This window comes from Aptenodytes patagonicus, chromosome 27 (genome assembly GCF_965638725.1).
Source record: "Aptenodytes patagonicus chromosome 27, bAptPat1.pri.cur, whole genome shotgun sequence".
Lineage (NCBI taxonomy): Eukaryota > Metazoa > Chordata > Aves > Sphenisciformes > Spheniscidae > Aptenodytes > Aptenodytes patagonicus.
In genome coordinates, this window is record NC_134975.1 from 3,057,036 (window position 1) to 3,125,148 (window position 68,113).

The 68,113-nt window shown below is 56.0% G+C and overlaps 2 protein-coding genes and 2 long non-coding RNA genes across 6 annotated transcripts; 3 read left to right on the forward strand and 1 right to left on the reverse strand.

The window, feature by feature from the left end:
- The first annotated feature begins 2,188 nt into the window (after positions 1 to 2,188).
- LOC143171444 (inhibin beta C chain-like) lies at positions 2,189 to 4,139 on the forward strand. Its single transcript, XM_076360418.1, has 2 exons — positions 2,189 to 2,477; positions 3,298 to 4,139. Exons 1-2 carry the CDS (start codon positions 2,189 to 2,191, stop codon positions 4,056 to 4,058), a joined length of 1,050 nt encoding a protein of 349 aa, XP_076216533.1. The 3' UTR covers positions 4,059 to 4,139.
- Positions 4,140 to 10,477: 6,338 nt separating this feature from the next.
- On the forward strand, positions 10,478 to 30,401 carry GLI1 (GLI family zinc finger 1). 2 transcript variants are annotated; one of them, XM_076360412.1, is made up of 12 exons: positions 10,478 to 10,529; positions 22,360 to 22,526; positions 22,706 to 22,801; positions 24,073 to 24,268; positions 24,507 to 24,669; positions 24,773 to 24,874; positions 25,001 to 25,141; positions 25,770 to 25,919; positions 26,419 to 26,583; positions 27,044 to 27,292; positions 27,471 to 27,750; positions 28,053 to 30,401. In XM_076360412.1, exons 2-12 carry the CDS (start codon positions 22,430 to 22,432, stop codon positions 30,323 to 30,325), a joined length of 3,912 nt encoding a protein of 1,303 aa, XP_076216527.1. In that variant the 5' UTR covers positions 10,478 to 10,529; positions 22,360 to 22,429; the 3' UTR covers positions 30,326 to 30,401. The 2 variants fall into 2 exon arrangements, with proteins under 2 accessions (XP_076216527.1, XP_076216528.1); XM_076360413.1 differs by having other exon boundaries at positions 27,474 to 27,750.
- Positions 30,402 to 32,894: 2,493 nt separating this feature from the next.
- LOC143171436 (uncharacterized) lies at positions 32,895 to 44,275 on the reverse strand. 2 transcript variants are annotated; one of them, XR_012997192.1, is made up of 4 exons: positions 44,159 to 44,275; positions 43,685 to 43,774; positions 40,176 to 40,300; positions 32,895 to 34,519 (listed from the first exon to the last, which is right to left on the reverse strand). It is a non-coding gene; the product is annotated as an uncharacterized LOC143171436 (long non-coding RNA). The 2 variants fall into 2 exon arrangements; XR_012997193.1 differs by lacking the exons at positions 43,685 to 43,774; positions 44,159 to 44,275 and adding an exon at positions 41,665 to 42,056.
- On the forward strand, positions 40,254 to 41,643 carry LOC143171437 (uncharacterized). Its single transcript, XR_012997194.1, has 2 exons — positions 40,254 to 40,334; positions 41,450 to 41,643. It is a non-coding gene; the product is annotated as an uncharacterized LOC143171437 (long non-coding RNA).
- Positions 44,276 to 68,113: the final 23,838 nt, after the last annotated feature.

The window sequence follows — 68,113 nt, forward strand, 5'->3', positions numbered from 1 at the left end:
ATGCTGTGCCACAGCCCTGATCCTGGCTCTGCAGATCTGGCAGGGAAGGAGGAATTCGGCACGGCATCATGCCTCAGTTTCCCTTTCCTGCATGTGTGAAGCTGTGGTGTGGCTGCTGGGAGGTGGTGGTGACACAGAGGTTTTAACGACCCCCCCCTGCCCTGGCACCTGGGCCAGCGCCACTCAGTGATGCAGCTTGGGGCTCCCTCCAGCTTGCTGCATGTGAGGAGAGCGTCAGGCAGAGGGACCTGGTTTCCTCCATGGGTTGAAGGCAGGAGCAGCCCTGCCCTGTGGGGAATTTAACCTGCCCTGAGAGTCAGAAAGGAAACGCTCCACTTCCAGTATGGCAACATGGAATAAAAGGCAGGGGAATGGGCATGTGGTACATGTGTGAGCGTGTCCACAAACGGAGCATGTATCCAAATATTTGGGATGGGGGACTGAACATGTGTTTGCAAGGGAGTGTGCAGATGTGGTATGTACCACTGAGCATCTGTGCAAGTGATTGCATGTGCACTGTGAGCATGCACAGTGCACCTCTGCCTGGATGAAAGTGCCATCTGCTCAGTCCTGTGGTGCCCAGGCAGTGCTGCCTGTGTGCTGCCTGCAGCTGGGGCTCACAGGCCCTGTGGGAGCTGTGCTCCCAGGCCAGGCTGTGCCCACTCTTTCCTCCCTGTTGACATTCCTGGGCTATTCTGGGAGCTGCCAGCAGGCCCAGCCAGCTGAGAACTTTGCCCCTTGCAGTATAGTTGCATCATCTCCGGTGGGTGCTTTTTCCCAGACAGCCCACTCTGTTTACACGTCACCTCTGTGCTTGGCCAGAGACTGGGGCTCTGTGTGGTCAAGACCTTGGAGTCAGTGCTGCACAGCACGGTGGGCACAGGACATGCCTGAAGGGCTGGCTGGGCTTCAGGTTCCCACTGCACTCTGTGGGTTCCCTGCTCTGGCACAAGAGTGCTAGGCTCTCCCGCTCCCCCAACAACACGGCACCTCACACCACTTTCGGGAGATTTCTACAGGACCCTGCCCTGGCTCAGGCTGTGCGCCCTGCTCTAAGCACAGTATCCGGGGCTAAGAATCTGAAGAACATCTTCAGGTTGATGTGACGCTGGCTGCCACCTCATGAGCCCTCAGTACATGCAAACATCCATTTTAATTTGTGGGGAGGAGGGGGCATAGTATACACCTTTGCTGGCCCTGCCCAGCTCTGTTCTGGGGTGAGGCTGGACCAGGCAGTCCAAAGGATAGGCTCAGACCCCCAAACTCATCACATGGTAGGAGTGACAAAAGCCCAGAGGTGTGAACAGTCCCCAGAGAGCTGCAGGGATCATCCTGGGAACCACTCCTGATCCCTGATGGATCCTCTGTCAGCAATAAACCAGACTGGCCCTGCTAGGATGGCTAAGGGCGTGCCTGGGGGGCAATGCACAGGCTGTGGGGGCAGGTCTGCAGGCTCCATGGGCAGGCAGGTGAGGCTGGGATCCATCTGGCAGGCTGCTCCGGGACCAGTGCTCCTCCGCCTGGACAGGATTTGCCCCAGCCCTCACTTCCTGCAGGTTTTGGACCAGGCAGAGGAGCTCAGCGCCCTGCTGCCCCTGCGGGGGTGCCTGGCCGGGTCCATCTGCACCCCTGCGTAGATGCTAGGATGAGCTGCAGGCAGGCAGAGCCCACGTGCACATGCATGTACAAGTCCCTTGGGCACACATCTCTGCATGTACTGCTATTTGTGCACACCCATATGAAGCCCCCCGTGCACAGCTTCCCGTGTGTCCCCCCCACTCGTGTCCAGCTCCCGCGGTGCCCTCCGTGGGCGCAGCGCGGGCCAGGCCGGGGCCGGAGGCAGGTACTCGGCCCCCCTCGAGGCCCGTGCCTGGCCGGGGGACCCCTCCCGCGGGGACCCGACGGCCTCGCACGAAGCGGGGAGGGGGGTGTGTGCGGGCGACAGCGCCCCGCTGCTCGCGGAGCCTCTTCCCCCGGGACAGAGGGGCGCTGTCCACCACCCTCCCCCGCCGCGGGGGGGCTAATCCCGGTAATCCCCCGCCCCGGCCGCGGCCCGACGGGACGGGACAGGCAGGTGAGCCGGCCAATGGCGGGGGGGCGCCGGGTCCGCCCCCGGCCGCAGGTGCCCAAAGCGGGCGGGCCGCACCGCGCCAGTCCCGCTGCCAGCCTGGTCCGTCCCGTCGGTGCGATGGCGGTGCGAGGCGCGGGCCCATGGCTGCTGCTGGCAGCGGTGCTGTGCGCGGCGGCGGAGCCGCGCTGCCCGTCGTGTGCGGCAGGCGCGGAGCGGCGGCTGCTGGAGGAGGTGGCCAAGCGGCAGCTGCTGGAGAAGCTGCGGCTCCGCGAGCGGCCGAGGCTCGCCCACGCTGTGCCCCGCGCCGCCGTGGCCCGCGCCCTGCGGCGGCTACAGGCGGGCGGCGCCCGCCGGGGCCCCGACGACGACGAGCGGGGCTACGAGATCATCAGCTTCGCGGAGCCAGGTGGGTGCGCGGGGCCCCCGACGGGGCGGGGGTGAGCAGGGCTGTGCCCGGTGCCAGACCGCGGGAGACCTTGGGCAGGCCCCTGCTGGGCCGGCCCCTGGGACAGGGTCTCCCTGCCCTGGGATGGTGGGGACCCACAAGGATGTGCAGCCACTGAACCTCGGGGCTCTGCAGCACTGCTGGGGCCAGGGTCCTGGCCATCTGCCTCCTCGCAGTGAAGTGAGGGTGCCTGGAGCCATGCAGGCTGTAATTAAATCATTAGTTAATGCACCTGCTCTGCACTGGTGACCTCCCAGCACTGTTGATGCAGGAAGGTTCAGCCTGGGAGAAGGAGAGATGGCCTCTCTTTTGCTCCTGCATGGGCCAGTTGGGACCTTACACCTGAAGTGTTGCAATGCCTGTCCCCTTCCTGAAGGGTGGGGGCAACCCAGGGTCCCTGGGACTCCCAGTAGTTGGACTCAGGAGCTGCAAGGACTAGCTCGGGGGTGGGGGGGTGCTGGAAACACACTCCAGCCTTGTGCTGTGCAGCAAAGGGAAAGGGCCAGAAGGGCCAGGTGGGAGCAGGTGCCCCCTGCCCCCTTCTGTGCCCATTCTGCCAGGCAGGATGGGACAGTCCCCCATTCCAACACTGCCCCCCTCCAGGTAGCATTCCCAAGGCAGGGAATGGGACGGACTGAGGGCCCTGTGGAGGGAGGGAAGTTTGTAGGTCTTTCCTGAGAATAAGCTGAAAGAGATTGGCCTTGATGTGCAGGATGGTGGTGCAGCCTTACCTTCCCTAGCATCCTGCAGCATTCACCTCCTCATCCCTTTCTCCCCTCAGAGCTCACGTCTCCCTCTGGCTTGGGGCTGCAGTTCCAGTTCAGCCGTACACAAGACCAGGATGTTCACATCCTGCAGGCTCAGCTTTGGCTCTACCTTCGAGTTCCCCGAGACCTGGTAGCCAGCCTCACCCTGAGAATCTTCCTTGCTGGTGGGGAAGGTGATTTGGTGGGGGGCAATCGCACATTGCTGAGCGAGAGGCGACTGAGTGCTAAGGGCAGTGGCTGGCATGCCTTCACCCTCATGCCTGCCCTGCAGAGTTTCTTTGGGGGAGAGCGCAGGACCCTGCGGCTGGAACTGGAAAGCCATGGGGATGGGGGTGGTATCACGGCAATAGTCAATGCCAGCCGGTCCCACCAGCCCTTCTTGGTGGCCGAGGCAAAGGTGCGGGAGCCGGGACACCACGTGGCCAAGCGCAGCCTCCGCTGCAGCCAGAACTCCAACCTCTGCTGCCGCAAGGACTACTACGTGGATTTCCGTGACATTGGTTGGAACGACTGGATCATTAAGCCTGAGGGCTACCAGATAAACTACTGTGTGGGCCAGTGCCCTCTACATGTGGCAGGCAGCCCTGGGATGGCCTCTTCTTTCCACACAGCTGTCTTCAACCTTGTCAAAGCTAACAACATCCAGGCATCAGGGCACTCTTGCTGTGTGCCCACGCGACGCCGGCCCCTCTCTGTCCTCTACTTCGATCGCAATAGCAACATTGTCAAGACTGACATCCCTGACATGATTGTTGATGCCTGTGGCTGTAGCTAGGGCTGGGAGAGCTGTGCTGGGTACCCCCCTTCTCCAGGACTGCCTTTCTGGGGTGGGCAGGGGGAGACCTGGAGAGCTCCTTTGAGCTGGAGTCAGACCGTGGTGCAATGGACCCCTTTGAAAAGGTTGGGAGGGAGGGAGGGAGAGAGTCTCATCAGAGGGAGCAGGGTTTGTCTCCAGAGAGCACCTGGGGCAGGGGTCTTTGGGGACATGTGGGACAGAGCTAAGGCCACATTAGACTGCCTGAGTCTGAGCTGTGGGTGGTTGGTGACTCTGGGCATCCCTGCCCTGACTGGTAGCATTCCTCTGGTCCCAAGCTGATCCCACATTTCTGGTGGTCATGTTCCCCTCTGTGTGTGGGGTGAGGGGGCCCTCCTTTGTTCACATTCAGAGTGTCTGGTGACAGTTTGGGACTTGGCCTCCTTGAGAGCAGAATGGAAGGTGGGAATGGGTCTGCTTCCTCCAAGTGGGAAACCGGTGGACAAGAGGCAGTCCTGCTTTTTTCCTCTACTGCAACAAATCTTCCTGCATCAAATTTGGGCCTATTGTTGGGGACAGGTTGAATGAGGCACAAATAACAGGCCTGGAAGATGAGGATGAAGGGTATGACTTTGTCAAGAACCCCAAAACTGCAGTGACTAGACATGGTCCTCTGCTCCCAGGAGGATATGGAGCTATGAAGGATGGCCTTGCTTCCTGGCCAGATCCTGTGTATTTCCCCTTTCATTTCCCTGGGTTTTGTACTTTTCTTCCCTGCTGCCCACCCCACCAGACAGGTCTCTTCCAGCCCAGTGCCTCCTTACGAGGAGGTCTGACTCAGACTTTGCCTTTAAGACCATACTAAAGGTACAGATTTTTTTGTACCTCTAGTTTTGTAGCTATTACTACTTTTATGGTAGAGGTTTCTGCCACTGTTGGAACTCCCTGGTGCTCCATCCTGTCTGCCCACCTCTCTACTGAAGATCCCACTCTGCCTTTGCCTTCCTGATACTCACGTATGCAATGCACCCACACGGCCTGTGCTTTTAATTTATTTTAATATGTTGGTGCAGCTTCCCCAATAAATGGGTGGAAATGCAACATCCAGGCTCTGACTGCTTTCTCCTGGCACCACCTGCATGAATGGGGTGGGGGAAATGGTCCTGCTTGGCTAGAAGGTCCTCCTCCTGGCCTAGACACCTCAGGCTCTGGCTGGGAGGATGCTGGGCTCTGGGGCTGGAGTGGCACAGGAGCTGCAAGCCATTAGCAGCAGCTGTGTACAGCACTGCTGTGCTGGGAGGTGAGGGGAGATGTGGTGCTTCTGGGACTTCCTGGAGGCCATGGGGTGTTGCACATTGAGACCCTGTGTGAGCATGGCTATGCAGGGGGCTCTTCCCTGTGGATGGGGGACCCAGGGATAGGGTAGGGGCTGGAAACCAGGTACCACCTCACTGGGGGCTGGAGAGGGGTGTCCTGTAATGTGAGCATCAAAGCAGCTGTTTCTCAGCAGGGCAGGTACTACTGGGGGGCATAGCCCAACCTGAAGATGCTGTTCTCCACCTGGATCAGTCCCGAACGGAGCGCACAATGCCATAGCTCTGGAGACTCTGGCCCCAGGGGGGTGACCTTAAATGGTGAGCCACAGGCCACCCCTAAATCCTGTGCCCCCACTGCAAATACCAGAGATTGTACCGTAATCATGTCTCACTGACCTCCCCAATCCCTGCTCATATGTTCCCCTAAACACCACGCAGTGACCTCAGTCTCAACCCCAGAGCAGCCAGTCATAGAGTCTGGCAATGCCCAAGTTGATGGGTGATGGGGAGTCTCCTGCGTAATTTGGGGTGGGATGCTTCTGGAGTGGGAGGCAATGCTGCCTGCTCATCCCTTTGGGATCCCACATGGCTGGCCTGGGTCCTTGTTGCGCAAGTGCCCGCTCAAAGCTCAGTTTGGGGCTGTTTTATCTGGGGACAAACCCACTTGCTTTCCCAGCTTGGCCCTGTGCTGTGCCCTGCAAGCGGACAAAGGGCAGCTTTCATCAGCCAGCCGCAGTGGGCATCCCCCCAGGCTGCAGGGGCAGCATGGCCATCACCCACACTCCCCAAAATATCTCCACCTGTGGGGAAAAGCTGACTGCACCTGCAAGATACCTCAGCCTTCTAGGCACTCCCACAGACCCAGCACGTGCGTTGCTGACACAACAGGGCACCTTATCGGTGTCTGTGCCCCCAGGAGTGTGTGCTGCCATACACGTGCCAAGAGTTGCAGGTGTGGATTTCAGGTAAGCGCACGGGGATGTGCACAGTGTCTTTATAGTCTCCCTGCTCCCTCCCTGTATCAGCACTCTTGCTCTAGCCAGTGCAACCTGGGGGGGTGGGCAGGGAGGCATCCCACAAAGACACCAGATACCATGTTTTCATTCGCCAGCAACACAGCATCTTCCCTGTCGCAGTGAATGTGTGTTTCCATGTGTGTTGGGGGGAGGTTGTCCACACGCATGTGCATGATGTGCTGACTCACTGACACACTGACCCACCAGCCCAGAGCCGAGATGCTGAGCTGGCTGTGGTGGTACCATTAAATCTTTAATCTGGGTGATCATCTGGCCCTGCTCTGAACTGCTTTAACTTTCCTAAACAGGAGGCCAAGATTAACCGTGGGGTGGGGGATGCGGCAGGGTTGGGGGTCTGGCAGTTGAGAGCTGCTGGGGGGGGGAGCTGCCCAAGTGTTTTTTCCACCCAGGGGGCTCAAAGCTGGTGGCAAAATGGACCTGGGCCTGCCTGGCCATGCAGACGGCCCCTTGGGAAGAGGTGGGTGGTCTTGGGGCAAGTCCCCAGACCCCGGGATGGAGGCCTGGCCAGGTCATGGCAGTGTGGGCGGCAGGACTGGACCTGTGCAGTGCCCAGTGCCCAGGCAGGCTTTTCCTGGCAGCTTAGCTGGGGTCACAGCTCAGGCGTAGATCTGCGGAGCCACTTATACCTATTACAAAACGGGCATGCAGGCAACCCCTCTCACCTGCACCTGCCACCTTGGCCTTGCCTTGGGGCTGATGCTGTGGGACTCGATCCACTGCAGCAGTCTGGAGGCACCCCAGGACACAGCTAGCTGTTCTCCCCTCATGCCAGAGGAAGGGGGGAACTGTGCAGGCATTGCCACCTCCCCTGTGTGCTGGGGCCTCCCTGAGGAGCAGAGACACCCCTACTCACCCCTCGCTGTGTTGGGGGTGGCTGGCAGGGACAGGAACCAACCTCAGACTAGGACAGTAGGGAGGGAAACTGAGGCAGGGAACAGTCTTTTGCAGGCCACGTCTGGGAGCTGAGGTGTCTCCTGAAATCTCTCTCGTACTGCAATCCCCACATTGTCCCTCTGCTCTGGGGGTCCCATGCAGTCAGTGGAGAGGGCGTTTCCCAGAACTGTGGCATGCATAAAGCTACTCCTGTGGTGCACTGGGCACCTGCAGTGCGTGATGACACGCGGGGGCACTGGGAAGACAGGCTAATGCCAAGGAAGGCAGAGTGCCCACAAGCAAGGGTAATCCTGCTAAGAGGCTCTGAGGTCAGGCTGGGTGTGTGGCACAGCTCCCATCACCTTTGAGGCTCACACTAGACACGGGCAGCCATCATCCCAGGGAGCAGGATGGAGTTGGCAGGAGCTGGGAGCAGCTGAGCACTGGGGCAGGGTGAGAATGCTCATGCCCCCACAAAAAGTGTGTCTGGGGTCACCTGGAGACCTGAGCACGCACAAGGTGGGGCATGTGCTCACTCCGAGCAGGCTTTCCTCCCGCAGGAGCCCCAGGGAACAGCCCTTTGCCAAGCCCCACTCCTGGTCCAGGCTCACTCCAGCCCTAGTCGTCCCGCTGCCCTGTCTGCTCTGGGCTGCAAGGCTCCATGAGGCCACCATCTGGGGCCCAGAGCTCCCACGTGGGCTGTCCAGGCAGGGGGTTCGTAGCTTTGGACTCACTTTCCCAGCAGTCAGGGAGGGAGGACTAGGGAAAAATGGGGTGGGGACAGAGCTGCAGGAAGGAGCAGCTTCCTGAAGGGACCCATCGGGGCAGCCCCAGGAGGATTGCTGGACACCTCAGTGGCTTGCAGGATGGGAAGGCAGGAGGACTTCCAGGTGGAAATGAGGGGGCTCATCTCCTGAAGTGGCTGAATGGGATCACCTGCAAGGATGGGAGGGCTAGTTTAAGGGGAAGGAAGAGGTTGTAGAGCATGCCCACTGGAGGCAGGATCACCTTAGGGATACAGCCTGCACCTGGCACCTCTGGTTCTTTGGGCAGACACACGGGGTGCAGCTGCCCTTGGGAGACCTGGGGAGAAAGGCCCGATCCCTGCCTCCATCTAGCTGCCCCATTGCAGTGGGACCCTGGTGGGCAGGGTAGCACGGGGGCACTGGAGGCCTGGGAGCACCCCAGCTCTGGCCTCACAAAGTGGGTGAAGATGGATGTGCATCCCTGGCTGGAGGAAGAGCCCCCAGCCCCGCTGCCCCATGTGCTGAACCCTGTGCACCCCCAGAGAGTGGCCATAGCAGCCCCCAGGCCTGCACCTTCCCTAGCCCCTCGAGGGGCCAGGGACCCCCCCCCGCTCCAGCTCTCTCTCAAGGGGGTAGCACCTGAAAACCTGCTCTCTCCCCATCATTTCAAGGCAGGGTGATGTGAAGAGAGCGATGTCCCCTAGGGGGGACAGGTGGGGAAGGGCCCCACCGGCCCGTGGGGCGAGGGGGGGAAACAGCCCCACCGGACCCTGAGGTCGGGCCGCCGCACGGCTGGGAGCGGGCCCGAGCGCCCGCGGGTGCCGGCGGGGAGGCGGCTCCGCCCGTCGCCACCAGGGGGCGCTGCCCCGCGGTCCGCCGTGCCCGCCCGGGTGCCCGGGCGTCCAGCTCCGTGGCAGACCCCCCGACACAGTGGCAGCACTGCCAGGGTGTCTGGTGGCTTGGCCGGGGACCTCACGGGGTGTTGGGGTGAGGGGAGGCTCTGGACACTCTGCGGGGTGGCCAGGGTGATGCGTGGTCCCAGCGGCCGAGGCTGCTGCTGGAGCCGACTCTCCTCTGCCCGGCTGTGCTGCCACCCGTGCCGCAGCAGCACCCCAGGGAGAGGTGGGGACCTCTTTCCTGTTCAGAATCCTGCCCTGCGGTGTCCTGCCACGAGCCTCTGCCAGACCACGGCGGCTCCTCCAGACCGCGGACGATGCGCAGAGTTTCCTGTCAATTGCAATCCTCCCTCCCGGCAGTTCCCCCCCAAACCACAAGCCACCTCAGGGTTTCCTCGGCAGCATCCTGGGCAGAAAGGCTCGCTGAAGCCACCAGCTCCTTTCATCCTTGCCAGTGGTCTCTTGAGGGAGATGGGTTTGCTCCTGCTGGGTGGCGGTTCCAGTGCTGGGGAGGGTGGTCTCTGCTCAGCGACGCCCGGGGCACTGACGCAGGCTCTGTCCGGATCCCCAGCGGTGTCTGGGCTACGCGAGATGCTGAGCCCGCGCTGCCCAGCTGGGAAGTGTCAGCCGGAGATATCCCACGCCTGCCCACTCCCTCCCCTCGGCTGCCCCGGCACACCTGCACAGGGAGCTCTGGCCTCTCCCAGATGGGGCCATGGGAGGTGCTAGGACCTTGGTCCCCGGGCTGCCTCAGCGGGGCCAGGCTGGGCATTAGGAGTGTTGGCCAGTGGTTGTACGTCCTGCATGTGCACGTGCTGTGTTTGTGCTCAACACACAGGTGTGCGCTGTGCATGCAGGGTGTGTGCATGTCTGTCTGTTTACACGTGCACAAATGCATGTCTGCGTGCTTCTGTGTACAAGTGTACACAGATGCGTGTGTGCAGGGGTATCTGTGCGCATGCCTGCTGCCTGTGCCCTGTGTACTCGTGCACAGGTGCACGCACGTGTGCCTACCTCTGTGTATGTGCCGATGTGTGCAAATGTTGCACGTGAGTACAAGAAGGCATGCGGGTACCCGTGCCCGTGTGTGGGACCTGTGCGTGTGCACAGCCCTGTGCATGGACACGGGTGCACGTGTGCACAGCTATGAGCGTGCAGGATGGGCCGTGTGCGGGCTATGCATGCACGCAGACCGTGTGTGTGGGGTGCGCGCGAGCCCCGCGCGTGTGCAAGGCCGTGGCGGGCGCGCGTGCCCCGTGTGCGCGCGTGTGCAGGATCCAGCCCGGGTTTTCGGAGTGGCTGGAGCCGGCGGCGCTCCCGGCTGGGGTCTCCGTCCCGAGCGCGCTCGGCGCCGCCGCCGCCCAAGTTGGCGGAGCGGGACCCGCAGCCCCGCCAGTTTTGCCGGGACGCGCCGCCCCCGCGGGGCTCCGGCAACTTTCTCTGGGCGCCCGGGGCGGGCCGGGGAAGTGCGGGGGGCGCCGCGCCGTCCCGCCCCGACCGCCAGGGTCCCCCCTGGATGTGCCGCTTCTCGCCCGGACGGAGCCGCAGCTGCAGCCGGGAGAAGGGGGAGCGCGGAGCCGCAGGACCCGCCGCCCCGCCCGGGGCCGCTCGGAGCCGCTCGGAGGTAGGAGCCGTCGGGCGAGTCGGGGCCGCGGGCAGGGGCTCGGGCCGCCCGCGGGCCCCGGCTCCCCGGAGGAGCCGGGATGGCGCCAGACCCTCCGCCGGGCCGCGCCGGGGCCGTCCCGCTCCCGCGTCCCGTCGGCGCCGGGGGGATCTCGGTCGGGCTCCCAGCGCGGGGCCCGGCGGGGCGCGGGCCAGGAGCGGGGTCGGACCGCGTGGGGCGGCCGGGGCCATCCCGGATCGGACGGGGCGAGTGCGCTCGGGGGGACCGGCAGCGCGAGGCGGATAGAGCGCCCCGGCCCCGCCGCGCTCCCCGTCACGTACACTCGCGCTCACACCCACTCCCACGCCCTCACGCTCCCGCCGCGCTTCGTGCGCCGGGTGGGTGGGCTGCTCCGGCCGCGCCGCTGCTGTGCCCGCCCGGTGAAGCCCCTCGCAGCCTGAGGAGGGGAGGGCTGGGCTGGGCTGGGCTGGAGCAGGGTGCTCCAGGCTCCTGGGCAGGCAGCCGCAGCTCCGCTGCTGCCCGGATGGGGGGTGTTGGACCGCGAGCAGCGGCCGGGTGGAAGTTACTGCCCTAGCCCGAGTGACGCAGCAGCTGCAGGACTGTCCTCGGGCGCACATGAACGGTGAGCAGTGCCACCCACACTGCTGGTGCAAGCTCCTGGCCGTCCTGAACCCTCTTACCCTGGGCCAGTCGTGGTGTACGCAGGGCTCTGCCAGCCGCCTCGTGGGCCTCTGCACCCAGCTGCTTTGGCAGGGCACAGAGCTGGCTGGCCCAGCCTGCGTGCCCTGCAGCTGGAGCAGACGGCTGTGTCCCCCACCAACAGTACCCACTGTTCCCGGGACCCTGGGCAAGGCTCCGAGGGGAGGAGGGTTTGGTGCTGGGACAATGGGTCCCCTTGCTCCCCTGACAGCCTGCCAGGCCATGTGGGCAAGCGTCTGGCAGGAGTGAGGTGCAGGGAGATTCTGCGCACCCCAAGGAGCCTCCCAGAAACTGCGGTGAAATGCCCAGGTCCCAGCGCACCTCGGCTTCCCACCTCATCCCACGGGCCCTGGGGCTGCGCTCCTTCCCTCCCCATGTGGGCTGTAGCGGAGGCTGCCACAGAAGTGTCCCACGCCTGGGAAACCCAGAGTCATAGAACCATAGAACAGCCCAGGTTGGAAGGGACCTCAAAAGGTCATCTGGTCCAACTGTTTGTGGGAAGGGGAGCCTAGATGAGTTTATCAAACCTTTCTGGTTTTGGGGGCAAGGCAGAGCTACTTTTTCACATCACTTGTGGAGCACCTTGAGTCCTTGCCTGTACCGGTCCTGAGTGTCTGTCAGTCCTTCTGCATGCTTGCACAAGGACTGCTGCTGGCTTTAATACTCAGAGAGCTGGGGCTGGGGGCAGGCGGGTTGGGTGAGGGAGCTCAGCCTTGAGTACCCCTACAGCTGAGACCAGGCTTGACCTCTCTGGCAGATGGCTCCAAGTGCCTCCTGTGCCCCACTGGATACCAACCCTTTGACCACCTTTCTAAATCCTCCAGGACCATTGGGTTCAGGCGTTCGCTCTGCGTCACTCCCTGGCTGGCATGAGGAGTCTGGGGCCGGCGGAGCAGGCTGGCCAGGGTCAGGCTTGGCACAGAGGAGCAGAAGGGAACCAGCATTGCCAGCGTGAGAAGCCCCTGAGCAGGGGCATTGTGAGACCTGCTCAGCCCAGCTTGCAGATGGGCATGAGCTAACTGAGCCTCTGCGGGCACAGGCCACCCTTTTTGGGGTCTGACCAGAACTGCCTGCAAGGCACCTCCAAACTGTACCAAGCCCTCAGTGAGCCAGGAGTGCAGGAAGGCTAAAGGCAGAGGAAGTGTCTCTCTGGAGAATTACCCTCTCTGTGTCATGGTGCCCTCGGCCAGGCCCTGCGCACACATGTGAAGTCCAGATGGTCCCTAACCAGAACGGGGGGCACTCAGCACTGCAGTGACAGCCTGAGGGCTGCACCTCTCCTATGAGGATGGAGAGGCAGGCAGCTGGGTTTGAATGGGGCTGGATGGCTGTGGCATTTGCAATGCTGTGTTTGGGGTCTGGGAAACTAGTAGATACTCCAGCCACAGCTAGGGTCCTGTGGCCAGCCCTGGGAGGGATGTGGGGGCCCAGCAGATGCTGCTGGATACCCAGATACCTGAGTTTTCCCTCACTCTGCTCTGTAGGCTATGTGTGGCAAACCTGAGCTGATGGATGCAGCATCCTGAGGGTGAGCATTGGGGTTTGGTGCAGGGGTGGGCTGGATAGAAGGGAAGAGGAAGCAGCTGGATGAAGTTTCTCGTTCAGAAATTCAGACCTAGGAAAACTTCCCAGTGTGGCTAGGTCTGCTGTGTCCAGCTGAGGCAGAATCTGCCTCTGTGGGAGACAGGGGATGGCAAAGGCACCTACTGTCCCCTCCATGCTGTTGTGGGTGTTTGAAGCTGGTTCATTGATGCGCATGTCTCTGCATAGCGTGAACTGGGTTGGTCAACACCCTCCCTTGAGCCTTTCTCCAGCACACTGAAGGTTGCTGTTACTCCGCAACGGTCTTCGAGGGCAAGGGGATCTGCTGGAAATTGAGACCCTGGAGCAGATCCACACCAAAACTCCCTGTGCCTGGTAGGACCCCCAAATTCCCCAACTACCAAGGATCCCAACACCTCTGAGGAGACTGGCACATACTGACCTGAGCCCACCAGTGCATACCCTCATGCATCTGTCAGTCCAGCTGCCACTGTGTGCATGCATGAGCTCCCAGTAATGCTTGTGAGTGGACCTGTGAGGCCCTCCGGGATCTGCTTGTAGCCAAGTCACTGGTTGCTTGTCGGGGGGTCCTCATCTCCCCCATGTTCCAGGGTCTTTTCTATTACAAAGACAAGCACAAAATCAGGAGCAGGTTGGGAGCCGAAGGTCGCCGGGCTGCCGTGGCTGGTCTAGTGGGAGGTGGTGGAACAAACTCTACTGCGTTCCCCTTGCAGTGCTGGAGCTGGCTGAGCTGCGAGAATCTCCCTGGAGCAGGGAAGTTTCCATCCAGGGGAGTGAGTCAGCACGGACACCTTGTGACGCGTGCTGTCATGTCAGGGCAGCCTGAGGAGAGGCGGGTGTTGAGCTTGGGCTTGGAGGGGGATTTGCGGCTCACTGTCCAGAATGTGTGAAGGGTGGGTGGGAGGATGGGCTGGAAGACATGAAGGCCCTTCTTCCAGTGCAGCTGGGGGATGCTTTTAGTGACATAGCGCAGCTCAGGACTCCAGCTGCAGTGCTGGAGAGGCTGGCCAGTCCATAGTCCCTGGGGAATACCATTCTCCCCACCACTCCAACATGCTGTATGAGTGTGCATACCCTTGCACATCCATGCAACTGCACATGCATGCACCCTCATGTACACATGTTCACATGTGCACAGACATATGCACACCCATACATGCACATACCCATGTGTGACATGGCTTTCACAAAAGGGTATTTGTGGTGTTGTCTTTCCTTCCTTCTACAGGCCACTAGGCCTGTTCTTGTCCATCTGTACTGACATACTAGAAGAGGGAAACCTTGAGTGTCTGGTAGTTGGTCAGAAGGGAGAGCAATCCTTCTACACCCAGAGTGTCCCCTAGGAGTATGTATGTGAATGCACACCTATGGACATGTATACAGAGGGGCCTGTTTGCGTGTGTACGTACATACCTGTATGCACGTGTGCACAATTATCTGCCTGGTTGGTGTCTTGCATCTGTGGTACTAGAGTCTCTCTGTGGTACTGGAGTCTCTCTATCTGTGTGCCTCAGTTTCTCTTGATATCTTCTCCTGGTGTTTAGCAATCCCGGTGATGTGTTAAATAAAAAAGGTCCATTGGGTGGATCCTTGGTGAGACTGAGGGGATTCTTCTACAGAAATCCTTGCAGGAACACAGGCAAGTGTATCCACCCCAATCCTTACGGCACATCAAAACCCTTCAGAAGCTGCAGAATAACAAGGTGAACAGCTGGTAAAATAGCTGCCTCAGAGTGGGAACAAGCAGCAAAAACAGAGTTGGGTTTCAGCTCTGCTGCATCTGGGTCTGAGGCTGGGGCGGGGTGGGGCGGATGTTTCCAGATGTGGTGCAACCCCACTGTCAAACTCCCACCCCTGCTCTAGGGGGAGCAAAGCCCTGGCTGGTGCCTCCCATGGTGGCAGAGAACATGGCTCTAAGTGATGGGGTTGCTGTGTGTATGGACAGAGCAGGTCTCCAGTCAAGGAACAGAAAAGCAGGCATCTGTGCCACCCACCTCCACCAGTGGCAGATACTTCGGGAGAGACAAATGTGTCCTAGCAGGCAAGGGATCGCTGGGGACTTTTGGGAACAGCCTGAGGGCACTCCCACCACCACCTCTCAGCAGACAGAGGGGGTCTCCTGCCCCAAAGGAGGAGCAACTTATGCTTCCTAAATCCCCAAGTGCTGTGCTTACCTTGCTCCATGCTCAGCATGTCAAGAGACAGGCAGTTCCACAGATTAAAAAGGATTGCTATTGTATAGCTAATCCTTTAATGACTGCTGAAGTCCCTGCCAGGTCCTGCACATCCTCCTGTTCCCATCTTCTGAGGAATCCTGCAGGATGGAGCTGTTGGGGTGGGAACAGGCTCAGTGTGAACTACCCTGACTGCAGTGGGAGGACAGATGACACTGTAGCCCACTGCCTGCCATGTCCTACCTTCTCTCCCTCAGGATGCCAGGATTTCCTTCATTGCAGCCCCTGTTCTGGGGGTGTCCCTCCATGTAACACACGAGCATGCTGGGTTGGGGGTGATGCCTTGATGCCATGGAGCTGTGCCTGGCAGGGGCTCCCACAGCCATGACTCAGAGCTGGGCTTTTATGGGTCCCACATGTTCAATTTTGCTGTTTCCCTCCAGCACTGGGAAGGAAGGGGGAAGCATAAAAATTCCTTATAGCAGCTGCTGCCATGTGTGCACCCCCTCCTTACCCTCACCCCAAAACCTTGCCCCCACCCAGACTCCAGCCCAATGAAGGTAGGGGCCAGGGAAGTGGCTTTATGTGAGCAATTTGCAGGGGTAGTGTGTGCTGGGGGCCAAAGCAAACAACATGCAAGCCCACGACAATTGCCTCCCTACCCTGGGACCACCTATCAAGCACCACTGCTCCTGCCCGGCTTGCCACGGCTTCCTGAGTGGCTCAGCTTGTGGTTGAGGGTCGGCGGTCCCTGCTTTACAGGGGAAACAGGCGCAGGGAGCATGGAGCTGTGAGCTTCCACCCTGCAGCCCTCCTCCATGGGCTGTCTCTGCCCTGTGATACACTGGAGACCGGGCAGTCAGGGCTGCGCTCCAGGCTGGCCTGCCTTCCCCTCTTCCCAAAGCACACATGTGTTAGCATGTGTTAACATGTCTAGAGGCATGTCAGTGCATGGTCATGAGTGGGTGTGGATGCATGTGGGAGCGAGGGGTTAGATTGTTTTGCCCCTTGCTGAGATGCGGCATATGGGTGGTGGTGTACTGTGGTTTGCATAAGGTTGTGCTGCTGGAGGAATGGGTGGGCTGGGGAGGGACTTCTGGTCCTTACTGGAAGTGGTGCGAAGGGCAGAGAATTTTGGCATGAGGTGGGGAATGAGGATGTGTTACGTTTTCTGAAGATGCCAGCTGGGGCTGGAGAAGGGAGGGAGAATCAAGTGGAGGATGTCCTGAATCTGTCCTGGCATGGATGTCTCTGCCCCTTTCCCTCCACACGTGTCAGCTTCCCCTGAAGCTGGTTCTTCTCTGCCTCATCTTTTCCAGGCAAGGGACCACCTTGGAATGAGCTTGGCAGCCCACACCAGCATAGGATCACGACCCTGAATCGTCCCCTTTCAGACCCCCTGAACCTGAAGCAATGTGCTTTGTGGCAGCTGCAGTCCTGGGCAGATTAGCTGCCCCATGCAGAGGAGCTTGGGCTCGCCCTAAAGGCCTGGCCTAACAGTGGGGTCAGATGCATAGCAAGGCAGCTGGGCGGGAGGTCTGCACATCAGTTCTGCTGGAGGCAGAGATGAGAAAGCGTGTGGGGTCAGGGGAAGCAGCTCCCCAGCGCAGGCTGGCCTGGCCCCAACTTGGTTCCAAGGCAGGGAAAGGGGGCTTCTTCCAGGGGAGAATTTCACCATCTTTGCCCCACCATCAGTGACCTTTCCCCACCCCCAATGGGTGCCAGCTGTGGCACCTGGGGAGGCTGTACAGCATGCAGGAGACATCATAGCTGGGGAGGAGTGTGGGGACACTGCCAGACCCCACCTGCCCTGGGAGGCAGCTAGGATGTACCCCTTTGATCCTGGACTGTCGCTGGCATGAGGGAGCATTGGCTCCCCGGCAGCTCTCTTTCAGCCTTGCTACTTGCACCTATGTGCTGCAGCTCAGCCTGGCCCTCTGCCGTGTTCCTGTTCTGTGTCTGCAGAACTGCCCCAACCGCAGCTCTGTCTGAACTGCTGCCCCCGTGCGGGAAGGCAGATCTTAAGCCAGATCAATGTTTTTCCTAAGGCCCTGTAGGGTTAAACCAATTGGGCATGTGGCTGACCTTGGGTCACAAGATGACTGAGGAGAGGGCTGCAGGGGTGTCTGCAGGGCTCTATGCCTGTGGTGGGCTCAGGGGTTTGCCTACCGCAGGGCTAGAGCCCACCTCTCCTGAGGGGGTGAAGAGGATATGCAGTGGTGGCCTTCTGGGGCATCTCCCCACCCTAGCCCCTGCCGCACTGCTGGACCCTGCTCTCTGTCTGCCTATTCTCTCTGCTCTGGCCCTCCCTTGCTCCCTCAGTGGGTAAGGGTTTGGGGTGACTGGGCCTGCAAACATATAGCGGCTCCCTCTTAGCTACTGTTGTAGCTCCCAACATGCACATGTAGACATGCACATATGCACATTCCACACATGTAGACATGCACAAGCACACATGCAAGCATGCATGTAAACACATACATCTGTGAGTACATACCCACAAGCACCCCCCCAAAACATACTCACACATAAACACAAATCCCTCTCCACACATGCAAACACGTATGGCCAAACTTGCACATTCACACACACACGCTTACAGAAACACAGATGCCCCCCACGCATGCACACACAGAGCCCTCCCCCAGGCCCCCCACGCTGGGGGCTGTGCTGGGCGGGTTGATGGATTGTGCCACACACAGCTCAGTGCTGCTGGTCTATCGGCTGTGATCTCGGCTGTACAGGCTAATCCAGCCCTGACATCACATTCCTCCACAGTGGGGCTCCGGGGCGGTTAACCCTGCCAGGCCTGGGCCTGGGGCAGGAGATGATGGGGACAATGCTGAGGTGCAGACAGGGACCCCCACCACCCCTGCGTGCTGGGCTGGATGGTGGCCCCCCTGCTGCAGCACATTGCACCCACTGCTGCGGGCTGGCCAGCCCTGGGGCTGTCAGAGCTGGTAGGGAGCGGGGAGCGTTCCTGGTGCGAGGCGGGAGCTGGGGTGGGGGTCTGCCCTGTCGCAGGGTGTGGTGGGGTGCAGCCTGCTGCCTCCTCCTCTTGGAGCCAGGTCTCCTAAGGGCGTGTGATTCCCCTGTCAGTGCCTGCGTCTGTGTCTCTGCCTCCTTCCCGCCGTCTCTGCTCCACCACCCATCAGTGTAGGCATCCTGACTGTCGTCCTTCGGTACAAGCTCACTACATCTCCTTTCCCCCTCTGCCTTTTGCGCCTTCTCCTCCGTCTCCTTCCCTTTCCTCCCCCCTCCCCATTCCCCAGTGTCCTCAGGAAACTGGAGCCAGATGACAGATTTTAGATGTGTTTGCAGGAAATAAAAGGCAAGGAGCTGGGGGGGAGGGGGATGGCCAGTCCTGACCCCCTCCTGTGCGGCATTTTGGCGTCTGGAGCCAGCCCTGCTTCAACTGCTCCTGCCGCTGGCTGCGCTCCTTGTTTTCTTGGCAGAGAGGAGGAGGAATGTGTTTCAGTTTGAGTTTCTTGGCAGGAGGAGACCGAGGGAAGATTCCCCTCAATCCCGGCTGCGCCTGGCTCTCAAATTTATGCCCATAGGCTGCGACTTGGGTGGGCCGCGGCGGTGTGCGGCAGGCGGGGGAGGCGAGCACGGCGGTGGGGGAGCCGCGGGCCAGTTCCCATTGGCTCCCTGCATCCCCGGCCCCCTCCAGCTTCCCCCGCTCAGGGGGCCACCAGGGTCCGGGGAGCCCCTGCGGACCCCATGGGCTGGGGGAGCATCCTGCAGCTGGGACCTGTGGGCTCTGGGCACTTTCTGCCTTGCATAGCCACCCCGCCATGCTGTGGTGCTCAGCAGGAGGAACATGTGGGATCGGAGACAGCCATGTCACTGCTGTCACGCCTGCCTGGCACCCGCCTGCCTCCAGGGTGCCCCGGCAGGGAGACCCAGCCCTTGCCAGGCTGGGTCTGCTCGCCAACCTCCTCCCCTCTGCCTGGACCCAGGAAAGAGAGGCTGTCTTGGCACAGCAGGACCCTGACCCTCTTGTTGTACCTAGGTGGCCAGGGACTGGGGGTGGTGGGGACCAAAGCCCCACTGAGCTGCCCCCAGTCCTGCATGGTGGGTGCTGGAGGGTGCACAGAGAGGATACCACCCCAGGCAGGGAGATGGCACCCAAGGCTGGGGAGTCATTACGCAGGGGTAATGTGCCTTGTGCTACATGCCTGTGTGTTCCTCATGTGTGGTGGTATGCTGTGCATGCATGTGTGCTCTGTGTGCCCACATGTGCTCCATGCATGTTTATGTAAACCTGTGCATATGCATGTGTTGTGTGCATGTGTGCTGTATGCATGCACATGCAGCTTTGCATGTGTTCCATTGGACATATGTGTTCTCTGGTGTGCATAAGTGTGCGTTGCATGTTACACAGGTGCTGTGTGCATGCACATGGAGTTTGTGTGGTGCTCACTCTACAGGTGTGTGTACATGTGCTCTGTGAATGTGTGTGTGTATGTGTGTGCAGGGATATAGCAGGTGGTGGGCACAGCGGGGGCTGGCACAGCTGTGCATAGCAAGGTCAATGGGGCTAACAGCAAGGTAAAGGAGACATCACAAAGGCTATGGGTGAATTAACCCTTCTCCTGGAAGCGGTAGATGCCCCACAGATGGTGCCCCATCTGCTTGGAACTCAGGGCAGCATGTCCCCAGTCCAGGTCGGGGCAGGGAGCTGTAGGCTGGTGGGAGCCAGCTGGGCCCAGGGCAGAGCCCATCATCCCATTGCTGCTGCAGCAGGTGAGTGCGCCTGTCTGGACAGGCACAGCCCCACTCCCCTTTGGGCTGGGGTGGCTGCATATGGTTACTGCACTGCGTGGTAGCAACCTGCCTGCTCTCACATAGAGCAAGGAGCTGGTGGGCTAAGACTGTGGGTCTGGGGCAGCCTGGAGGAGCTCAGGTGACAGTTCTCGGGAGGGAGAGACAGGGGGCTTTGGCTTTGCTGAATTCCAACACCCCCCCATCATCTGCCAGCTGCACATGTGCCTCTCCAGATATGTGGAAATATATGTTCATGCATCCGTGTGTGTGTGTGTGCGCGCATCTGCGCACATGTGAATAGCTGTGTGCACAAAGGGCTGGGGGGGTGCTGTGGTTGACTGCACAACTAGACAAACTTCTGTGAACTTGCAAACCCTCTCTTCGTTAGATGTTGTGGCTGGGGTAGGGGGCAGATGGGAGGCTTCCCCTGGAGCTAATCTCCCAATCTTTGCTGCAAGGCCCAGGTCCAGCAGGCAGGTAAGAGGCCTCTCTTCTGCCCCCCCACCCCCCCGTTTTCTACTCATCTCTCCCTTGCCTGCCCCCAGCGCCACCACCTTCCCGGGTACCTCCCTCCCCCTTTGCCTGCCCTGCTGCCCCCCCCCCATTCTTCCTGACTGACACTCTCACAAAGCCCCGAGACAAGCTTTCAAAGGGGCAACTCATGCGGAAGAATTGCTGCCCCCCTCACCCCCCCGTGCTCCAAATGCAACCCAGCACTTTCCCAGTGGGGTGAGGGGCTCCCACTCCCCCAGACCCCTTGTTTGGGGCGATTCCCTTGGTCTCTCAAAGGGGGAAGCTGAGGGGGCAGGAGGCCTTATTCCTAGTGCCGCCCACATGTGCCTCTCCCTCACCCAGTGGTTGTTTCTCCTTCCAGAGCCTCTGTCCTTCATGTAAGCCCTCAGGTGTCTTGGAGTAGGACAGTGACCATGGGTGGGGATGGAGCTGTGGGCCAGGACCTGGGTGCAGAGGCTGAAGGCATAGCCACGGTTGGAGATCTGACCATGGGCAGGGCCAGGCAGAGCAGCAGGTGGAAATGAGACCCAGGCACAGGGTAGGAACCTGGAGGCAGGGATGCGATAGTGGGCTGCGCCGAGCCCTGTGGGCAGGGGTGCAATGTGTGGGTGGGACAGGGCAGGGTTTTGGCCTGCAGGCAGGGAGGGGACCTATGGGCGAGGCAGGGCTGGGTGAGACCTGCAGATGCTGCAAGGACCCATGAAGAGGGCAGAGCAGGACCCAGCTCGGGTCCTTTGACCAGGAATGGTTCTAACCACCTGTGCCTTAGTTTCCCCTTTTGGCAGTTAGGGCTCGGAATTTTTACATCTATGTGTGTGCTTGAGTGTGGATGTTTGCGTGGGTGTCTGGGTGCACGCGTGTCTATTTCATTCTCCCTGCAACAGTGGGCTTGGGACTTGCTGGGACAGGACCCTCTTAGTACAGCGCCAAGCATGAGGGCACCTTGCTAAGTCAGTATCTGGGGATGCTTGTGATGGGTGACCGCAGGGTGCCCTGCAGCAGTGTCACCACTTGTGCCGAACTATCAGAGGTGGCCTTAAACTGGGCAATGGTCTGATGTGTACTGTGGTTCTTGTGCTTAGGGTGTGTTAACTCCCTCGTGCTGGTGCTACAAAGGGCCTGGGGGCCTGCCAGGCACTGGGGGCATGGCAACAGACACACTTGCTTTGGAGGGGCTGGCGGATGGCCTCGGTGTTTGGCCAGGTGGCTGTGCTGACACAGAGCTGCCATGGCTTGTACCTCCTGCCCCCACCCAGCCTGCCGGAGGCATGCAGTTTTCTGCATGGTTTATGTCTCTGCAATGTCAGCAAGGGAGCAGAGGGATGTGGGGGGCTGCACTCGGGCCCCACAGACATCTCATCTTGCACCAGCCTTATCTCCCTTCCAGGTACATATGGGCCTGTGCCCCAGGTGGGGAATGGCCCCCAGCTCCAGGGAGAGAGTGGGAGCCCTTAGGGCAGGGGGGGGCCACCCTGATGGGAAAGGAGCACCAGGATGTGTACGTGTGGGAGGGGGCAAAGGAAAATGCCAGGGGCCACCACAGCAGGGCAGGGGTCCCCAAAGTTTTTGGGTATGCGAAGACGTTCATTGGTGGTTGCTGCTGAGTCAGATGCCCTCTAGCCCAGTTCCTTTGCCTTGGACTCTCGTTGTTCGTGTCTGTGCCCCAAAACGGGGGGGACAAGGTTTCCCCCTTTGTCACCTGCTGTTCCCGCCTTGGCAGCGCCCCCGGGACTTCCCTTTGCGGGGGGCTCGGGGCAAAGGTCTGTGTTGGGGGCTGCCACGAAGCGGCAGCACAGAAGTGGCCAGCACAGAGGGTTGTGCACTCCGGGCAGGTGGGTGCGGGGCCACGGCGGGAGGTTTCAGGCCGTGAGCAGGGCGGGGATGGACGTCGGCTGTGGGGAGGCCAGGGCGGGGCCTCTGGGAGAACCTCCGGGCCCGGGGGGGCTCCGGCCGCGGCGGGGGGTGGCCCGGGCGGTCCTGCTGCCCGCGGCTGCGCTGTGCTGCGGCGCCCCCTGGCGGGCACGGGACAGCGCCAGCCGCCGCCGGGCGCGGGGGCTCGGAGGGCGCGGGACTCGCGGGCGGGGACGCCAGTCCACCCTTGTCCTCCTCAGGCCCCGACCGGCTCCAGCCCCTCGGCGAGGACCAGATGTGCTCCTGAGCCTGGCCAAGCCCTGCCGCGACATGTTCAACCCCGTCAGCCCCCCGGCCACCGGCTACGCTGAGCACTGCTGCCTGCGCCCACCCCATGGACCAGTCCCGGGTGCCCCAGGGCCACAAGGTCGGTTGTAGCCCCCTCGTCCCGGCCAGTGCCTGGGCCTGAGCAGTGCCTGGCACGGGTGCAAGGGGCACCCGACTTCAGAATCAGTTCTTGGGTTCAGGGATGCTCTGGGGATTTCCTCTCCCCCTTGTGCTACCCACCCTAATACATCTTCCCATCTTTTTCCTCCCTTCTGCCAGGACTTGATTTCCCCTTATGCCATCAGTCAAACCTCATGAGCAGTCACCGTGGTTATGGGTTGGTGCCAGGAACCGAGCACCCAGGCAGTGGTGATGGTAAGTCTCCAGTCTTGGGAGGGCATGAGGCAGGTAGGGGTTCTACAAGGAGTTTAGGCATCTCCTGGGGATTGTGTTGTGTCAGGAGTGCAGGTGTGTGTGCTGAGGGGATTGGGCAGTGCTGGGGACAGTGACGCCTGTGATGAGGGAGGAGACTGCCAGGGCTTCAGGTGTCTTTCCTGGAACAATGATGGCTGTGTGAACAGGAGGATTTATGTTGGCTGTGGCCAAAGGGATCAGGCACTTTTCTTGGGATGATATCAGCTGTAGCAGGGAGTACATGTGTGTCAAGGGGTTCAGGTACCCCTTAGGAACATTGATGGCTGTGGTAGGGAGGGGGGACACTTTTGAGCCTTGCCACAGTCCAAAGCCAGCAACAAGTATAAATTGGGAGACGAGTGGCTGGAGAGCAGCCCTGCAGAAAGGGATCTGGGGGTGCTGGTCAGCCACAGGCTCAATAGCAGCCAGCAGTGTACCCATGCAGCCAAGAGGGCAAACTGCATCCTGGGGTGCATCAAACACAGTATAACCAGATGGTCAAAAGTGGTGATTATCCCGCTGTATTCAGCGTTGGTGTGGCCTCACCTTGAGTACTGTGTGCAGTACTGGGTCCCACCATTTAAGAAGGATGTGAAGGTCCTTGAATTCGTCCAGAGGAGGGCAACAAAGCTGGTGAAAGGGCTGGAAGGCATGTCCTATGAGGAGCGGCTAAGGACTTTGGGTATATCTAGTTTGGAGAAAAGGAGGCTGAGGGGCGACCTCATCACTCTCTACAGCTTCCTGAGGAGGGGAAGTGGAGAGGGAGGTGCTGATCTCTTCTCCCTGGGATCCAGTGATAGGATGCGTGGGAATGGCTCAAAGCTGTGCCGGGGGAGGTTTAGACTGGACATTAGGAAGCATTTCTTTACCAAGAGGGTGGTCAAACCATGGAAACAGGCTTCCTAGAGATGTGGTCGATGCCCCAAACCTGTCAGTGTTTAAGAGGCATTTGGACAAAGCCCTTAATAACATGCTTTAACTTTTGGTCAGCCCTGAATTGGTCAGGCGGTTGGACTATATGATCGTTGTAGGTCCCTTCCAACCGAAATATTCTACTCTATTCTACTATTCTATTCTGTTCTGTTCTGTTCTATTCTAAATCAGAAGCTAACCGGCACACTCAGGGTACTCCTCCAGGCTCCAAAGCACCAGGCTTGTGTCCTTGGGGGTTTCTTCAGCCTCCTAGGACCCATGCTGAGAGGAATGCCCCCCACTCTCTGCTGCCATCCCAGGCTCACGGTTCTCAACGCCGCGTGGTGCAGGCAAACTGGGCAAGAAGCGGGCACTGTCCATCTCACCCCTGTCAGACTCTAGCATTGACCTGCAGACGGTAATCCGCACCTCACCCAACTCCCTCGTTGCGTTCATCAACTCCCGCTGCGCCTCTGCCAGTGGCTCCTATGGCCACCTCTCCATCAGCACCATCAGGTGGGCACCAGACTTCAGCCCTGCTGGCATGCATGCAGCCTGTCAGTCTGGGAGCGTGAATGCTGATTCCCAACTTGGGGAGTGCCTGGGGTGAGGGCTAGGGAAGGGGAGAGCAGAGTGGGACAGTGGGTTAGGGAAGGAGTGGCTGGGAGTTCAGACACCTGGGATCCCTGGCTCAGAAGACCTAAATTGCTGTCCTCTGGTGGTGTCATCTGGTCATCTCTCTTGCTCTTTGCAGTCCATCACTGGGGTACCAGAGTCCACCGGGTCAGCAGAAGGGCCAAGGCCACCTGTACAGCCACACTCCCGCACCACCACCATGTAGCTCCCACGAACACCTGTCCACCTGCCCGGGGCTCCTGCACCATGCCCCAGCTCGTGGGACCCTCAAACACTGCCAGGTAAGGGGGCGTTGCATGCATATAAGTGGTGCATCCCATATAGGTGGTGGTCCAGTGGGCATTGCAGTGCTGACTGCTTTCCACCTTCCCCCTGCCCTGGTAGCAGCTAAAGTTGGAGTGGAGCCTGAGCAGCCCTCTGACTGTCAAATACCCAGAGGAGAGGTCCGAGGGCGACATCTCCAGTCCAGCTTCCACAGGCACCCAGGTACTCCCCAGGCCTTGAGATCCCCCCACTTCCCCAGGGCTCTATGCTCCTCCCTGGCACCACTCCCAGTAATGGGGAGCACGAAGGGTCGTACCTGGGAGTGCTCATCTAGCTGTGCTCCCCCAGGACCCCTTGCTGGGGATGCTCGATGTTCGGGAAGATCTGGAGAAGGAGGATGGGAAACCTGAGTCTGAGACTGTGTATGAAACCAATTGCTACTGGGACGGCTGTGCCAAGGAGTTTGATACGCAGGAGCAGCTGGTGCATGTGAGTTAGGTCCTGCCTGGGTATACCCAGTCCCAGAACCTGCCCTCAGGCTGCTGGCTGACATCCCCCTGTGTCAACCCACAACTCCTACTCCAAGACTGTCCTACACTGAGCTGCTCCCCTCGTCCCCCCCCTCTGCCCTGAGAACTCACTGCACAGGTGCACGATGTTGGAAGTTGCCCCTAGGAAGGGAGGGACATGCATCCTCCACTTCTTGTGGGCAAGTTCTTTGTGACCCTCCCATACCATGTCCCTAGGGGAAATGCCCAGTCTGGCTTTCCTCACCCCTGGGGCAGCTCTCCTGAACCACTGGTGCATCCCGACTTCCTCCTTTGCTCTTTGTCTCCCTCCAGACACTCCCAATTCTCCTATATCCCCTTGACCACCCCTCAGACCACCTTGACCCCTATGTCTTGGTCCTCCCCAAATAGCCCCCAGCCATCTCCTGTATCCCCTGCCTCTTTTAGACACCATCTGACCACTCTGTTTTCCCCTGACCTCTGGTGTCTCCACCCGCCATCCCAGTCCCTCTGTCCATTTCTCCCATGATACTCTCTTAAGACACCTGTATCTCCCTGACCCTTGGTGCCCTCCCCAATGCCACCAGTGATGCCCCTTCTCTCCGCAGCACATCAACAATGAGCATATCCACGGGGAGAAGAAGGAGTTTGTGTGCCACTGGGCAGCATGTTCCCGGGAGCAGAGGCCCTTCAAAGCTCAGTACATGTTGGTGGTGCACATGCGACGTCACACAGGCGAGAAACCTCACAAATGCACGGTGAGCTGGCACGAGCCTTTGCAAAGCCTCAGCTAAGCTGTGGTGCCTTGCACCAGGCAGAGCTCAGGGCAGGGTGCGAGCTGGCCCGTCTGGTATATGGCATTGAGGGGGACGTGGTGGGGAAAATGAGGTGGGACAGACAGGGTAGTCAGGAGCATGGTAGTGCATGATGGAGTGGGGTTCATGGGTGGCAGGCCAGAGCCTGTGTGATCAATGGCATGGCAGAGATGCACATGAGGTAAAGGGGTATGTAGCAGGCTGGGTACAGCATGGCCATGTGGCCAGTGCATAGTGAGGTGGCATGACATAGGCCAGAAGGGTAAAGGGCTGTGCAGTGGTGTGACAACATGCACCTGAAGCAGGGCAGGTGTGTTGTGCGTTGGTTGGGAGGTGTAATACGTGTCCATGGTAGATGTGCCATGGGTATGTAGTGTGGGGGTGATGTGGTACAGGGTCTGTTGAAGGTGTGTGGCATGTTTCACCCTGCTTGCCTGAACAGTTCGAGGGCTGTAACAAAGCCTACTCACGTCTGGAGAACCTCAAGACGCATCTGCGCTCACACACGGGTGAAAAACCCTATGTGTGTGAACACGAGGGTTGCAACAAGGCCTTCTCCAATGCTTCTGACCGGGCCAAGCATCAAAACCGCACTCACTCTAATGAGGTACAGACCCATGTGGGGCTCTTTGCACCCCTTTGGGCTCCCTGTATGCCTCCTGATTAGTCCCGTACTCTGAAAACTCCCTGCATCCCTGGGTTTTTTTCCCTGTGTGCCCCAGCTGCCCTCCTTGCCTGCTCTAATAAAGCATGGCCCCCTGCTCCCTTCCTCGGTCACCTGCATTCCCACCAGGGTCCCTTTACCCCCTGCCCCACTCCTGTGGAGCACTGTCTGTGCATTTTTCCTCTGGCCCCCTATGACCTCCTCCAAGGCCCTGCTGTAGCACCTAACGTGCCCCCTGTACGGGGACTTAGCCTCTTTGATCCCTTCCCACCCTCAGTTCCCGGGCCTACTTGAGAAGGAGGGGAGGGGGATTTATTTCATGCCCAGCTGGTACTTTGTTGGGAGGGGTCTCTAGTTGGAGCTAACACCCTCCCTTCACATGCCTACCTTTTTTCCCTGACAGAAGCCCTATGTGTGCAAGATTCCAGGCTGCACCAAGCGCTACACAGACCCCAGTTCCCTGCGCAAACATGTGAAGACGGTGCACGGCCCTGATGCCCATGTCACCAAGAAGCATCGAGGGGATGTGGTGGCAGGTCGTGCACTGCCCACCCCCAGTGGCCCCCCAGACATGAAGCAGGAGAAAGACACAAATGGCCCCACTGAGGCCCGGAAGGATGACAGCAAACTCTTGGTACCTGACTTGGCCTTGGTAAGGAGCTGGGGGCATGATGACGGAGGGAGGCCGGACCAGGTCTGGTGGAGGAGTCAGTTTGCATGGTAGGGGAGTCATCTCCACATCTGGCAGGGTGCGGGCTCACAGGTTGCATTAAGTGTGTAGTGGATATCTCACCCCCTTTTCCTTGGTTAATGTTTTGGGTACCCCCTAGAAGCCGCAGCCCAGCCCAGGTGGGCAGTCATCATGCAGCAGCGACCACTCCCCACTCGGCAGCACCACCAACAATGACAGTGGGGTGGAGATGGCGGGCAACGCAGGTGGGAGCTACGAGGATCTGTCCACGCTGGAGGATGTGGTGCCCGGTGAGCCCATGGGCACCTCAGGGCTCATGACCCTCCACAAGCTAGAAAATCTTCGCATTGACAAACTGAAGCAGATGAGGAAGCCATCAGCTACCAAGGGCCTGAATTTGCCAGCCATCCCTGGAGCCGGTGAGACTGTGGTTCCCTCCCACCCGGATGCGGGGCCAGTCCCATGGGCACTGTGTCAAGAGAGGTCTGGTTTGCAGCCAGAGAGGTTTCCAGACCTTCCTTTCACTAGTGGTGGACCCCCACATCTGGGCTGTGCCCCCTCTTTGTTGCCACTGCTTGAATATGCTTCCTGTCCCAGCAGGCACTAACCACGGAAGAGGCCCCATCCTGGTACTGGAGGTGGCTGCCTGTTCCTCCTCTGACCACTGGTGCCATGCTGTGTCCTGAGTGCCTTAGTGTAACTCCTCCTTTTCTTTTCTCAGGCCTGCCTGGGGGGCTGCCTGGGATCTCCGTGCTGCCACCAGCTGCCTCGCACCGGCGCATTGCGGAGCTGTCAGCAGCAGAGATGGGCATGCCACTGAACGAGCGCCGGAGCAGTGCCACCAGTACCGTAAGCTCAGCCTACACTGTGAGCCGGCGCTCATCCCTGGTGTCCCCGCACCTGGCTGGGCCATGTCTGGGTGGCGAGGCAGGGGCAATGCCCAGTGGTGCAGGCCTGGCAGACAGCTATGACCCCATCTCTCCAGATGAGTCGCGACGCTCCAGTGACGCCAGCCACTGTGGAGGGCTGCCAGGTGTGGGCAGCCTTACCCCGGCCCAGCGCTACCGTCTCAAGGCCAAATATGCTGCAGCCACAGGTGGCCCACCCCCAACCCCACTGCCCAACATGGAGCGGGTGGGCATGGGTGGCCACAGCAGCTTACCTGGGGACTACCTTGCGCCAGCTGAACCCTGCTTCCTTGCAAACGGTTTGCTGCGAAGGCATAGTTCCAATGACTACCCTGGCTATGCAGGCAGTGTTCCACCTCACCTGGTGCCTCGGAATGGTGTGCGGCGGGCCAGCGACCCCGCCCGGACCGTGGCCAACCCTCATGCTGTGCCCAAGGTGCATCGTTTTAAGAGCATGGGTAACGTGAATGTGCCAGGAGTGGGCAGAACTGCTCTGCAGCCCTTGGGTGGTTCTGATGCCAACCTTCAGCGCCATGTCTTCTCCCCACGCCCACCCAGCATCAGTGAAAATGTCTTCCTGGAGAGCGTGAGCACAGAGGGCCCTGGCGCAGCCGCGGAGTCTGGCTTGCTAGAGATGGAACAGTACTTGAACTACCCTGAGGAAAGCTTCCCATGCCAGGGGACAGGTGTGGAGCTCCAGTGTGAAGGCCTCTACAGCAGCGCTCACCGGATCACGGAGGGTATGCAACTGAACCCAGGAGGGCACAGGGACATGGAGGAGGGGTTGCTTCAGTCCGAGTTCTCCCTCCCTCAGTGCCAGATGAACCAGCACTTCACGAGTATGCATGCTGGCAACGGGACCATGCCAGCTCCTTGGGATGAACCTTCCCAAGGCAATCTGGAGATGAGATCTGGGCAGTCAAGTGTCAGTGCCTCTGCTGCTGCCATGTCTGGGCCACACTGTCGCCATCTAAGTACTGAGTACCCACTACCCAGTTCTTGTGAGCAGCAACCCAAACTTGTGAGCTCATGCCAGGACAGTGGATTTTCTGGGGGGCACCGGCTTAACCGACTACAGATCAAATCTGAGCAGCGTTACCCAGCACCTGCCCCAGCACTTGCTCCCTGCCAGAATGCCAAGCTTGCTGGGCCCATGCAGCCTCCTGCATCATTTGGCCAAGCTATGAATGTAGGGCCTGGTGGTTACCAGTCCGAGGAACAGGCGCCTGTCAGTTTCATGGGCATGCTGAGCCTGGGTGCTAGAAGAGCCCAGACCCCCACCATGCAGACCAAAGAAGTGATGGTCCGTAGCTACGTGCAGGCCCAGCAGGCTCTGATGTGGGGAGACCAACTAGTCTCCAAGGGAGGGGAGGCTGGCATGGGGTTGAGCAGTGAACCTGGGCAGTGCCAAGCCATGCAAGCACCACTGTACCTCAGCCCCAAGTACGCTGATTACCAAGCCAAACCAGATCACCTGCAGGGTCTGGCAGAGACCCAACACCTCCTAAATGCCCCATGCTTCAACCCAGAGATGGTACCACACCCACCTGGTGGCCCTAAACCACCTGGTCACCAAAACAATCTGAACTATGCGGGCAACCTGGCTCAGCCAAGTCATTCCTATGAGGGAGTGGAAGCCAGTTCCCGGCGTGTACCTCGCTTGCCCCCTGCCCGCCCCACACCTGAGGGGCCCGGTAATGCCCTGCTGTATTACCCAGGCCAGGGCACACATGTGCAGGTGGGCAAAGGTGGGCATAAGCTGCTGGGCCAAACAGCAGCAAGCTGTGGGGGTCCCGGGCATTATGGTGGGAGCTTGGAAGGACTCAAAGGCAGCTCATATTACTACCTGGATTCGGGGGAGCAGGTGGCCAACAGCCTGGACTCCCTGGACCTGGAGAATACGCACCTTGACTTTGCTGCCATTGTGGAAGATCCAGAGACACCTGCACTGCTGCCTGGGCCCCCAAGCCCTGCTGGTGGCCTCCTGCTTCCTGCATCTGGTGGTGCCAACATGGCCGTGGGTGACATGAGCTCCATGTTGAGTACTCTGGCAGGGGAGAGCCATTTCCTCAACTCCCTGTCCTAACTAGGAGGTAACAGCCATCAGGTGGGCAAGTCTGCAGCCAGGGGGGACCCAAGCCACATTTGGGCAGAGGTGTGAAATCTCTTCTCACATGCAGATTTATGCCTGGGGGGGACCGGGGGCAGGGGAGGGGGGAGAAACACCCCTGGAGTCTCCCCTTTTCCAGTCTGTGAGTGTCAGGCTCTTTCAGGGGAGGGACGTTGCTGCGTCCCAGACACAGCCACAACCCTGATCAGGCACTTCAGGTCACCTCTTGTGGGGGGAACTGGTTTTACTGGGCCCTTCCATTCCAGTGCCTGGAGCCTTTCCCTGCCTCTCCCGGCCCTCTGGACAAGGTGGCCCTGTGCAGTCTTAATGTAGAAACCAAAGAGTTCCACCCTCCCCAACCCTATGTTCCCACTGCCCCCCGCCCCCTCTCCCAAATCCCAGTCTTTGTCAAGACTGCAATCACTCCTTGCTTGGCCAGCCCACCCCCCCCACCCCTTCCATTTTGCTCAAGGAGGGAGAAGGGTGGGGGGCAATTCTCCACCACAGGGATGGTGGGGGGGGGCTTGGGGTGCCTGGCACTGCTTGTGTCACTCTGTACATAGTGTGCATATGTGTATGTCTCTCCTGTGGGTGTTACCCCAGCCTGCCTTTTGTTTGAAAGAAACAGCAGTGCCTCCCCTCCCCATTAAACCCTTTCTCAGGGGATTGTGAGCCGTGTGCCTTTTTATCCCTGCAGGTGGGCTCCAAGCTGGACCCCTGTGCCAGGTGCTGTATAGCCCCCCCTCACCCCCACCCTCTCCCTCTTTCCTGCATCTGGGACCAAGACCTACTTGTGCCCGGCCCTGCAGAAGCACCTCCCCCTTTGGAGTGGGGATCCAGCCATAGCACGTGCTGCACAGACCAACCACACACCGATTCCCACCGCAGGGGTGGAGGGAGGAAAGGGCAGTGCTGCCCCCCCGTGTTGCAGACCTGGCAGCATTGAACAAAGGCACCGGCAGAAGCACAGTGAAACCCATGTATGCTTGGAGGCATAGTCTCAAGGTGCGGCTCAGTGCCTCTGGGGCTATGCCTGGATCTGAGGCTTTTCCTTCAGACCATCTTGGCATCTCTGGGGGCTACTCTGGGCTCTTCCTTAGGTGTTGGGGCACTATCTTGGCACCTTTAGGGCTGCTCTGAGTGCTGGGGACTCTTTGTAGGGTCTCTAGGACTGTCTAGGTGTGTTTGGGGCTGCTCTGGGGCTTTTCTGGGGTCTCTGGGTGGCCTTTTGATGGCTCTGAGCTGCTATGTTTCTCCAGTGTTCTTTCTGAGGGCTGCCTTGCTGCTTCTGCAAGCTGGCTGGGCTTCCCAAGGCCCCTAAGGGCACACTTGGTGTCTTCAGGGTAGCACCGGGTGTTTCAAACCTATAAATTGGGTGGTTTAGGCCATCCTTGTGTCTCTGGGGGTGCTCCAGGGCTCTTTCCAGGCTATTAGTACATTGCTGGGGCTGTTCTCGAGGTCTCCAAGTGGATGTCTTTGTGCTGCTTGAGCTGCTCCAGGTGTGCTGGGGCGTCCCCAGTTATTCCAAGGCTCCTGCAGATTGGGCTCTTCCAGAACCTCCAAGTCATGCTCAAGAGCATCTTTCCTGGTCCCTGGGCCTGTTCTCAGACTGACTGGGGTTCTTTCAGGGTCTGAAGGTGTCCTGTCAAAGTCTCGGGGGCTTTCTGGGACTTTCCAGGTGCTGTGGGATCTCTGTGGCCGGGGTGGGTCCCCAGGGGCTGCAGACTCTGGGCCTTTCCCGATCGCTGGGGCTTCCTCAGGGCCCCGAGGCCTGTCCTGCCCTGCAGGGCTGCACCTCAGACCCGCGGGGAGCGTTCAGGGTCTCCAGGGCTTGCTCCTGCTCCTCCTCCGTGGCCTTCGGATCTGATTTCCGGGCAGTTATGAGGGTCCCTGCGCGCCTTCCCGGGCCTGCACCGGGAACCGGCGTTTCCATGGCGACGGCTCGGCGTCAGCCCGTAGCAAGCCGACGGCGCTGCGCGCGCAGCGGCGGCACGCGCCCGCAAGCGGGCGGGGGAAGCCCCGCCCCTCCACCGCCTGCCCCGCCCTGTCCCTCCGCGCGGCATGCTGGGTGCAGCTCCCGCACTCCGCCGAGCGGCTGCGGGCCGGCCTTCGCCGGCTTGGAGCTGCTGCGCCGCGGGGCCCCGTCACGTTCTCTGCAGCGCTCCCCGCCGGCGCGGCATACCGGGCGTCGGCCGGTTGGAAAAGGGCTCGTGCCTGCTCCGCCGCCGTTTTGGGCATCCCTCCGGGGCTGGGCAGCGTCCTGGGGGCTCTGCCGGCATCGCTGCGGCTCGGCGTTGATTGGGGTGTGGGTAAAGCACTGAAGGAGCAGAGAAAGCCTCCTCCGACACCCAGGGCAGAGCTGGTCTCGGCAGGTGCGGCGGTTCTGGGTGTAATGTACCATAGCGGTGCCGGGTTTCCATGGTGGGAGAGGCGATGTGGCTTAGCCGTGGCGGGGGGGCTGCAGCCCGAGGGAAGGGAGGTGCTGTTGTGCCTGGATTTAGGGGTCTGCTGAGGGCAAGCAGAGGTCTGTAACCCTGAAAAGGGAGGCAGGAGGCAGGTCTCATTTATTAGCAGTGATAAGCCACCCTTTTCCTTTCCTTCTTGGGAAAGGGATAAGAGAATTTTCACCGGTCGATCTAGGCTTACTGTTCTTGGGAAGGGATGAAATACAGGTTTCTCTGAGCTGGAACTGTAATAAAAAGAAGATAACAGAAGCAAAGTTCATAAAAAAAGCTGAGTTTGTGATCGTGGTCTGATGTGTGTCGATGGAGGTGTCCAGGCACACAGGAAAAGGCACGTGGGATGGAGGGAGTGGAGAGAGTGTGTTGCATCCCGGCCAGATCTCTTCCTAGTGGTGCCCTGTTTTGTCCTTCCTGCTATTACGCTTACAGTAGAGCTGATGCAGCCTTGTCACCGGGTCTCTCCTCAGTAATGAAGCACGTGTCTTGTGCTGAGGACTGAGAGCGGCTCAGCAGGGCAGAGCGAGCGCTGTCAGCAGGCTCGGTGGGGCTGAACAAGTCTAACACTTGGTGACATGGGCACCGGGGTTCTGGACGTGCAGTGGGGGAACACCGGCAGGTTGCAGACAGGAAGGCTGCGGTCAATGGGGAGGGTTTGGAGAAGCTGCCATGGAGGCAGAGCCAAGGGTGGGTGGGTGAAAGGAGGCGGTTGTTGGGAGCGTCTTCTGGGGACAGAGTCTGCGTAGAGCTATACTGAGGATAAGTGAGGTGGGAGCCTTACAGGAGAGAGGGGTTTGGAGGTAGGTGGGGAGGGTAGGCCTGAGAGGATGGCTTGGGCCTTTCTTTGCTCCTCTTTGCCATCTGTGGCACCCATCAGGCTTCATCTGTCTTGCCTATGGGGGTTCTGACTTCCAAGCCAAATAATTATTTGCATTATTCCTGCTGCTTGAAACGCATGATACATACATCATTGTGCCACCACAACGGTCACCTCGCGAGCACCAGCTGAAATTGCCAATCCCTTCTGCATGGATCAGATTTGTCTTGCTCTCCATGATGAAGCAGTGAGTGTTGTGTTGTGTTCTTGTGTCACAGGTTTTTCTTGCCAGCTGTCTTAGCTCTGGTTGTCTCAGGTTTGCTAGCTCTTCTTTGCACAGGGGGCCATGCTTTCTGTGTCCTTGAGTGTGCTTTTCCATGTGCCCCAGAGCCCTCGGTGCACCTTTCAGAGCAACCCAGACCTTGCACAGATCAGGTGTGTGTACTGATGTCTCTACTGTGGTCGTGTTGGCCAAAGTCTTTCAGTCTGGCCATCTTGATGACCGCCCTCTCAGCTCTGCTGGCCTTTCTGCAGTGGGAAGTACTTGCTGATCCATCTTGCCTAGTTGTCTGTGCTCGTGTTGTGCCGTCTGCATCATGATCTTCATGGCCTAGGTCTTTTGGGTTAGCCATTGTGCTGTGTCAGTACTGCTAACGATTTTCTAATGAGCAGCATTCTCTGGCCCTTCTTTTCCAGCAGGATACCTGTGCTACACTGTTGTGCATTGTACGTTTTTTCTGGCTGGTGTTCTCTTCTGTGCTTATTGTGGTGTTCTGATGGCCTATTCCTGAATCTAGCACAGACAGTTCAGGGATGTTCTTATGCTGCTTTGTGATTTTTGTTGTTGTTTTGTGTTCTTCCTGGTCTGGGGTTGTCTTGCCTGTAGGGTTCCAGCTGTGGAAGCAAATAATGCTCATGAAGTGTATGGAGGAAGGAGGAAATAATGGGGGGCACAGAGTGGTGGTGAGGAGCGGGGGTGGAGGCAGAAGAAGTTGCAGGATAGGGTGGCTGTCAGGGACGTCATCAACGTGTTGATTTGGGTTCAGAGAGCATGTGTTGTGTGGTACTGGTGGGCTGTTTGGTTAATGGCCAATAAGGAGGTAAATACCTGGCCCTTTCCTCACAGGCACTGCAACTGACTGACGATGGCACAGCGGTTTGGCTAGCAGTCTGGGGCAAGTTTCTCCTGGCTGGTGGTGGACAAGTGCCAGGGCAAGAGAGCTCCTCTGAGTTGCCTGGGGCACCTGCGACTCTCATGCCTGCTGGTAACAATGCCACCCCAAAGTATCAGGGAAAGGGGAGATGGCACTGCAGAGCAATGATATCAGGTGGGTGGGGCAGGTCTGCCTGGAGGACCTATTTGATCTTCCCTGGCCTTCTGGTCTGAGGTTTCTTCCCAGAGTGTATGGCTGCCTGTTGCAGATGCAGCTGTGCTGCAGCTGCAGGGAGGCAGGTGTAAGCAGACTTGCAGGCCCAGGCCCAGAGCCTGGGCTACGGCTTTGTCAACTGTGTTGAGAGGGGCAACGCCAACAAGGCCATCAGCACCCTCAATGGCCTCAACTGCAGACCAAGATCATCAGGGAGCCGGACACCAGGGGGTCCCTTGGGGCAGGCAGATGCCAGAGTCTTTTGGCGGGATGGACAGCAAAGGGTCCTTCCTGGGGGGTGTGTGGTCCTGGGTCCCTGAGGGGGGGGCCCATGGGTGGGAGGTGGTTCTGGTGCCCGGACACCTGGGTCCCCGGGGCTGACCGCCACCCCCGACGTGTCCTATGCCCAGCCTAGCTCGGTCTCCATTTGCGATGCCAACCTTTACACGAGCGGCTTCCCCAAGGACGTGGGGCAGGAGGTGGAGTAGCTCTTCTCCCAGTACAGCCGCATCATCAGCTCCTGCATCCTCATCGACCAGGTCACAGATGCGCCCAGATGCCTGGGTCCCCCTGGGAGAGGGGGGCTGCCCAGATCCCTGGGTCCCTAGTAGGGTCTACAGAGCGGGGGAATGGTTCCTGGATCCTGTGGGTGGGCAGTGGGGTGTTGGGGCGGAGGGATTCCTCGGACATCTGGGTCCCGCAGGAGGGTCTGTGGGGGAGGATTTCCCGGATGCCTGGGTCCTGCAGGCATGCAGCAGAGTCTCAGGGCTCTGCCTCCTGGACTCCCCACGCACAGGTGTCTCACAGCAGGTGGGCTTCATCTGCATTGACAAGTGCATGGAGGTGGAGGAGACCATCCAGGGGCTGCAGGGGCAGAAGCCGCTGGGTGCTGCCGAGCCCATCGCTGTCAAGTTCACCAACAGCCCGGGCTGTTCTGCTAACAACAGGAGTGCTAACGGTAGTGAGGAGAGAGGCCAATGCAGCGAGTGGTGACTCCCCCAGAGCAACAGACACAAAACCATCTATTTTTTGTAAGAGAAGCAGCAGGGGGGGAGAAGAAAAAAAAATTCCTCTGAAGTCCCCCCTAACCACCCCTCCGCAGGGAAGTTGTGGGGGGTGGGAATCTGTCATGTGCCCCCCTCAGTTGTTTGGAGGCAGGGCCAAAGGTTGTGATCCCCAAGTGGGGTCACAGCATGTTTCGGGGGAGGTTGATGGTGCTAAAGGGGCCTCAATCAGGTTGAGGCTGTCAGGAGGTCCTGCTGCCCGAGCCCCCAGCACCCCCAAACCCAGGGGGTCTTGTCCACACTCCCCTGTCCCCACCCTTCTCCAAATACCCTAAAACAGGCATTTTTGCCCCAACCTCCTCAGCTTGCTGGGGTGGATGCTTTTGCTTGGCTGATTCTAGCATCCTGGCCAGAAAAGCCCCAAAACCCCCAATCCCCTCCACCCCCGACAGGCTGAGCCCCCCATAGCAGACCCATTGTCATCTTCATAATCATCATCATCATCTATTATTATTGTTGTTGTTATTACTATTATTATTTATTTTCTCTTCTCCATCAGGATAATTTCTTGCTTTTCAGTGGTTTTGGTTCCTATTTATTTCCAATTCTTTGCTGGCTTTCCCCAGCCCTGGGACCCCCAGGACCCTCTGCCCCTCCCAGGACCCCTGGGTCCCCACCCCCCTGCATCGCACTTTTGGTGTCGTGTCGTGCCCATTTGCAATTTCTTGTGGTTTTAACTTACTGTTAACATAAATATTACCAGCCCCGCACCTGTGTGGGCGTGTGTCCCCAGGGCAGGAGAGGGACCCAGGCATCCGGGGCCACCTCCACCCCCCAGGGTCTGCCCCCCCCGGCAGCTCTGTCCTGTTCCCTTTTTCTTTTTTCATCTCTTGCTTACTCTGCTTTTCCTTCTGTCCCTATTTCTTTCCTCTCTCTATCCCTATCTCCCTATTATTTATTGCTCCATCTTCATCCTGCTTTCTGTCCCCGTCTTTCTCTTGCTCCATCTTTCCGTCATTCTCCCTATTGCTGTCGTTCTCTGTCCCAGTGTCCTGCTTCCTGTCCCTCTCTTCTTCTCTGAATCCCATTTTCTGGCTCCCTGTCCCTCACAAGTTTTCTATATCCCTCCAACTGTATTCCCATCCTTCTTTTTCCCTCTGTAGTGGTTTAACCTCAGCCGGCCACTAAGCACCACACAGCCGCTCGCTCACTCCCCCCCAGTGGGATGGGGGAGAGAATCAAAAGGGTAAAAGTGAGAAAACTCGTGGGTTGAGATAAACACAGTTTAATAGGTAAAGCAAAAGCTGCGCACGCAAGCAAAGCAAAACAAGGCATTCATTCACTACTTCCCATGGGCAGGCAGGTGTTCAGCCATCTCCAGGAAAGCAGGGCTCCATCACGCGTAACGGTTACTTGGGAAGACAAACGCCATCACTCCAAACGTCCCCCCCCTTCCTTCTTCTTCCCCCAGCTTTATATACTGAGCATGACGTCCCATGGTATGGAATATCCCTTTGGCCAGTTTGGGTCAGCTGTCCTGGCTGTGCCCCCTCCCAGCTTCTTGTGCACCTCCAGCCTTCTCAGTCCGTAGAGCATGGGAAACTAAAAAGTCCTTGACTAGTGTAAACACTACCTAGCAACAACTAAAACATTGGTGTGTTATCAAGGTTGGTTCTCACCCTAAATGCAAAACACAGCACTGTACCAGCTATTAGGAAGGAAATTAACTCTATCCCTGCCGAAACCAGGACACCCTCTCTCCCCCTCTGTCCTGCTGCCCATTGCCAATTTTTCTTTCTCTTTCTTTGTGTCCTGGTCCTATCACTCTCTTTGTCTGTCCCTGTACTGGTTTTGGCTGTTTTGGGATGGAGTTAATTTCTTCATAGTAGCTTTTATGGGGCTATGTTTTGGATTTGTGATGAAAACAGCGTTGATAACACAGGGCTGTGTTAGTTATTGCTGAACAGCTCTTACACAGCATCAAGGCCTTCTCTGTTTCTCATGCTGCCCCACCAGCGAGCAGGCTGGGAGTGGGCAAGACGATGGGAGGGGACACAGCTGGGACAGCTGACCTCAACTGACCAAAGGGATATCCCAGACCATATGGCATTGTGCTCAGCAGTAAAAGCTGGGGGAAGGAGGGGATGTTCGGAGTGATGGCATTTGTCTTCACAAGTACCCATTACGCATGATAGAGCCCTGCTTTCCTGGAGATGGCTGAACACCTGCCTGCCGATGGGAAGTAGCGAATAAATTCCTTGTTTTGCTTTGCTTGCACGTGTGGCTTCTGCTTTACCAATTAAACTGTTTTTATCTCAACCCACAAGTTTTTTAACTTTTGCCCTTCCTGTTCTCCCCCCATCCCACTGAGGGGGAGCGAGTGAGTGGCTGTGTGGTGTTGAGCTGCCTGCTGGGGTTAAACCACAACAGTCCCTCTATCCCTAATGTTTCTTTCTCTATCTCTGTCCAGCTCCCTCTCCCTTTTTTTCTCTCATTATCCCTCTGTCCTGCTTCTTGTCCCCATCTTTTCTGTCTGTATCTTTCTGTCCTGCTGCCTGTCTCATTGTTTCTCGCTGTATCCCCCTCATCCAGCCAGCTGTCTCTTGTATCCTCTGTCCTGCTCCTCGGACCCTTTTCCTCCATCTCCGTCCTGCAGCCCATTGCTTTTTTCTTCTCCATCTTTGTCCTGATCTGCATCCCTTTTTTTCTCTCTCTGGCTTGTTCCCTGTCCTTCTTTTTCTCTCTGTCTGTATGTTCTGCTCCCTGTCCCAGTCCTGCTCTCTCCCCTTCCTTCTTCCTCTTCTCGTTTTCTCTCTCTCCCCCTCTGTCCTGCTCCCCATTCATCTCTTTCTCTCCCTCTATCCCTAAACCATATCCTTAGTTACTGACCTACAAAGATTCTAGTCCCATAGTGAGTTTTTCCTTATCTAGAGAATTTATGGTTTGTCTGAATGCATAAAAGCACGTAAACCTAAAGATAAGGTGGGATTTATCCTCGGTGCTTCTTCATGATTTTATGTTCTAATAAACAGCAAAAGCTCAAAGTAAACTTATGTTTCAGTCTACTTTGACAGGTGTTACCAGGAGGGGACAGTGTAGAACTGTCCTGTTGGTGCAGCAGGGAAATGTAGATAGCACTGTGACTGCTGAATGACCCCAAAAATCACCTAAAAGACTCTGAGTCACCTACCCCATCTTGAACCACCTCTCTTTTGGTCTTTGAGCTCCTCTAGGACCTCTGTGCTGTACACAGAAGCTGTCCCGAGGTCCCGTTGTTCCATGCGAGCCTTTTCCTGCCTGCATAATCCTTTTAGGACCCCTCTAGCATCATCCCAACCCCTCCTGCATCCCTCACTGTGTCCCAGAGCTTTCTTTTGCCCCTCTTACTCCCTTTGGACCCCTTTAGTCTCCTTGGGACCCCTCCTGATGCCGCCTTTGGGCTGCAGAGCACAAAGAGCCACTGAGGTTGCCTCCATTCTGTCCCTGGCCCCCTGAGGACACATGTACTCTGCTCAGATCCACCCCCCCCCCCCCCCCCCCAAGTTCCTTGCCATGTCCCTGAGCCTTCTTTGGTCTCTCTGGTCCCTTCTTGTCACTGTAGCGCACTTTGAGCCTCTCTTGTTTCTTCAGATCCCCTCCTGAGGCCTTCCTTGTGTCCTGAAGCACTCCTTTTGCCCTCTCTCTCTCTGGGCTCTTCTGTAAGCCCTTGAGCCCCCCCATTACCTCTGTCATTTGCTCCAGAAGCCATCTGAAGGTCCCATCGTGCTCCACAGCTTTTTGCTGCCCTTGTCACTGGGGTCCTGGGATGCCTCATCGGTGCTGCTGTGTTGCGCTGCGCCCAGGCATGCGGTGTGGAGGGACACCCTTCTCTCTGTCCTCTGCTCTGCCCAAGCTGGTGGCCAGGTCTTCCCAGGTGAGCACTAGGCCAGGGTGCCTGGGCTGCTGGGTGTGGGACAGAGAACAGGGGCTGGGGGCAGGACACAAAGGACCATGCAGGTGAGAACCAGCTGCCCTGGATGATTGAGGTGGGCAATGACTGGAGAGGAGTGACAGGAGCAGGGCAAGATGGTGAGGAGGGAGGTGCATTATCAGAGGCAGTACCGTGGGAAGGAGTAACTTCTCCCTGTCCTCTGCAGGGAAAAAAAAACTATGTCAAAGCTGTCCTGGAGAAATACTTGCCATTTGCCATTCAGGTTATGAAACTGCATGACTTCCTGAGAACGGTTGTGTGCACGTGGTGTTGCAGGTCAGGACTGCCTGGGCAGGGATCCCCAAGTTGCGTGCCAAGCCTGCAGGACAGCTCTCTGCGGAACAAAAGTCAAGGACAACTTCTTAGAGGTAAGAAACTTTCAATTTGCTCACCTCAGGACCCATCCATTTGCCTCTAGGCATCTCAAAAGCTTTTTATTTGCCGCCTTGTTCCCTCAGAAGCCCATTTCCTTCTAATTCCCATGATTACTCTGCTTGCCTTTTGGTCCCTGCGGGCTCTTTGGTACCATCAAGATGGTACCTGTTTGTCCTTTTGCTCCATTAAATCCCCCCTTTTTTCTCTCTGGTCCCCTCAAAACTTCTCAATTTGCTTTTGGTACATCCCAGAGGCCTTTCCGCCCCCCCCCCCCCCCGTCCCTTCTCAAGACCCCTTTGTTTGCACCCAGTCCCCTCAGAACTCCTCCGATTTCCATCTGCTCCTCTCAGGACAGCTGGGCTTGTCTTTTAGGGCACCCGAGAGCCCCACATTTACCTTCCTTGTACCCCCAGAGCCACCCCTCCCCATTCTTGTTGCCTGGGGACCTGCCTATTTGTTTATCTTGCACCCCAGAGACCTCCGTTTGCCTTTCTCGTGACCCAGAGGTCTTTGTGTGCCCACGAGTCCCTGCAGGACCTCTCCATTGGTCAGCATGCCTTGGAGCCATCCTTTTGCCTTTTCACTGCAGCCACCTTGATAAGCTGTCTGATTCCCTCCATACACTTCACTTAGTGTTACTTAAGGTGCTTGGTACAGTTTCTGATGCTTTTTTGTTTTGTTTTGTTTCAACCCTATCCTGGTGTTTCCTGTCCTTTGGGACTTGTTTATTTCTGTTAAGGGAGTCAGATGGAGAAAACTAGGAGTCTTGGTGACTTAGAACTGTTGTTGGTGATCTACAGTATTCACTTTGCAACTAGAGATATTTTAGAGAAGGATTCCTACAGGATTTAATCCTGCTTTGTCATTCAGTCCTACCCAGAATGTAGTACTCTGCCGTATATAGTGTAGTGAATGACCATGGGGAGATGATTGCGGATCTGACTGTTGAAGGGTGCGTGGAGTTGAAGTAGATGGTCAGTATAGAGGAGGATTGGGCTGTGAAGCAGGTAAGTAACTGGTTTGTGCGAGTGTGGGACTGCAAATTCTTTTGAGGGGCTTTCTAGTTTCTGGTGTCATCTGACGGGTCAAGTGTTATTCTTGTGTGCAGGTTTGGAAGGTGGGGGCCCACTGCAACGTGCAGAGCTCCCTTGTTTTCCGCCAGGAATCCAAATCACGGAGATGATGTTGCTGTGAAGAGACAGTTGTAAAGATGCTAAGGACAGCTGTGTGTCTCATGTAGAATAAAATTCTTTGTGCTCTGTGTGTGTTCCTCCTTTGAAATAAAGGTGAGCTGGCACGGTGTTTCAGCGTTATGTATTGTACCTGCTGTGATGTGTCTGTCCTCACCACAGCTCGCATTCGTTTCCATTGCGTCGCCACAGTCTCGGCAGCATCGTGGGTTTTGTTGGACACGCTGTTGGTGGAGCCAGCAGTCAATAGGGTCACAGGTGCTCGGGTAGGCGGCACTGCATTGGCTGGAGGCTCCTGTTGGCATAGCAGCAATCGTTCGGTGCAGCCGGTGGTGGTGGCACAGCCACATGGCCAGCAGTTTGATGTTGTGGTATATCTGTTGCACGTGTGTTTGGTGCCCTAGGAATTTGGGGTTCCCAGAAAAAATGGGTGGCGGAGCTGGAGGAGAGCAGGTGATGGCTAAAGGCCGAGTTGCTTGCTCGGAGGGGTCACTCTCTGCGGAGCTTCAAACTTTGGAGCTGAAGTGCAAAATCATCAAGTGTCCGAGCTGGACTAACACTTGTCCAATCTCTGGTCACATCGAGGCGCCCCGGTTGTTTTTCCTGGGACTTCTAAAGCCCTGGGTTTCTATTATTTTAATTTTTACTACTTATTTACTTTAAAACATTTAGGACACAATTTTAAATAACTGCAACTAGAATAGTCTTTGAGAGTAAATAATGGCTATAATCTACTCTAGCTATTACTTAAAACTTTGCAGACAGTAATTACTCCCAATTTATGTAATAAAATTACAAATAGCAGAATATAAGTAATAGAGCACTAATCGGAAGTAATACCTGTAGAGAATCAGCTCTAATTAATATTAAAAAAAAAATAATCATGCATGCTAGTTAATCCACTTAGTAGTAAAGTAACGATTAAAATGTTAGAGTGTAAACAAATAAAAGAAATGTTATTTAGGAGTGAGTAATAACTAAATTTAATTACAGCTATTGCTTAACAAACCAGGGAGTAATTATTCCCAATCTGTATTGTAATTAAAAAATTTAATAATTTAGAAATTCTTTTTAAGTGATAAAGATATAAAACTAATTCGGAGTCATTAATAGCTAAATTTAACATAGCCATTATTAAATAAATTGCAGACGTTAATGACTGAATCGGAAACAAAATAATAGAGTTTTAGATTTTAAAACAAATAGAATTGGAAACTAATTGGGAGTCTTTAACGCTTAAATTATAACAGAGCCATAAGTAAGTTCGAAGGCAGTAATGACTCCCGCTTAGAACCAAAATAGTAATCGAAGCTTTAGATTTTTAAATAAAGAGAAATACAAATGAATCATTAAATAATGGCTACGTTTAAATGTAGGTATTAAAAAAATTCCCAGACAGTAACGATTCCCAACGAGAACTAACATAATATTAAAAGATTTAGATTTAAAATAAAAGTAAAATTAGGAAACTAACAGTGAGTCACAACTACCTAAATTTAAACATAGCTATTTTTTGGGGGGGGGGGGGGGCTGGTGGGAAAATAATCACAGGTACTAATTACTTCCAAGTAGAGCTAAAATAAAAATAATGCAAATTAAATCTGATTAACAAAAAGTTAAATTTAATTTTAAAAACATTTAGGATGCTAATTGGGCATCATTAATGCCTATTACTTATTTAATAATAGCAATGTTAAATGTATGCATTAACGATGCCCAAGCAGTATTATCATAATAAAAATTTCTAGTTATGAAGTGGAAATAGAATACTAATTGGGAGCAGTTTATTATAATAATCTCTTATTAATTGTGGTACTTAATGTACTCCTAGTTAGGTTTCTAATTCATAATCTGGAATCGTGATTTAGAATAGTAATTAACCTTTCCTTTTGCGTCAGTCTGTCTTTTGCACTTTGTCTCCTTTTCCATTTTTCCTGCAGCAGTTGTAACTGGAGCACTCTTCAGGTGCGAGCCATTTGTTCCTTGTCTTTTACAACATCAAGCTATTTAATTAGACCATTTAAATAATATAATGTTATCCAATTCAATAATTAGATAAAATGCCAGGAATGAATTAATTGCGCCCAAGGAGTATTCCACTTCATAGTGTTGCGCCAGTGCTGAGACTTGTCAGTTTTATACTTTTTCCTTACCAGACTGTTACGCATCCATAGACCCGTCATCGCTGTTTTAATGTGGAGTAACTACTGATCGGGATGATCATGAGAACCGAATGTTGTAACCTATAATTAGCAATAATGAGTAAACAGCAAGTATTGCTTAAATACGCAAATACCGCAATTATGCAAATTAGGGCGCCCCTCCCCGTCCCCACCCCGCCCCGGTCTCGCCTCATAATTAACAAACAAGCACCCCCGTCCCCGCGCACGCACCAAGCACCGGCCGCAGCCCCGGAGCCCCGCGCCGGCCCCGACGCGAAACGACGCGGACGCAGAGCCGAGGCGGTGGCACCACCACGGCGCCTGAGCTCCGCCAGCGGCCGCCGCCAGCCGGCAAACGCAGTCCACGGCAACGGCGGCCGTTACCGCTGAAACCCGCGCGAGAGGCCCCGAGACGCGGAGAAACGCGGGCGCCGGGCACCAGAGACCCACGTCCGAAGGACTAACCGGCACCCGCGGAGCTCCGGTGGGCTCCCCGCCACACGGAGCGGCTTCTCGTCTGCGAGCACACACTCCCGCCGTCCCGGAGCGACGGCCGACCCGCACGCACCAGCTACCGGATTCCGTCGGCCGGCGCGCGGCGCCGAGAGCGCCCACTAGCGCTCCAGGAAAGAATCTCTACGCACCCGAGGGCCTCCCGGAAGTCGCGCTCTATGGGCCGGCAGTCCTCCAGGACGCCGGAAGTGCCCTTCAGTCCTCCGGAAGTCGCGCTCTATGGGCCGGCAGTCCTCCAGGACGCCGGAAGTGCCCTTCAGTCCTCCGGAAGTCGCGCTCTATGGGCCGGCAGTCCTCCAGGACGCCGGAAGTGCCCTTCAGTCCTCCGGAAGTCGCGCTCTATGGGCCGGCAGTCCTCCAGGACGCCGGAAGTGCCCTTCAGTCCTCCGGAAGTCGCGCTCTATGGGCCGGCAGTCCTCCAGGACGCCGGAAGTGCCCTTCAGTCCTCCGGAAGTCGCGCTCTATGGGCCGGCAGTCCTCCAGGATGCCGGAAGTGCCCTTCAGTCCTCCGGAAGTCGCGCTCTATGGGCCGGCAGTCCTCCAGGATGCCGGAAGTGCCCTTCAGTCCTCCGGAAGTCGCGCTCTATGGGCCGGCAGTCCTCCAGGATGCCGGAAGTGCCCTTCAGTCCTCCGGAAGTCGCGCTCTATGGGCCGGCAGTCCTCCAGGACGCCGGAAGTGCCCTTCAGTCCTCCGGAAGTCGCGCTCTATGGGCCGGCAGTCCTCCAGGACTCCGGAAGTGCCCTTCAGTCCTCCGGAAGTCGCGCTCTATGGGCCGGCAGTCCTCCCGGGACCCTGGTATTTCCTGTCAGTCCTCCAGAGGTCACACTGAATGTAACAGCGCTCCTTCAAAACTACAGCAAAGCTTCCCAAATTAACCGCAAAAATAACTAAAAAATAAAAAAATTAAAGTACCACTGTGGAAATGTCTTCTCCACAATAACAAATTGGCATAGCTTGAACATAAGTGGTATGATAATCGCTGGAGGTGACTCAAAGCTCCCAGAAGGAAAAAAACCAGCTACTGGAAGTCAGCCATACCAGACTAGAACTAACACATAGAACACCAGAATCAAAGTACAAAAAAACCCAAGAACTCACCCAGACGATGTGTCAAACACACATCCTACACCCCCCTATCCTAACCCCAAGAAAGACAACAGGAGGAAGGCAACACCCTGAAATCCAAAACTATGAAATATACAAGGTAAGGCAAAACCAACTCCACCAGCCCAAAACTAACACTCTTTAACCATATCCCACTTAAACCCTAGCACCCAATAACCCCACCACCACGATAACCCTAGGTAGCGATCACAGATGCAAGCTAAGAGGCTTCCCCACCCACACCTGTGAAAAGATCATGACCATGGGGTTCTAAAGATTCAACAACAGACAGGAACACAGAGGTATGGGGTTCTAAGAATTTATTTATTGCAAATTATGTGGCCAAAGCACACGAGTTCCTGCTGCCTTCCAGAGTGTCTGACAGCTTTAGCTAGGCTTTGCTGAGGCCTGTAAGGGGCCCTGCTTCTCTCCAGAGTGCCCCAGGGCTTTTGTGGGGCTTTGCCAAGGCCTGTGTGGGGTGGCTACCTTCCAGAGTGTCTGATGGTTCAGTGGGTTTGGCTTGGACCTGGGGGGCATGGCCTTGTCCATCACTCCTCCTTCTTGTTTCAGGGGCTATCGTGGGCTGCCTTTGGGGGGGGATGCAGAAGATGGGGTTGGGGGGGGGGGGGGGGGCGCTAAGGTGGTTTAGGGGGGGTGCAAAGGGGTTTAGGCGGGGCCCCTGTACCTGCAGCTGGTCCAGCAGCTGGTCATACTCCTGAGCCCCTCAGCCTGGTACCACATGACCTGCACCTTGTTCTCCACCTTCTCCAGAGCTGTGATGGTCACCCCCAAAACCTGCTGATTCCCTCCACCCCATAACACCCCAGAGCACCCCACCTCCTCCCTCTCCACCATGGACAGCCATTGCCACCTTCCTCTACACCAAGGTCTTCCTCATCCTCCTGCTTTGCATCCCCTTTGTCTCAGCTGCCAGGTTTGGGCATGTTTTTCTGTTGCTGTTATTTACTTTTTTATTTATCTGTCCTCTACATTGTCACTTTAAAAATTTTCTTTCTGTATACGTTTATCCAGATGTCTAACCCTATTTTTTTATTATTTCCTGTCTTTCCTGTGTCATGTTGCTTTTAAACCTTTTTTATATCTACTTTTATCCAGTTCATTGTCTTTATTTATTTCATTCTAGTCTGTGCCATACCCTGTCACTTTTTAAATTTTCTATGTCTTTGTTTATTTAGCTTGCTGTTCCTGTTTTTTAATTTTTTCCTTTACTTCCTTAATCTTGTCATTTTATAAAAATTTTTTTCTACGTCTGCTTTTATCTAGTTCCTGTCCCTATTTTCTAATTCTGTCTTGTCTGTTGGGTACTCTCTCAATTTGTCAGTTTTCTTTCTATGTCTCCATTTATTTAGTTTGTTGTCCCTGTATTTTAATTCTTTCCTCCTTTAAGGCCTTTGTTTTCCATTTTTTTCCTATGTCTACTTTTATCTAGTTTTCTGTCCCTATTTTCTAATTTTTTTCTCCTCTGCCTTGTATCCTTTTGCTTTTTTAAATTTTCTTTCTATATCTACTTTTATCAAGTTGTCTATCCCTATTTTTTAATTCTTTCTTGTTTGTCGCATACAAATTGTCGCTTTTTAAATTTTCTTTGTGTCTTTTATTTTTTTTCCTCTTCTCTCAGTTCATCCCGAGGCTTTAGAGGGTCTCCTCAGCACGCTTTTATCTCTGGAGCGTAATTTGTACCCTTCCTGGGTTGTCAGAACATCTCCTCAGGTCATGCCTCTTCCTCAGAGCAGTCTTTTTGTCCTCTCCTCCATCTCACTTGCCTCCAATGGGTCAGTGTCTCCCTCGTGACATCTGTACTCTGTTCAAATCCCCTCCTGAGTACCTTTGTGCCCTCAAGCCACCTTCTATTTCTCCGGCCACCTCAGCACCCCTCTATTTCTGTCACAATGCTTCCTGCAAGCGTCCTTGTGTTCCATGGCCATCCTTTAGTTCTGCAGCAGGATTTGTATCTTTCTTATTCAGAGATAACTTTTCCTCAGGCTTTCATTTTGCCCCAGAGCACTCTTACCTTCCCTCCGCCATGTCAGATGCCTCCATTCAGTCCCCGGTCCCCTGAGGACATCTGTACTCTGTTCAAATCCCCTCCCGAGTACCTCATTGTGTCAGCAATCCTTTGTTTGTCTCTATGACCACATTCCCCCCACTCCCCAGAGCCCTCTCATTTCTGTCACAACACCTCCCGAGACTGTCCTCGTGCCCCACGGCACCCTTTGAGCTCTGCAGCCCTCTTTGTGTCTCTCTTATTCAGACAGAACCCTTCCTCAGGCTTTCTCTGTGCCCCAGAGCTCTCTCACCTTATTCACTGCCACCTAGGATGTCTCCATTCAGTCGCTCATTCCCTGAGGACATCTGTACATTGTTGGGGGGACACCTTCCTGAGTTTTGCATTGTGTCCCAGAGCCGCCTTCTGTCTCTCTTTCAGCACCCTTCTCCCATCATCATGCCTCCCGAGGCCGTCCTCCTGCCCCTCAGCCCTCTTTTGGCTCTGTAGCGCACTTTGCACCCTTCTTGCTCACTGAGAACCTTTCCTCATGCCACCTTTCATCTTCAGAACACTCACATTGTCCTCTATGCTATCTGTAGTCTGTTCAAATCCCCTCTGGACTTCATCATGTCCTTGAGCCTTCTTTTGTCTGTCCTTCTCAAAACCCCTCTGCTACTGTCACGATGCCTCCTGAGGTCTTGGATGTTCTCTGCAGCACACTTTTAGTTCTGTAAGCCCCCTTTGGACTCATTTTGTTGCAATCACACCTCTCCTAAGATCTCCGTTCCCAAAAAAGAGCATTCTTTTTCTTCTCTATGCCATCTAGAATGCCTCCTGAGACCTTCCTTGTGCTCCACAGCATTTTGGTAGCACTTTGCCTCCCTTTCAATCTCTCTTATCCCTCCAAGCCTTTCATGACCCCTCTGTTCCCAGTCACCGTGCCTCCTGAGACCTTCTTTGTGTCCCACAGCCCATTTTAACTCTGTAGCGGACTTTGATCCTCTCTCGTTACCTCCGAACCCCGTCCTCGGGTTGGTTTGTGCCTCAGAGTGCTCTTATCATCCTGTCTGCCATCTAGGGTGCCTCCATTTAGTACCCAGCCTCCTGAGGACATCTGTACTCTGTTCAAATCCCCTCCAGACTCCCTCCTTGTGTCCCTGAGCCTTCTTTGGTCTCTCTGGCCCATTCAGGACCCCTCTAATGGTGCCGCGATGCCTATCAATGCCTTAGAGGTTGCCCTTAGGATGCTTTTAGCTTTGTAGCGGACCTTGCATCCCTCTCATTCCCTCAGAAGACTTCCTGTGCCCGTATCTGTGACAAGCCCAGTTATTTGGTCCTCTCTTCCCTCTAGCTGTGCCTCTATTCATTCCCTGGCCCTCTGATGACATGTTTACTCAGTTCACATTCCCTCTGGATTTAATTGTTCTGTCCCCCGTCCTTTTTCTGTGTCTCTGCCTCCCTCGGGACACTTTTTTCTCCCAGTCATGATGCCTCCTGAGACCTTCCTTGTGCTCCACATCCATCCTGTAGCACTTTGAGCTGCAAAGCACTCATTTGTTCCTCTACGCTACCTAGGATTCCTGTGTTCAGTCCCTGGCCACCTGAGACCATCTGTACTCTGCTCAGATGTTCACCCGAGTTCCTCCTTGTTGTCCTCAAGCCTTCTTTTTCCTGTCAGCCACCCTCAACACCCCTCTCCTCACAGTCACGATACCTCCTGAGACCTTCCTCATTCTCCTTGTAGCATTTTATCGCCGTTTCAATCTTTCTTGTTCCGTCAGAGCCTCACATCTTTCTTTGCTATGCAGCGCTCCTTTATCTTTCTCTCTGCCATCGAGGGTGTCTCCGTTCGGTTCCTCTCTCACTCAGTCATCTGTAGTTTGCCTAGATGCCCTCTTGAGACTCCAAGGCCCTCACTGTGTCTCCAAGCCTTCTTTTCTTACCCTGCCCCCTCCTAATTCCTCTACTCTCTCTAACGATGCCTTTCAAGTCCTTTCTTGTACTCCACAGCACTCTTGTAGCTCCCTTTCGAATTTTTTTTTTTTGTGCTCTTCAGAGTGCTTTTATCTTACTCTTTGCCGTTTAGGATGCCTTCATTCAGCCCCCAGCCCCCTGACGACATCTGTAGTTTGTTGAAATCCCTTCAGAGTTCCTCATTGTTATCTCTGAGGCTTCTTTGGTCTCTCAGGTCCCCTCAGGACTCCTCCGCTCCCTTTGATGAGCTCTTGTGAGACATCCCCTATGCCCCAGAAGCCCCGTTCTAGCTCAGGAGGGCACTTTGCACCCCTCTTTTCCCCTCAGAACCCTTCCTGAGTCCGCATGTTACCCCAGTCGGTCTTTCTGTCCTCTCACCCATTCGGTGCACCTCCATTCAGTCCCCTAAGGACATCTGTACTTTGTTCAATTCCCTTTTGAGCTCATTGCATCCCCGAGACTTCTTTGGTCTCTCTGGCCCCTTTGGGACCTCTCTAATCCCTGTGACGATGACTCTTATTCTGTCAGAACCTTTTCCGAAGCCATCTTTCTGCTCCACAGCAGTCTGTTTTCTGTCTTATAGTATGTTTCTATCTGGTATCTGTTACCCAAAGATACCTATCGTCGGCTCAGATCTTCTCTTGAGTTTTTCAGAGAAGGCGATAGCCTTCATCTATTTTTATTGACACAGCTCCCGGGGTGTTTTTTGTTGTGTTTTGCAATTCACTTTTGTTCTAGCTACTTAGGTGTTAATTAGGCTGCTTCATACAGCTTCTGATACATTTCTTGTACTTCCATGGGGTTTTTGTGTTTTCTGTCCTTTGGGACTCATCCAGTTCTGTTAAGGGAGTCAGTCGGAGAGGCCATCGAGGCGACTCTGAATCGTCGGTCACTTATAGTAAATAATTTACTTTGCAGCCAGAAAGATTTTTGAGAAGGGATTCTTACGGGATCTGGTTCTGCTTTGTCATTCAGTCCCATCCAGAAAGTAGCTCTGGTAGCAGTTAGGTAGCACGTGTGGTCTTGCTAGAAATGAAGTGTAACCCCATAGCATTTTGGTTTTTTTTTAATACGAACCTAAAGCATGTAATTTTTGATAATAATATTGTTATTGCATTTAACGAGCTACTTTCCTACATAGCTTAGTATGACATCTATCTTTTTCTATCTATGCCCCCAAAAAATTAAGTTTAATACCTTACCCAGTCACATTGCTGATGTAATGGATGTAGTTGAAGTAAGAGAGCAGATATTGTCATTTCCAGTAAGGGTTGCTTTCTCTGTTCAGCACTTTGTGCACGGTAAACTTAAGATAGATGAAAAAAACTCCCTACTGCTCCTCTGGCCGCCTTTATGCTTTTGGGTGGTTTGTCCCTCCCCTTTCCCAGGGGATTGTGGGAAGGGTGGTGGGTGGGTCCCGGGGTATATGAGCCACAGCCTCTGGTCAGGGAGCTCATTCTGCTCCTGGGCTTCTCTGGTGTCAGTGTTTTGCTGTTCCTTCAGTCAATTGCAGCTTTTGAGCTGGTTAAGGTATTTGGGCAGATGTGTTTTGATATTTAGAAAAACAGAGGTGTCTGAGGTAAGAGCTTTGGGACCAGCCAGGGTTAAGCAGCATATATAGTGGAAAGTACACTCATATACAGGGGTCTTTTTTTTCCAGGTTAGTAATTTTGTATTGAGTGTTCGGCAGTAGCAAGATGGCTTAATACTATGCATTTTTTCTTAATTCTAGGTGCATTGCCTTTTCCTGGAATTCCTGACTTTATTGAAGATAGAGCCTTGGTTTTTTACCAGTTTTGCTGTATACTGTGTAAGTTGCTGATATAATCTCTCTTAATAGGACCGATGGTGAGACTATCTAGCAGGGGTTAGGGTGAGCATCTTGTATGCATCTGTATATGGAGTTTTAGCATTACTTGAGAAAGCAGCAGGGATGTAAGGCGTAGTGTCTTTCAGGGTATGGGATGGCTCATGGCCTCTTCTGACTGCCCACAGAGTACCATGTTGTCCCTAGAACCTTTGCAGCTTGCAGCAGGCTCCTCATAGATTGTAAGGGCTTCCCTTATCTTGTGGGCCTGTAGCAGATCCCAGAGTCTGTGGGAAGACAGAAGATAGGAGGTGTCAGCAAAAGTAGGGCACGGCTCAGAAGAGCAGCTCCTGAGGAGTGGCCGATGCAGGGGGTTCAGGGGTTGCAAATACCGGGAAGGAGCTGTCAAGAAGGAGTGGGGTTCCTTCCCTGACACTCCAGGAGAAGAGAAGGGGTTTCAAAACTTCTGGGACTGGGGGATGGTTGGTAAGAGGAGAGTTCATCAGCCTTCCTCAGATTGGTTGCAAATTATTATACGGCAACTCAGTGAAGTGTTTCTCTCTGGTTTTGCAGGTTCTGTGCGGGCTGCCTCTGGAATTGGGTGATCATTTGAGGTGAGCTGGGTAGTAGAGAGGATGAGCACGGGGCTGGTGATTTCTTGCAAGCACAATGGTAATCTTTGTGTCTTTTGGTATCCTAGGCGCCACATTGATGACAGCCGTAGCATCCAACTCCAGAATTAGCACGGAGCAGGTGAACAGAACACCACGGTGCATCTGAGGTGGGGAGTGTGGCAGGAAAGGTCTGTGACCTATGTGATGCTGACTGATGGCAGTGTTGTGTGTGGATTGGTTTGTATGTGGGTGTTTTGGGGGTTTTTCTTGTGTCTTTTGCAGATGATGAAGAGCTACCTGGCGACTGCAGGATTAGTCTAGTGGGCTGATTGTGGTTATTCTTGTCAAGCATGGGTTCAGACTCCTGGCCCTCTGAAAGCTAAGTTGAGGCACTGATGCTGGAGAGGGGTCAGGGGAGGGAGGGGACAATGTTGGTAATTGCATGAAGGGGTTTTAAAGATAGTGTAGGGGAGAGGGCTGTCCAGGAAGAGTCCCTGTTGGGCAGGTAAAGGGAGCAGGTTACTCTTCAGCACGATGCTAGTGTGTGCCAGGCAGTGCAGTACCAGCCTGTGTCTGTTGTATAGTCTGTGTGGTCTGTGTTTTGTGTCTTAGACCTTCCTTGGATCTCTATATGCTCTTTGTGCATAAGGAGCACAGCATGCACCTCGGGCACCATCCCTAGGGTCTCGAATGCCTGTACTCATTGGCATAGTGCCAATCGGGTGCTTCTCTTTTAGTGTTATAAGCTTAAAGCGTGGATCAGTCTTGCGTCTTGAAAGTTTCTAGACAGTTCTCTTTTGCAGCGTCATTCCCAGCTGCCTGAGCAGCTCTGCTCTCTAGCCATCCCTTTTCATGGACTGGGATTTCTTCCCTGCATCCTTATGTTCTTAGGTCTTGATGTCAGCTGTCTTGTGCCTATGCCTTCTCAGTTTTGAGAGTAACTTCTTGTCATGGGCCACGATGTTCTCTTTTACTGGGGTTGCCACAGAGTCTCCTCATGTCACCATCACGGTCCCGCAGGTGGTCCTGCCGGACAGCATCTTCCGTCCGGGTGTCATTCTTCTTGCCGAGAGTTTTCTCTCCTCTTTGAGACACGTTGTTTGTAGTGTCCTGCGTAGTGTCGGTCTGTGCGTGTGTGTGTCCGGCTTGGAGCTGCCCTGCCCAGGGGCGTGGAGTCAGGGGTAGGTGGAATAGCGATAGGAGTCTATGGTTAATATGTTGCTATGCCTAGACTGTTGAGGCAAAGGGTGTACAGTCCTCTCAGATCCGGCAGCCATCAGCAGGTTATGTGGACAGCTATTTCAGGAGTGTTGTAAGAAGGTGGGTCCAGTCCATGGTGTTCGGAGGCAAGATTTGACTGGTGGCTATATGAGAAGCTTATGTTTTGGGTTTTTTGTTTTATTTTGAAGGTGTGAGGCAATGTGGGATATGGGCACCAGAGCTGACTTAGGCATGGTGAGCAATGACTAGTGGGCTGAAGTAGCAGTTATTTTTCAGATGTCATAGTGTTGGTGAAGTTATAAGCATCCCTTGTTGTTTGGGTTCTACAGGTGGTACCTGCACCTCAACATGGCAACCTGAAAACAGCAGAGGCAGGGCAGGCAACCGCCCAAGGTAAAGGATCGGGAGATGGGAATCAGTGCGGGCAAGCTCTTGTTTTGGGCAGTATCTTGGCATGTGTTATTTGCATTGATTTTTGCAGGTGTTGCACATAGCATCAGAGGACTGGAACAGCACGCTGACAAGCGGTCTGAGAAGGTGAGGCGGTTGTCGGCAGGGTCAGCATCCGAGAGCTAAGTATCCTGCGGCAACTCGGTGAAGCTTTTCTCTCTTGGTTTTGCAGGTGCTGTGCAGGCTGCCTTTGGAATTGGATGAGCATTTGAGGTGAGCTGGGTAGTAGAGAGGAGGAGCACAGGTCCGGTGATATCTCGCAAGTGCAATGGTAATTTTTTGTGTCTCTTGGTATCTGAGGTGCCACAAGGAACGGTGGCCGTGGCCTACGACTCTGGAATTGGCTTGGAGAAGGCGAGCAGAACACCACAGCGCTTCCGAGGATGAAGGGTGTTGTGGAAGAGGTTGGTGTCTACTGTCATGATGCTTACTGCTGGTGTTGTGTTTTTTTTTTCTTTTGCAGATGGTGAAGAAGAACCTGGTGACTGCAGGAGAATGTCAGCTAGCTGATGTGTTTTTTGCCAAGGATGGATTCAGACCCCCGGCCCTCTGAAAGCTAAGTTGAGGGGACCGCCACTGGGGAGTGGGCCAAGGAGCCAAGGTTGGCAATTTGCAGGAGGGGGATTTAAAGTTACTATAGGGCAAAGGGCTGTCCGGGAACAGTCCCCTCTAGGCAGGCAAAGGGAGCAGGTTACTCTTTAGCATGATGCTAGCGTGGGCAGGGCAGTTCCAGCCTGTGTCTGTTGTTGTGTAGTTTGTGTGGTCTGTCTTCTGTGCCTTTAGACCTTCCTCGGGTCACAATGTGCTCCTGGCGCTCAAGGAGCATGGCAGGCGCCTCGGGCGCCATCCCTAGGGTCTCGAGTGCGTGTACTCATCGGCATAGTGCCAATTGGGCGCCGCTTTTCTTGCGTTACAAGCTTAAAGCGTGGATCGGTCTTGCGTCTCGGAAGTTTCTGGACGGTCTCTTTTATGGCGTTGTTCCCAGCTGCGTGAGCAGCTCTGCTCTCTAGCCATCCATTTTTGCAGACTGGCACTTCTTCCCTGCATCCTTATGTTCTTAGGTCTTGAAGCCAGGCTTCTTGCGCATACGTCTCCTCGCTTTTGAGCGTAACTTCTTGTCACGGGCCGTGGCAAGTTCTCCTCTCTTTCTGGGGTTGCCACAGAGCCTCCTCACACCACCGTCACGGTCTTGTAGGTGGTCTTGCCGGACAGCATCTTCCGTCCGGGTGTCATTCTTCTTGCTGAGAGTTTTCTCTCCTCTTTGAGACACGTTGTTTGTAGTGTCCTGTGTAGTGTCGGTCTGTGTGTGTGTCTGGCTTGGAGCTGCCCTGCCCAGGGGCGTGGAGTCAGGGGTAGGTGGAATAGCGATAGGAGTCTATGGTTAATATGTTGCTATGCCTAGACTGTTGAGGCAAAGGGTGTACAGTCCTCTCAGATCCGGCAGCCATCAGCAGGCTGTGCAGACGGCTCTTTCAGGAGTGTTGTATGGGGATGAGCAGAGGCACGTGGGAGGGGCTGTTCAGGGCTAGCGAAGCAGATTGCAGCTCAAAAGTGTTAAGGCTTCTTTGTGTGGGGTTTAAAGGTTGTAGGTTTTCTTTTAATGGCAGGCTGTAGTTGGACTCTAGAGGGTATTCCTGAATGGGAGCAAGACCTTTGGAATTGTTAAGCTATAGCTCTACATACCAGTGACTCATTCAATATTGTTTTTGCAGATGCAGTGCAATGAGCCGTGCACCTAAGGGCAACGTAGGAGAGCCGAGCACAGTGCTGTAAGAAGGTGGGTCGGCCCATGGTGTTCAGAGGCAAGATTTGACTGGTGGCTAGATGAGAAGCTTATGTTTTGGATTTTTTGTTTTATTTTGAAGGTGTGAAGCAATATGGGATGTGGGCACCGGAGCTGACTTGCGCATGGTGAGCAATGACTAGTGGGCTGAAGTAGCAGTTATTTTTCAGGTGTCACATTGTTGGTGAAGTTAGAAGCATCCCTTGTTCGGGTCTTACAGGTGGTGTGCAAGCCTCAGTGTGGTAACCTAAACTGATGGAGGTCGGGCGGCTGAGCCGTCAAGGTAAAGTAGTGCAAGATGGGGATCAGTGTGGGCAGGCTGTGGTTTTGGGCACTGTCTCACCATGTGCCTCTTTGCTTGGGTTTTTGCAGGTGCCACATGCAGGCTCAGAGGGGCGATGCCGCATGCTGACGAGTGGTCTGAGAAGGTGAGCAGGCTGTAGGCCAGGTTGGTGTCTATTAGCAAATTTATTATATGGCAACTCAGTGAAGTGTTTCTCTCTGGTATTGCAGGTTCTGTGCGGGCTGCCTCTTGAATTGGCTGAGTGTTTGAGATGAGCTGGGTAGGAGAGAGGAGGTGCACGGGGCTGGTGACTTCTTACAAGTGCAACAGTAACGTTGTGTCCCTTGGTATCCTAGGTGCCACAAGCGATGACAGCCGCAGCGTCTGACTCTGTAATTTGCACGGAGCAGGTGAGCAGAATGCCACGGTGTGTCTGAGGTGGGGAGTGTGGCAGGAAAGGTCTGTGACCTATGTGATGCTGACTGATGGCAGTGTTGTGTGTGGATTGGTTTGTATGTGGGTGTTTTGGGGGTTTTTCTTGTGTCTTTTGCAGATGATGAAGAGCTACCTGGCGACTGCAGGATTAGTCTAGTGGGCTGATTGTGGTTATTCTTGTCAAGCATGGGTTCAGACTCCTGGCCCTCTGAAAGCTAAGTTGAGGCACTGATGCTGGAGAGGGGTCAGGGGAGGGAGGGGACAATGTTGGTAATTGCATGAAGGGGTTTTAAAGATAGTGTAGGGGAGAGGGCTGTCCAGGAAGAGTCCCTGTTGGGCAGGTAAAGGGAGCAGGTTACTCTTCAGCACGATGCTAGTGTGTGCCAGGCAGTGCAGTACCAGCCTGTGTCTGTTGTATAGTCTGTGTGGTCTGTGTTTTGTGTCTTAGACCTTCCTTGGATCTCTATATGCTCTTTGTGCATAAGGAGCACAGCATGCACCTCGGGCACCATCCCTAGGGTCTCGAATGCCTGTACTCATTGGCATAGTGCCAATCGGGTGCTTCTCTTTTAGTGTTATAAGCTTAAAGCGTGGATCAGTCTTGCGTCTTGAAAGTTTCTAGACAGTTCTCTTTTGCAGCGTCATTCCCAGCTGCCTGAGCAGCTCTGCTCTCTAGCCATCCCTTTTCATGGACTGGGATTTCTTCCCTGCATCCTTATGTTCTTAGGTCTTGATGTCAGCTGTCTTGTGCCTATGCCTTCTCAGTTTTGAGAGTAACTTCTTGTCATGGGCCACGATGTTCTCTTTTACTGGGGTTGCCACAGAGTCTCCTCATGTCACCATCACGGTCCCGCAGGTGGTCCTGCCGGACAGCATCTTCCGTCCGGGTGTCATTCTTCTTGCCGAGAGTTTTCTCTCCTCTTTGAGACACGTTGTTTGTAGTGTCCTGCGTAGTGTCGGTCTGTGCGTGTGTGTGTCCGGCTTGGAGCTGCCCTGCCCAGGGGCGTGGAGTCAGGGGTAGGTGGAATAGCGATAGGAGTCTATGGTTAATATGTTGCTATGCCTAGACTGTTGAGGCAAAGGGTGTACAGTCCTCTCAGATCCGGCAGCCATCAGCAGGTTATGTGGACAGCTATTTCAGGAGTGTTGTAAGAAGGTGGGTCCAGTCCATGGTGTTCGGAGGCAAGATTTGACTGGTGGCTATATGAGAAGCTTATGTTTTGGGTTTTTTGTTTTATTTTGAAGGTGTGAGGCAATGTGGGATATGGGCACCAGAGCTGACTTAGGCATGGTGAGCAATGACTAGTGGGCTGAAGTAGCAGTTATTTTTCAGATGTCATAGTGTTGGTGAAGTTATAAGCATCCCTTGTTGTTTGGGTTCTACAGGTGGTACCCGCACCTCAACATGGCAACCTGAAAACAGCAGAGGCAGGGCAGGCAACCGCCCAAGGTAAAGGATCGGGAGATGGGAATCAGTGCGGGCAAGCTCTTGTTTTGGGCAGTATCTTGGCATGTGTTATTTGCATTGATTTTTGCAGGTGTTGCACATAGCATCAGAGGACTGGAACAGCACGCTGACAAGCGGTCTGAGAAGGTGAGGCGGTTGTCGGCAGGGTCAGCATCCGAGAGCTAAGTATCCTGCGGCAACTCGGTGAAGCTTTTCTCTCTTGGTTTTGCAGGTGCTGTGCAGGCTGCCTTTGGAATTGGATGAGCATTTGAGGTGAGCTGGGTAGTAGAGAGGAGGAGCACAGGTCCGGTGATATCTCGCAAGTGCAATGGTAATTTTTTGTGTCTCTTGGTATCTGAGGTGCCACAAGGAACGGTGGCCGTGGCCTACGACTCTGGAATTGGCTTGGAGAAGGCAAGCAGAACACCACAGCGCTTCCGAGGACGAAGGGTGTTGTGGAAGAGGTTGGTGTCTACTGTCATGATGCTTACTGCTGGTGTTGTGTTTTTTTTTTCTTTTGCAGATGGTGAAGAAGAACCTGGTGACTGCAGGAGAATGTCAGCTAGCTGATGTGTTTTTTGCCAAGGATGGATTCAGACCCCCGGCCCTCTGAAAGCTAAGTTGAGGGGACCGCCACTGGGGAGTGGGCCAAGGAGCCAAGGTTGGCAATTTGCAGGAGGGGGATTTAAAGTTACTATAGGGCAAAGGGCTGTCCGGGAACAGTCCCCTCTAGGCAGGCAAAGGGAGCAGGTTACTCTTTAGCATGATGCTAGCGTGGGCAGGGCAGTTCCAGCCTGTGTCTGTTGTTGTGTAGTTTGTGTGGTCTGTCTTCTGTGCCTTTAGACCTTCCTCGGGTCACAATGTGCTCCTGGCGCTCAAGGAGCATGGCAGGCGCCTCGGGCGCCATCCCTAGGGTCTCGAGTGCGTGTACTCATCGGCATAGTGCCAATTGGGCGCCGCTTTTCTTGCGTTACAAGCTTAAAGCGTGGATCGGTCTTGCGTCTCGGAAGTTTCTGGACGGTCTCTTTTATGGCGTTGTTCCCAGCTGCGTGAGCAGCTCTGCTCTCTAGCCATCCATTTTTGCAGACTGGCACTTCTTCCCTGCATCCTTATGTTCTTAGGTCTTGAAGCCAGGCTTCTTGCGCATACGTCTCCTCGCTTTTGAGCGTAACTTCTTGTCACGGGCCGTGGCAAGTTCTCCTCTCTTTCTGGGGTTGCCACAGAGCCTCCTCACACCACCGTCACGGTCTTGTAGGTGGTCTTGCCGGACAGCATCTTCCGTCCGGGTGTCATTCTTCTTGCTGAGAGTTTTCTCTCCTCTTTGAGACACGTTGTTTGTAGTGTCCTGTGTAGTGTCGGTCTGTGTGTGTGTCTGGCTTGGAGCTGCCCTGCCCAGGGGCGTGGAGTCAGGGGTAGGTGGAATAGCGATAGGAGTCTATGGTTAATATGTTGCTATGCCTAGACTGTTGAGGCAAAGGGTGTACAGTCCTCTCAGATCCGGCAGCCATCAGCAGGCTGTGCGGACGGCTCTTTCAGGAGTGTTGTATGGGGATGAGCAGAGGCACGTGGGAGGGGCTGTTCAGGGCTAGCGAAGCAGATTGCAGCTCAAAAGTGTTAAGGCTTCTTTGTGTGGGGTTTAAAGGTTGTAGGTTTTCTTTTAATGGCAGGCTGTAGTTGGACTCTAGAGGGTATTCCTGAATGGGAGCAAGACCTTTGGAATTGTTAAGCTATAGCTCTACATACCAGTGACTCATTCAATATTGTTTTTGCAGATGCAGTGCAATGAGCCGTGCACCTAAGGGCAACGTAGGAGAGCCGAGCACAGTGCTGTAAGAAGGTGGGTCGGCCCATGGTGTTCAGAGGCAAGATTTGACTGGTGGCTAGATGAGAAGCTTATGTTTTGGATTTTTTGTTTTATTTTGAAGGTGTGAAGCAATATGGGATGTGGGCACCGGAGCTGACTTGCGCATGGTGAGCAATGACTAGTGGGCTGAAGTAGCAGTTATTTTTCAGGTGTCACATTGTTGGTGAAGTTAGAAGCATCCCTTGTTCGGGTCTTACAGGTGGTGTGCAAGCCTCAGTGTGGTAACCTAAACTGATGGAGGTCGGGCGGCTGAGCCGTCAAGGTAAAGTAGTGCAAGATGGGGATCAGTGTGGGCAGGCTGTGGTTTTGGGCACTGTCTCACCATGTGCCTCTTTGCTTGGGTTTTTGCAGGTGCCACATGCAGGCTCAGAGGGGCGATGCCGCATGCTGACGAGTGGTCTGAGAAGGTGAGCAGGCTGTAGGCCAGGTTGGTGTCTATTAGCAAATTTATTATATGGCAACTCAGTGAAGTGTTTCTCTCTGGTATTGCAGGTTCTGTGCGGGCTGCCTCTTGAATTGGCTGAGTGTTTGAGATGAGCTGGGTAGGAGAGAGGAGGTGCACGGGGCTGGTGACTTCTTACAAGTGCAACAGTAACGTTGTGTCCCTTGGTATCCTAGGTGCCACAAGCGATGACAGCCGCAGCGTCTGACTCTGTAATTTGCACGGAGCAGGTGAGCAGAATGCCACGGTGTGTCTGAGGTGGGGAGTGTGGCAGGAAAGGTCTGTGACCTATGTGATGCTGACTGATGGCAGTGTTGTGTGTGGATTGGTTTGTATGTGGGTGTTTTGGGGGTTTTTCTTGTGTCTTTTGCAGATGATGAAGAGCTACCTGGCGACTGCAGGATTAGTCTAGTGGGCTGATTGTGGTTATTCTTGTCAAGCATGGGTTCAGACTCCTGGCCCTCTGAAAGCTAAGTTGAGGCACTGATGCTGGAGAGGGGTCAGGGGAGGGAGGGGACAATGTTGGTAATTGCATGAAGGGGTTTTAAAGATAGTGTAGGGGAGAGGGCTGTCCAGGAAGAGTCCCTGTTGGGCAGGTAAAGGGAGCAGGTTACTCTTCAGCACGATGCTAGTGTGTGCCAGGCAGTGCAGTACCAGCCTGTGTCTGTTGTATAGTCTGTGTGGTCTGTGTTTTGTGTCTTAGACCTTCCTTGGATCTCTATATGCTCTTTGTGCATAAGGAGCACAGCATGCACCTCGGGCACCATCCCTAGGGTCTCGAATGCCTGTACTCATTGGCATAGTGCCAATCGGGTGCTTCTCTTTTAGTGTTATAAGCTTAAAGCGTGGATCAGTCTTGCGTCTTGAAAGTTTCTAGACAGTTCTCTTTTGCAGCGTCATTCCCAGCTGCCTGAGCAGCTCTGCTCTCTAGCCATCCCTTTTCATGGACTGGGATTTCTTCCCTGCATCCTTATGTTCTTAGGTCTTGATGTCAGCTGTCTTGTGCCTATGCCTTCTCAGTTTTGAGAGTAACTTCTTGTCATGGGCCACGATGTTCTCTTTTACTGGGGTTGCCACAGAGTCTCCTCATGTCACCATCACGGTCCCGCAGGTGGTCCTGCCGGACAGCATCTTCCGTCCGGGTGTCATTCTTCTTGCCGAGAGTTTTCTCTCCTCTTTGAGACACGTTGTTTGTAGTGTCCTGCGTAGTGTCGGTCTGTGCGTGTGTGTGTCCGGCTTGGAGCTGCCCTGCCCAGGGGCGTGGAGTCAGGGGTAGGTGGAATAGCGATAGGAGTCTATGGTTAATATGTTGCTATGCCTAGACTGTTGAGGCAAAGGGTGTACAGTCCTCTCAGATCCGGCAGCCATCAGCAGGTTATGTGGACAGCTATTTCAGGAGTGTTGTAAGAAGGTGGGTCCAGTCCATGGTGTTCGGAGGCAAGATTTGACTGGTGGCTATATGAGAAGCTTATGTTTTGGGTTTTTTGTTTTATTTTGAAGGTGTGAGGCAATGTGGGATATGGGCACCAGAGCTGACTTAGGCATGGTGAGCAATGACTAGTGGGCTGAAGTAGCAGTTATTTTTCAGATGTCATAGTGTTGGTGAAGTTATAAGCATCCCTTGTTGTTTGGGTTCTACAGGTGGTACCCGCACCTCAACATGGCAACCTGAAAACAGCAGAGGCAGGGCAGGCAACCGCCCAAGGTAAAGGATCGGGAGATGGGAATCAGTGCGGGCAAGCTCTTGTTTTGGGCAGTATCTTGGCATGTGTTATTTGCATTGATTTTTGCAGGTGTTGCACATAGCATCAGAGGACTGGAACAGCACGCTGACAAGCGGTCTGAGAAGGTGAGGCGGTTGTCGGCAGGGTCAGCATCCGAGAGCTAAGTATCCTGCGGCAACTCGGTGAAGCTTTTCTCTCTTGGTTTTGCAGGTGCTGTGCAGGCTGCCTTTGGAATTGGATGAGCATTTGAGGTGAGCTGGGTAGTAGAGAGGAGGAGCACAGGTCCGGTGATATCTCGCAAGTGCAATGGTAATTTTTTGTGTCTCTTGGTATCTGAGGTGCCACAAGGAACGGTGGCCGTGGCCTACGACTCTGGAATTGGCTTGGAGAAGGCGAGCAGAACACCACAGCGCTTCCGAGGATGAAGGGTGTTGTGGAAGAGGTTGGTGTCTACTGTCATGATGCTTACTGCTGGTGTTGTGTTTTTTTTTTCTTTTGCAGATGGTGAAGAAGAACCTGGTGACTGCAGGAGAATGTCAGCTAGCTGATGTGTTTTTTGCCAAGGATGGATTCAGACCCCCGGCCCTCTGAAAGCTAAGTTGAGGGGACCGCCACTGGGGAGTGGGCCAAGGAGCCAAGGTTGGCAATTTGCAGGAGGGGGATTTAAAGTTACTATAGGGCAAAGGGCTGTCCGGGAACAGTCCCCTCTAGGCAGGCAAAGGGAGCAGGTTACTCTTTAGCATGATGCTAGCGTGGGCAGGGCAGTTCCAGCCTGTGTCTGTTGTTGTGTAGTTTGTGTGGTCTGTCTTCTGTGCCTTTAGACCTTTCTCGGGTCACAATGTGCTCCTGGCGCTCAAGGAGCATGGCAGGCGCCTCGGGCGCCATCCCTAGGGTCTCGAGTGCGTGTACTCATCGGCATAGTGCCAATTGGGCGCCGCTTTTCTTGCGTTACAAGCTTAAAGCGTGGATCGGTCTTGCGTCTCGGAAGTTTCTGGACGGTCTCTTTTATGGCGTTGTTCCCAGCTGCGTGAGCAGCTCTGCTCTCTAGCCATCCATTTTTGCAGACTGGCACTTCTTCCCTGCATCCTTATGTTCTTAGGTCTTGAAGCCAGGCTTCTTGCGCATACGTCTCCTCGCTTTTGAGCGTAACTTCTTGTCACGGGCCGTGGCAAGTTCTCCTCTCTTTCTGGGGTTGCCACAGAGCCTCCTCACACCACCGTCACGGTCTTGTAGGTGGTCTTGCCGGACAGCATCTTCCGTCCGGGTGTCATTCTTCTTGCTGAGAGTTTTCTCTCCTCTTTGAGACACGTTGTTTGTAGTGTCCTGTGTAGTGTCGGTCTGTGTGTGTGTCTGGCTTGGAGCTGCCCTGCCCAGGGGCGTGGAGTCAGGGGTAGGTGGAATAGCGATAGGAGTCTATGGTTAATATGTTGCTATGCCTAGACTGTTGAGGCAAAGGGTGTACAGTCCTCTCAGATCCGGCAGCCATCAGCAGGCTGTGCGGACGGCTCTTTCAGGAGTGTTGTATGGGGATGAGCAGAGGCACGTGGGAGGGGCTGTTCAGGGCTAGCGAAGCAGATTGCAGCTCAAAAGTGTTAAGGCTTCTTTGTGTGGGGTTTAAAGGTTGTAGGTTTTCTTTTAATGGCAGGCTGTAGTTGGACTCTAGAGGGTATTCCTGAATGGGAGCAAGACCTTTGGAATTGTTAAGCTATAGCTCTACATACCAGTGACTCATTCAATATTGTTTTTGCAGATGCAGTGCAATGAGCCGTGCACCTAAGGGCAACGTAGGAGAGCCGAGCACAGTGCTGTAAGAAGGTGGGTCGGCCCATGGTGTTCAGAGGCAAGATTTGACTGGTGGCTAGATGAGAAGCTTATGTTTTGGATTTTTTGTTTTATTTTGAAGGTGTGAAGCAATATGGGATGTGGGCACCGGACCTGACTTGCGCATGGTGAGCAATGACTAGTGGGCTGAAGTAGCAGTTATTTTTCAGGTGTCACATTGTTGGTGAAGTTAGAAGCATCCCTTGTTCGGGTCTTACAGGTGGTGTGCAAGCCTCAGTGTGGTAACCTAAACTGATGGAGGTCGGGCGGCTGAGCCGTCAAGGTAAAGTAGTGCAAGATGGGGATCAGTGTGGGCAGGCTGTGGTTTTGGGCACTGTCTCACCATGTGCCTCTTTGCTTGGGTTTTTGCAGGTGCCACATGCAGGCTCAGAGGGGCGATGCCGCATGCTGACGAGTGGTCTGAGAAGGTGAGCAGGCTGTAGGCCAGGTTGGTGTCTATTAGCAAATTTATTATATGGCAACTCAGTGAAGTGTTTCTCTCTGGTATTGCAGGTTCTGTGCGGGCTGCCTCTTGAATTGGCTGAGTGTTTGAGATGAGCTGGGTAGGAGAGAGGAGGTGCACGGGGCTGGTGACTTCTTACAAGTGCAACAGTAACGTTGTGTCCCTTGGTATCCTAGGTGCCACAAGCGATGACAGCCGCAGCGTCTGACTCTGTAATTTGCACGGAGCAGGTGAGCAGAATGCCACGGTGTGTCTGAGGCGGAGGATTTTGTGGGAAAGGCCTCTGACTGATGTGATGCTGACTGACAGTAGTGGGGAGTGTGTGTGCGCATTGGTTTTTATGTGGGTGTTTTGGGGGGGGGTTTGGCGCCACCTCCAGAGCCCAGCTCCGAAATCACGAGCGTCCAGCGATTGCTCCCACACGAAAGGAGCGAGGGCTGCCAGGTGTGGCTGGCCCTCGCCTTCCCTTGGCAGCCCTTCCACAGCCCCACAGACAGTGGGGCTCCGGGCTCGCCAGCCAGCTCAGGGTGCCGACGTTGTTGCCTGCTCGCTGTCTGCGCCGCCTCCAGAGCCCAGCTCCGAAATTGCGAACGTCCAGCGACTGCTGCCACACGAAAGGAGCGAGGGCTGCCAGGTGTGGCTGGCCCTCGCCTTCCCTTGGCAGCCCTTCCACAGCCCCACAGACAGTGGGGCTCCGGGCTCGCCAGCCAGCTCAGGGTGCCGACGTTGTTGCCTGCTCGCTGTCTGCGCCGCCTCCAGAGCCCAGCTCCGAAATTGCGAACGTCCAGCGACTGCTGCCACACGAAAGGAGCGAGGGCTGCCAGGTGTGGCTGGCCCTCGCCTTCCCTTGGCAGCCCTTCCACAGCCCCACAGACAGTGGGGCTCCGGGCTCGCCAGCCAGCTCAGGGTGCCGACGTTGTTGCCTGCTCGCTGTCTGCGCCGCCTCCAGAGCCCAGCTCCGAAATTGCGAACGTCCAGCGACTGCTGCCACACGAAAGGAGCGAGGGCTGCCAGGTGTGGCTGGCCCTCGCCTTCCCTTGGCAGCCCTTCCACAGCCCCACAGACAGTGGGGCTCCGGGCTCGCCAGCCAGCTCAGGGTGCCGACGTTGTTGCCTGCTCGCTGTCTGCGCCGCCTCCAGAGCCCAGCTCCGAAATTGCGAACGTCCAGCGACTGCTGCCACACGAAAGGAGCGAGGGCTGCCAGGTGTGGCTGGCCCTCGCCTTCCCTTGGCAGCCCTTCCACAGCCCCACAGACAGTGGGGCTCCGGGCTCGCCAGCCAGCTCAGGGTGCCGACGTTGTTGCCTGCTCGCTGTCTGCGCCGCCTCCAGAGCCCAGCTCCGAAATTGCGAACGTCCAGCGACTGCTGCCACACGAAAGGAGCGAGGGCTGCCAGGTGTGGCTGGCCCTCGCCTTCCCTTGGCAGCCCTTCCACAGCCCCACAGACAGTGGGGCTCCGGGCTCGCCAGCCAGCTCAGGGTGCCGACGTTGTTGCCTGCTCGCTGTCTGCGCCGCCTCCAGAGCCCAGCTCCGAAATTGCGAACGTCCAGCGACTGCTGCCACACGAAAGGAGCGAGGGCTGCCAGGTGTGGCTGGCCCTCGCCTTCCCTTGGCAGCCCTTCCACAGCCCCACAGACAGTGGGGCTCCGGGCTCGCCAGCCAGCTCAGCGTGCCGACGTTGTTGCCTGCTCGCTGTCTGCGCCGCCTCCAGAGCCCACCTGGGAAATTGCGAACGTCCAGCGACTGCTGCCACACAAAAGGAGCGAGGGCTGCCAGGTGTGGCTGGCCCTCGCCTTCCCTTGGCAGCCCTTCCACAGCCCCACAGACAGTGGGGCTCCGGGCTCGCCAGCCAGCTCAGGGTGCCGACGTTGTTGCCTGCTCGCTGTCTGCGCCGCCTCCAGAGCCCAGCTCCGAAATTGCGAACGTCCAGCGACTGCTGCCACACGAAAGGAGCGAGGGCTGCCAGGTGTGGCTGGCCCTCGCCTTCCCTTGGCAGCCCTTCCACAGCCCCACAGACAGTGGGGCTCCGGGCTCGCCAGCCAGCTCAGGGTGCCGACGTTGTTGCCTGCTCGCTGTCTGCGCCGCCTCCAGAGCCCAGCTCCGAAATTGCGAACGTCCAGCGACTGCTGCCACACGAAAGGAGCGAGGGCTGCCAGGTGTGGCTGGCCCTCGCCTTCCCTTGGCAGCCCTTCCACAGCCCCACAGACAGTGGGGCTCCGGGCTCGCCAGCCAGCTCAGGGTGCCGACGTTGTTGCCTGCTCGCTGTCTGCGCCGCCTCCAGAGCCCAGCTCCGAAATTGCGAACGTCCAGCGACTGCTGCCACACGAAAGGAGCGAGGGCTGCCAGGTGTGGCTGGCCCTCGCCTTCCCTTGGCAGCCCTTCCACAGCCCCACAGACAGTGGGGCTCCGGGCTCGCCAGCCAGCTCAGGGTGCCGACGTTGTTGCCTGCTCGCTGTCTGCGCCGCCTCCAGAGCCCAGCTCCGAAATTGCGAACGTCCAGCGACTGCTGCCACACGAAAGGAGCGAGGGCTGCCAGGTGTGGCTGGCCCTCGCCTTCCCTTGGCAGCCCTTCCACAGCCCCACAGACAGTGGGGCTCCGGGCTCGCCAGCCAGCTCAGGGTGCCGACGTTGTTGCCTGCTCGCTGTCTGCGCCGCCTCCAGAGCCCAGCTCCGAAATTGCGAACGTCCAGCGACTGCTGCCACACGAAAGGAGCGAGGGCTGCCAGGTGTGGCTGGCCCTCGCCTTCCCTTGGCAGCCCTTCCACAGCCCCACAGACAGTGGGGCTCCGGGCTCGCCAGCCAGCTCAGCGTGCCGACGTTGTTGCCTGCTCGCTGTCTGCGCCGCCTCCAGAGCCCACCTGGGAAATTGCGAACGTCCAGCGACTGCTGCCACACGAAAGGAGCGAGGGCTGCCAGGTGTGGCTGGCCCTCGCCTTCCCTTGGCAGCCCTTCCACAGCCCCACAGACAGTGGGGCTCCGGGCTCGCCAGCCAGCTCAGGGTGCCGACGTTGTTGCCTGCTCGCTGTCTGCGCCGCCTCCAGAGCCCACCTGGGAAATTGCGAACGTCCAGCGACTGCTGCCACACGAAAGGAGCGAGGGCTGCCAGGTGTGGCTGGCCCTCGCCTTCCCTTGGCAGCCCTTCCACAGCCCCACAGACAGTGGGGCTCCGGGCTCGCCAGCCAGCTCAGCGTGCCGACGTTGTTGCCTGCTCGCTGTCTGCGCCGCCTCCAGAGCCCAGCTCCGAAATTGCGAACGTCCAGCGACTGCTGCCACACGAAAGGAGCGAGGGCTGCCAGGTGTGGCTGGCCCTCGCCTTCCCTTGGCAGCCCTTCCACAGCCCCACAGACAGTGGGGCTCCGGGCTCGCCAGCCAGCTCAGGGTGCCGACGTTGTTGCCTGCTCGCTGTCTGCGCCGCCTCCAGAGCCCAGCTCCGAAATTGCGAACGTCCAGCGACTGCTGCCACACGAAAGGAGCGAGGGCTGCCAGGTGTGGCTGGCCCTCGCCTTCCCTTGGCAGCCCTTCCACAGCCCCACAGACAGTGGGGCTCCGGGCTCGCCAGCCAGCTCAGGGTGCCGACGTTGTTGCCTGCTCGCTGTCTGCGCCGCCTCCAGAGCCCAGCTCCGAAATTGCGAACGTCCAGCGACTGCTGCCACACGAAAGGAGCGAGGGCTGCCAGGTGTGGCTGGCCCTCGCCTTCCCTTGGCAGCCCTTCCACAGCCCCACAGACAGTGGGGCTCCGGGCTCGCCAGCCAGCTCAGGGTGCCGACGTTGTTGCCTGCTCGCTGTCTGCGCCGCCTCCAGAGCCCAGCTCCGAAATTGCGAACGTCCAGCGACTGCTGCCACACGAAAGGAGCGAGGGCTGCCAGGTGTGGCTGGCCCTCGCCTTCCCTTGGCAGCCCTTCCACAGCCCCACAGACAGTGGGGCTCCGGGCTCGCCAGCCAGCTCAGGGTGCCGACGTTGTTGCCTGCTCGCTGTCTGCGCCGCCTCCAGAGCCCAGCTCCGAAATTGCGAACGTCCAGCGACTGCTGCCACACGAAAGGAGCGAGGGCTGCCAGGTGTGGCTGGCCCTCGCCTTCCCTTGGCAGCCCTTCCACAGCCCCACAGACAGTGGGGCTCCGGGCTCGCCAGCCAGCTCAGGGTGCCGACGTTGTTGCCTGCTCGCTGTCTGCGCCGCCTCCAGAGCCCAGCTCCGAAATTGCGAACGTCCAGCGACTGCTGCCACACGAAAGGAGCGAGGGCTGCCAGGTGTGGCTGGCCCTCGCCTTCCCTTGGCAGCCCTTCCACAGCCCCACAGACAGTGGGGCTCCGGGCTCGCCAGCCAGCTCAGGGTGCCGACGTTGTTGCCTGCTCGCTGTCTGCGCCGCCTCCAGAGCCCAGCTCCGAAATTGCGAACGTCCAGCGACTGCTGCCACACGAAAGGAGCGAGGGCTGCCAGGTGTGGCTGGCCCTCGCCTTCCCTTGGCAGCC

Bases quoted from the DNA above. Each gene is read 5' to 3' on its own strand.
- LOC143171444 (XM_076360418.1), top strand. From the start codon at position 2,189: ATGGCGGTGCGAGGCGCGGGCCCATGGCTGCTGCTGGCAGCGGTGCTG. The intron at 2,478-3,297 runs GTGGGTGCGCGG...TTCTCCCCTCAG, and splicing joins CATCAGCTTCGCGGAGCCAG to AGCTCACGTCTCCCTCTGGC.
- GLI1 (XM_076360412.1), top strand. From the start codon at position 22,430: ATGTTCAACCCCGTCAGCCCCCCGGCCACCGGCTACGCTGAGCACTGC. The intron at 24,269-24,506 runs GTGGGCACCAGA...TGCTCTTTGCAG, and splicing joins CTCTCCATCAGCACCATCAG to TCCATCACTGGGGTACCAGA. The intron at 26,584-27,043 runs GTACAGACCCAT...TTTCCCTGACAG, and splicing joins ACCGCACTCACTCTAATGAG to AAGCCCTATGTGTGCAAGAT.